This window comes from Eriocheir sinensis, chromosome 26 (genome assembly GCF_024679095.1).
Source record: "Eriocheir sinensis breed Jianghai 21 chromosome 26, ASM2467909v1, whole genome shotgun sequence".
Classification (NCBI taxonomy): domain Eukaryota; kingdom Metazoa; phylum Arthropoda; class Malacostraca; order Decapoda; family Varunidae; genus Eriocheir; species Eriocheir sinensis.
In genome coordinates, this window is record NC_066534.1 from 606438 (window position 1) to 678526 (window position 72089).

The 72089-nt window shown below is 45.3% G+C and overlaps 2 protein-coding genes across 2 annotated transcripts in view; both read left to right on the forward strand.

Moving 5' to 3' along the window:
• The first annotated feature begins 22577 nt into the window (after window positions 1-22577).
• Window positions 22578-58424, forward strand: LOC127003659 (uncharacterized). The gene is made up of 10 exons (XM_050870572.1): window positions 22578-22726; window positions 28623-28715; window positions 33239-33361; window positions 37276-37468; window positions 40045-40200; window positions 47643-47769; window positions 51759-51890; window positions 53156-53354; window positions 54106-54338; window positions 57821-58424. The coding sequence occupies exons 1-10, from the start codon at window positions 22677-22679 to the stop codon at window positions 57955-57957; spliced, it is 1443 nt and encodes a 480-aa protein (XP_050726529.1). The 5' UTR covers window positions 22578-22676; the 3' UTR covers window positions 57958-58424.
• An 11081-nt stretch (window positions 58425-69505) lies between these two features.
• The window catches only part of LOC127003661 (X-ray repair cross-complementing protein 5-like), a 9571-nt gene continuing 6987 nt past the window's right edge, over window positions 69506-72089 (forward strand). Inside the window, exon 1 of the mRNA XM_050870574.1 lies at window positions 69506-69635. Within this exon, the coding sequence (XP_050726531.1) occupies window positions 69612-69635 (24 nt within the window). The 5' untranslated portion in view covers window positions 69506-69611. The remainder of the gene's footprint in view (window positions 69636-72089) is intronic.

A 72089-nucleotide genomic window follows, 5' to 3' on the forward strand; every position in this document is an offset into this window, starting at 1 on the left:
CATCACCACCACAACCATATATCCTGAAACAAAAGGAACTACACCCACAACCACCACCATTACCACCTCCAGCCCCATCACTCACCCTCCACCAAGTCTTCTGTGGTGGTGAGACTCGGCGGAAAGATGGAAACGAAGTGGAGGTTTTGAAAGAGAAAGGAGCGGAAGTGAGACCAGGTTGTGATGACATAGTGGTGAAGTTCAGTGACACAGGAAAGGTCAAAACTAGTAATGAGGTCATGGGATTGAAAAAGAAGGACAAGGAAATGAAAGGAAGCGACAATTTTCCGGCACTTGGCGAGGGAAGCAAAATGAACACAAAAAACAATGCCGGGTGTAACGACGTGAAGTTGCCAGAGGAAGCGGAGATCGGGGACAGGATTGACGATAACCCGGGGAAAGGAACGGAGATTGAAAATGGTGACCAGGTAGCATTGAGGGAGAAGAAAACGGAGATCGGACACAGGACTGACGATGACCCGGAGACATTGACGGAGAAAGGAGCGGAGGTGGAGTTTAGGGAGGAGGAGGAGGAGGAGAAGAGGAAGAGTGAGGGTGATGAGAGCAAGGAAGAAGGAGGAATGGAAGTTACGGAAAAGGAGGAGGAGGAGAAAAGGAAGGAAGAAGAGCAGATGGGAGATAAAAACGAGGAAAATGAGGAAGAAAAGAAGAAGAAGGAAAGGAAAATGAGTGAAATGGACGATCATGTTGAAAATGAGAAGGCACAGGAGAGCGGAAAGGCAAAACAAAACCCGGATTGCAACGCTAGTTCTACCAATTCTACCGTGAACAAGCACTCGCTCCGGGGGATAAGAATTAATAGAAAGGAGAGAGACCCGGAAAGTGAGACGGAACGCTCTACAAGCAATCCATCGACCAAAACCCCAATGTCGCTGAGAATGATACGAAGAGAAACGAAGGAGGTTGGTGATTCAAAGAGTAGCGGAACGTCACTCCGGAGCCTGAAAATGCAGTTCTTCAAATCGGTGATTGAGGAGAGAATCCGCAAGAAACAGAGGCAGAAGACGGAGATGTTGGAGAGAAACAGGGAAATTAAGGAGAAGGAGAAGATGCTGATTCAGATGATGAGGCGCAGGGAGGAGATTTTGAATTTGGAGAAGAGGAGGAGAGAGGAGGAGGAGGAGGCGAAGGAGGAAAGACAATCTCGTCATAGCTTCGTTTTGGACCATACGAAAATAAGGAAGAATAGGGAGATGGAGGAAATGAAGAAGAAGAGAATGGAGAAAGAAGAGGAAGAGAAGAAGAGGAAGGAGAAAGAAGAGGAAGAGGAAGAGAAGAGGAGGAAGAAGGGAGAAGAGGAGGAGACAAAGAAAGAGGAGGAGAAGAGGAAGAAGAAGGGAGAAGAGGAGGAGACAAAGAAAGAGGAGGAGAAGAGGAAGAAGAAGGGAGAAGAGGAGACCAAGAAAGAGGAAGAGAAGAGGAAGAAGGGAGAAGAGGAGGAGAGAAAGAAAGAGGAAGAGAGGAGGAAGAAGAAGGGAGAAGAGGAGGAGACAAAGAAAGAGGAGGAGAAGAGGAAGAAGAAGGGAGAAGAGGAGGAGAGAAAGAAAGAGGAAGAGAGGAAGAGGAAGAAGAAGGGAGAAGAGGAGGGGGAGAGCAGAAAGAAAGAGGAAGAGAGGAAGAGGAAGAAGGGAGAAGAGGAGGAGAGCAGAAAGAAAGAGGAAGAGAGGAGGAAGAAGAAGGAAGAGGAGGAGGAGAGCAGAAAGAAAGAGGAAGAGAGGAAGAGGAAGAAGAAGGAAGAGGAGGAGAGCAGAAAGAAAGAGGAAGAGAGGAAGAGGAAGAAGAAGGAAGAGGAGGAGAGCAGAAAGAAAGAGGAAGAGAGGAAGAGGAGGAAGAAGGAAGAGGAGGAGGAGAGAAAGAAAGAGGAAGAGAGGAAGAGGAAGAAGAAGGAAGAAGAGGAGGAGAGCAGAAAGAAAGAGGAAGAGAGGAAGAGGAAGAAGAAGGAAGAGGAGGAGAGCAGAAAGAAAGAGGAAGAGAGGAAGAGGAAGAAGAAGGAAGAGGAGGAGGAGAGCAGAAAGAAAGAGGAAGAGAGGAAGAGGAGGAAGAAGAAGGAAGAAGAGGAGGAGAGCAGAAAGAAAGAGGAAGAGAAGAGGAAGAAGAAGGAAGAAGAGGAGGAGGAGAGCAGAAAGAAAGAGGAAGAGAGGAAGAGGAGGAAGAAGAAACAGGAAGAGGAAGAGAGCAGAAAGAAAGAGGAGGAGGAGGAGAAGAAGAGGAAGCTAAAGAAAGACAAGGAGGAGGAGAAGAAGAAGAAGAGGAAGCAAAAGGAAGAAGAGGAAGAAGAGGAAAGAAAAAGGAAGAAAGCAACAGAAGAGATGAGGAAGCAAGAGGAGGAGGAGGAGGAGGAGGAGGAGGAGAGAGGAACTTATAACAGAGAGAAAGCAGACGAGAAAATAACCAAAAAAACGCAACTGGAAAAAGAACAACAACAGGAAACAAGGAAAAAAACATTGCCGGCCCCGGAAGAGGAACTCACCACCATCACCACCACCACCACCACCACCACCACACCACCGCAGAAGAAGAAGAGCCTCATAGAAGTACCGACTGACCTTCAGGATGAGGAAATAGAGGACTACATTGATAACCTCCTCAAGGAATTGGGGTTGACGTTCCCAAACCGTAAACTTAGAGAAAATAGAGACAGAGAGAGACACCGAGCGGAGGGTGAGGCGGAGAACCAAGTGGGTGCGAGGAACGGGATTTTGAGACCGGAAGAGAGTAGAGCGAGTGAGGAGAGACACTGTAGAGAGAGTGAAAACGCCGGGAAATTGAGCGAGTGGAACGGAACACCAAGTAATAGTGACATTAGAGCGAGCGACATCGGAGAAAATGGTGAAGCGGAAATTGACTTTTTCGACTCGGATGAAGGCGAGACAAGAGCGGAGATGGTGGCGGATTTTAAGTGTTCAGGTGTCGAAGGGTGTGAGTGTACCAGCTGCCATCTGCCTTTTGTTATCGCTGAGTGTTACACCCTCACCCAGGACTCCTTCGGACGACTAACGGAGGACAAGGAGGAAGAGGAGGAGGAGGAGGAGGAGGAGGAGGAGGAGGAGGAGGAGGAGGAGGTGGTGTCCGAGAAGACCGATGGCTTGTCTTGCGACCGCCTTGTTGATGGGGTGGCGTCAAAAGGAGGAAGAAGAAGAGGAAGACAGGAAGATATTGAAGGAAGAGAAGGTGGAAGAGATGGAAGGTCTAACAGTGGGAGACTTGTCAGACGGAAGATTGCGGAAGAAACAGTAAATGAGCAACAGAAAAGACCAACAGGGAGTGGAAGAAAAGTGGAAGACATTGAGGAAAGACAACTTGAAGGTGGAAGAGATGGAAGATGTGGAAGTGGGAGATTTGTAAGACGGAAGATTGTGGAAGAAACAGCAAAAGAGCAACAGAAAAGGCCAACAGGAAGATTAAGAAGAGTGGAAGATATTGAGGAACGAAAACTTGAAGGAAGAGAAGAAGGGAAAAAAGATGTAAGGTCTAAAAATGGAAGATTTGTAAGACGGAAGATTGCGGAAGAAACAGCGAAGGAAGAACAGAAAAGGCCAACAGGAAGATTAAGAAGAGTGGAAGATATTGAGGAACGAAAACTTGAAGGAAGAGGAGAAGGGCAAAGAGATGTTAGGTCTAAAAATGGAAGATTTGTGAGACGGAAGATTGCGGAAGAAACAGCGAAGGAAGAACAGAAAAGTCCAACAGGGAAAGGAAGAAGGAAATCAAGGAGAGAAACAGTAGTAAAACAGCAAGATAGCAACAGCGGCGACAGCAAAAGTTGTACGACCAAATCACAACTGCACTGTTTCGTATGCGACTGTAGCACTGCTGAAGAATCCGAAGAAAACGACAGCAAAAACAGGAGGAAAATAAGGTCACACGACAACCTCAGGTCCCATTTGTACTTCGGTTCAGTCTCCTGCGAATTCTGTAACCAATCCATTGTCAACTGTCATGAACTTAAGTCTCTGTACAGCTATGCCTTCGAGCTACGGACCTGCCAGACTAGCCCGACCCACCGCCATCTCTTCTCCTACTGGTCGACGGACCCCTACCACTACCTGACCTCCAACCTGACCCGTGACCTGCTCATACGGCAGTTCTGTGAGAAAGCAACAACTCCGCTAAGCAAGAGGGAGGTTGGGGTCGCCGTGATCAAGTATTTACGATCGTTGAATAAGCTGAACTCTGACATGCCCTGGAAAAACGCGATTGATTTGTGTTGGCATTCTATCATTGAGACGGGTTTACTAGAGGAGGAAGAAGTGGAGAATGGACAGGTGGAGGAAGTGGAGATTATGGATAACGAAGAAAATGAAGGACAACAGGAAAAGAATAGCGGAAGAACGGAAGTGTCTTGGGAGCAAATGAACCAACTTGTGGCAGTGAAGGAAAGTGAAGGAAAGAAAGAAAAGATTGAGGAAAACAACAAGAAGAGAAAGAGAGTGGATGGCTGTGGAAGAAAGAGGCAAAGGTTGAGTGAGGAAGAGGAAGAGGAAGACAAGGAAAGGAATGAAAAGAGAGGAATTGAAGAGGAAGGGGAAGAATCACACCAGGACCGGGCCAAGAGAAAACACACCAAGTCTTTTTGTGTCGATAAGAAAGATGAAACGAGCAAGAGAAAAACGGATCCATTCAACCCCAGCGATCGCAACCAAAGCAAAGACAACAGCAGGGATCACCAAGCTAGTCAAACCCAACCTAACCACAGCAAACCCATTCAACCTAACCTAACCCAACCTAACCATAGCAAACCCATTCAACCTAACCTAACCCAACCTAGTCCAACCCAACCTAACCACAGCAAACCCATTCAACCTAACCTAACCCAACCTAGTCCAACCCAACCTAACCTAACCCAACCTAGTCTAACCCAACCTAGTCTAACCCAACCTAGCCGAACCCAACCTAACCTAACCCAACCTAACCTAACCCAACCTAACCATAGCAAGCCCAACCAACCTAACCTAACCAAACCTAGTCTAACCCAACCTAGCCTAACCCAACCTAACCTAACCCAATCTAACCTAACCCAACCTAGTCCAACCCCACCTAACCACAGCATACCCAATCAACCTAACCTAAGAAACATCAACCAAACCCAACCTAAGCAAACTCAGCCTTCCCCAAGCAAAGATCACATTACAATCAACACTCCCCCAGATGGCCATTTCCTCCTCATTCGATTCCCCGCTCAGCCCTGCCCCGAGGAATGCCCCGAGTGCTTTACCCCTATGTGCCCCTCTCGCTGTGTCTATTCCACCCTCAACGGCCTCGTCACCTACCGATGTCCGGACTGTGGGCTCATCGTCTACTTTGTGACGGAAAATTGTGAAGTGGTGTTTTTGTCGTCATGAGGAAGTGTTTTGGGGGATAAGAAATGTTGGAGAGGGAGAAGAAGAAGAGGACTGCAATCTCAATGTCTGTTTTGTGACGGAAAATCATGAAGTGGTGTTTTTGTCGTCATGAGGAAGTGTTTTTGGGGATAAGAAATGTTGGAGAGGGAGAAGAAGAAGAGGACTACGATCTCAATGTCTATTTTGTGACGGAAAATCATGAAGTGGTGTTTTTGTCGTCATGAGGAAGTGTTTTTGGGGATAAGAAATGTTGGAAAGGGAGAAGAAGAAGAGGACTACGATCTCAATGTCTATTTTGTGACGGAAAATCATGAAGTGGTGTTTTTGTCGTCATGAGGAAGTGTTTTGGGGGATAAGAAATGTTGGAGAGGGAGAAGAAGAAGAGGACTGCGATCTCAATGTCTATTTTGTGACGGAAAATCATGAAGTGGTGTTTTTGTCGTCATGAGGAAGTGTTTTTGGGGATAAGAAATGTTGGAAAGGGAGAAGAAGAAGAGGACTGCGATCTCAATGTCTATTTTGTGACGGAAAATCATGAAGTGGTGTTTTTGTTGTCATGAGGAAGTGTTTTGGGGGATAAGAAATGTTGGAGAGGGAGAAGAAGAAGAGGACTGCGATCTCAATGTCTATTTTGTGACGGAAAATCATGAAGTGGTGTTTTTGTTGTCATGAGAAAGTGTTTTGGGGGATAAGAAATGTTGGAGAGGGAGAAGAAGAAGAGGACTGCGATCTCAATGTCTATTTTGTGACGGAAAATCATGAAGTGGTGTTTTTGTCGTCATGAGGAAGTGTTTTTGTGGATAAGAAATGCTGGAAAGGGAGAAGAAGAAGAGGACTGTGATCTCAATGTCTATTTTGTGACAGAAAATCATGAAGTGGTGTTTTTGTCGTCATGAGGAAGTGTTTTTGTGGATAAGAAATGCTGGAAAGGGAGAAGAAGAAGAGGACTGCGATCTCAATGTCTATTTTGTGACGGAAAATCATGAAGTGGTGTTTTTGTCGTCATGAGGAAGTGTTTTTGTGGATAAGAAATGTTGGAAAGGGAGAAGAAGAAGAGGACTGCAATCTCATTTTCTATTTTGTGACAGAAAATCATGAAGTGGTGTTTTTGTCGTCATGAGAAAGTGTTTTGGGGGATAAGAAATGTTGGAGAGGGAGAAGAAGAAGAGGACTGCGATCTCAATGTCTATTTTGTGACGGAAAATCATGAAGTGGTGTTTTTGTCGTCATGAGGAAGTGTTTTTGTGGATAAGAAATGCTGGAAAGGGAGAAGAAAAAGAGGAGAGGAACAGTGATAGGAAGAAAAGGTGTTAAGGGAAGGGAGAAGGAAGCAAACAAGATGAGCTGCCTCTGACAATGGGGTATGTTAACTTGGTGGTAGCAGCGGGAATCATGTTTCTTAATGGTCCCTCTAAGCGAGAAAAATTAGAAAAAAATCACCCCTCACACAAACCATTCCATAATACATATCAAAGCATTTGTGATCAGATTATGTATCATCTATTTTGGGGGTTTATATCATGGCACAAATTTGGCCCGTCGCTGCTACACGGTGAAGCCACAAATTTGGCCCGTCGCTGCTACACGGTAAAGCCACAAATTTGGCCTGTCGCTGCTACACGGTAAAGCCACAAATTTGGCCCGTCGCTGCTACACAGTAAAGCCACAAATTTGGCCTGTCGCTGCTACACGGTAAAGCCACAAATTTGGCCCGTCGCTGCTACACGGTAAAGCCACAAATTTGGCCCGTCGCTGCTACACGGTAAAGCCACAAATTTGGCCCGTCGCTGCTACACGGTAAAGCCACAAATTTGGCCCGTCACTGCTACCGGGTTAACTGATGACCTTCTAAACTTAAATGTATGTTATATTTGCATAAACCAAACTGAAGTAATGGTTGTAACCCAGTAGAATTTGGGCGGACTGAGGACCTTGGCATGGTGGTTAGGGTGTGTGGTGGTGTGGGGTGCTACACAGTTCCTTTGATGTTCCTTCTCGCTCCCTCTCCCTTCCCCATCTTCCGCGGGTTGAAGGCGAGAAGTAAGGCGTTCGACCCTTCTTGCCTTCCGTAGCTTTGCCGATCCTCCACTTTCTTCCATCCCGGCCCATTGGTCAGAGTGTGCATGGGGCAGGGTGCGGTGCTTAGCTACCCCCTTCCGCTTCTTCCGTTGGGGGTGAGGACATGTTGAGCTTGTGGCGTTGTGGAGAGATGAAGTGAGGACATTTGCCAAAGCAGGATGGAGTGCACCGATGTTAGACAGAGGTGGAAAATATTGGGAAAGACCTTAACAGTTTGCGGCGTTGTGGAGAGATGAAGTGAGGACATTTGCCAAAGCAGGATGGAGTGCACCGATGTTAGACAGAGGTGGAAAATATTGGGAAAGACTTTAATAATCCTGCAACAAACTAGTAAATCGCTCCAGTTTTGAATGTGTGCAAATTTTCGTGTAAGCACCTCCCACAGTGATCAAAATGGATGAGTATTGTTATTATTATTTTTATTATTATTATTATTATTATTATTATTGTAAATACTATCATTATGTAACCTAAATTATGATGGAATTTGAATCTCCTTATTTTTAACCCGGTAGCAGCGGGGATCATGTTTCTTAATGGTCCCTCTAAGTGAGAAAAATGAGAAAAAATCACCCTCACACAAACCATTCCATAATATATATCAAAGCACTTGTGATCAGATTATGTATCATCTTTTGGGGGGGGTTATATCATGGCACAAATTTGGCCCGTCGCTGCTACACGGTAAAGCCACAAATTTGGCCCGTCACTGCTACACGGTAAAGCCACAAATTTGGCCCGTCGCTGCTACACGGTAAAGCCACAAATTTGGCCCGTCGCTGCTACACGGTTAAAGTCTTCATTCTGTACAAAGATGTCTGTATGCTGTCATGTGTATATATATAATTAACTTTCCTACTGTTATTTTTAGTGTCATGGTAAATGATGGAGTTTGCATTTTCATTTTTATAATAAGACCGTTTGTGAGTGTTCTATAGCTTCTAAAAAACAGTGGCTTTATAAATGCTCATAGGTTCTAAGGCCGCTTCCAGAGTCACTTTGTTTGTTTTGATCATTACCAATGGCGGCGATCGACGCTATAGTTTTCCACGTGAAACTGGCCTATGGGGTAGTGGTGGCTGCAGAGGAAGCAAGAGGTGTTGGGAGTGTGTGGCAAGATATGGTGCTAGGCTAACCCCACAGCCGCCACTGGTCTATGGGGTAGTGGCGGCTGCAGAGGAAGCGAGAGGTGTTGAGAGAGTGTGGCAAGGTGCGGGGCTAGGCTAACCCCACAGCCGCCACTACCCCATCGGCCAGTTTTACGTGGAAATACTATAGTGGCAATAACAGCCATTGGTAATGATCAAAACAAACAAAATGACTGTGAAAGCGCCCCTAAATAACAGTGACAATTGAAGTGTCTCTCAGGATTTATTATGAAGATTTTGAATGGGTGATATTTTCAATGAACAAGATATTTTTCACACTTGTTTCATAAAAATAAAAATAAATGTATTAACATGGTGATTGCTTGTCATCATCTATTTTTATTGAACAATCATGAGGAATCATCAGAAAATAATGGGTTTTTTATTGAATTTTCCTCTTGATTTCAATATGGTCCTTTGCTTGCTGTTTTCTGTTCTGGTAGGGGCTTCGTGGTGCAGTGGTTAGCATACTCGGCTCACAACCGAGAGAGCCCGGGTTCAATTCCCAGGCGGAGTTGAAAAATTTGGGCGGCTTTTCTGATACCCTACACCCCTGTCCACCCACCAGTGAATGGATACCAGGTATTAATTGGGGGTTGTGTCCCATCTTCTGGGGTCTGTTCCCTTCTCCTATAATTCCTTCCCCTTCTGTCTCTCTCCGGCATATGACCACAGATGTTGCGCCCACTAAACCAAACTTTCCAACTTTGCTGTTTTCTGTTCTGGTGGCATCCAAACACTGAGCTTCCAAGATGTCTTTCCTTGCTGCAAGCCAAGATTCATAGACTAGGCAGGGATCACCAACGACCAGGTAGTACCATGTTTGGACATTGGACACAAAACAATTTCATACTTGTTGTGTTCTGGATTTCCGAAATAGAACAAGAAGAGTTGGCTGTAGGTAAAGGTGGGTGCTGCATGCTCTATAGCTGTGCATGGCTGAGGCACATAATCACCTCTGTACCTTTGAGCCTGTGGTAGGTAAGAACACTCATCTCTAATATAACTGGATTGGCCTAAGTCTATATCTACAGCAAGTCAAGTCCTACGCAGGTTTGTGGGAGGAGACACGGCCGAGGCGTGGTTTATGTGTGACACTGCTTGGAGCCAAACTAGAGAATGTAGAAACAGGGATTTAGAGAAAACAAGGAAAGGCGGACTAATTTAAATCAATCACTTCAACATGCCCTCCCTACACCCCACACTGCCGTTTGTAGGCATTGGAATTACAGTCATGCAATAGCACGATTAAAAGATATATTTTCATCAGTGGCTTGCCTGAACGCGCTGTGAAAGAAGGCGAGAATGCACATCCAGAGTGCACACACGGCCCCAACTTTAGTCACCCCTGAACTGGCGGGTATATTATTATTATTATTATTATTATTATTATTATTTTTTTTTTTTTAGCTCCAAGTGACGTCATCCCGCTGCTCCGCCCCAAAACCGCCTCCTGCACGTACTGGTCGCAGTTTTGAAGTAGAGTGACTTGACTTGGTATATATATATAGACTTAGGTGATTGGCTTCCTCTATACTAGCCTGGTAGGAATCCTGAAGCTCACAGCTGTCATCTTGAGATTCCCTCAGGCCAAGTCATTTCTATAAAAATTCTGGCATCAACACTGGTTGGGTGCCATCATCATCATCATCATCACCGTTTAACGTCCATTTATTCCCTGTGGACGGGGGGGTTGGATGGGATATGAGCCTCCTCCACTGTTGCCGGTCCATAGCCATTTCTTCCATGATGTTCAGCCTCCTCATATCTTCCTAAGTCTATATATACCAAGTCAAGTCACTCTGCTTCAAACTGCGACCGGTACGCGCAGGAGGCGGTTTTGGGTCGGAGCAGCGGGATGACGTCACTTGAAGCTAAAAAAAAAAATACCCGCCAGTTCAGGGGTGACTAAAGTTGGGGCCGTGTGTGCACTCTGGATGTGCATTCTCGCCTTCTTTCACAGCGCATTCAGGCAAGCCACTGACGAAAAACGTCTTTTATTGTGCTATTAGAATTCAAATGCCTACAAACGGCGGTGTGGGGTGTGAGGGAGGGCATGTTGAAGTGACTGATTTAAATTAGTCCGCCTTTCCTCGTTTTCTCTAAATCCCTGTTTCTACATTCTCTAGTTTGGCTCCAAGCAGTGTCACGCATAATCCACGCCTCGGCCGTGTCTCCTCTTGCGTATGACTTGACTTGCTGTATATATAGACTTAGATATCTTCTTCCACCACCTTTCTCCACGTCTTCCTTGGCCTTCCTGGTGGTCCTCTGCCCTCTGCCTCAAAGTTCAGTGCTCGTGTCAGGATGTGTTCTTTTCCTCACATGTCCAAACCACCTTAATCTAGTCTCTAATATAACTGGATTGACTTTCTCTGTACTAGCCTGGTAGGAATCCTGAAGCTCAGTAGGACGTAATAAAACACTTCATGACGAATTTACTAATTTATTGATCTTTTTCAATGCCCTAACTGATAGCTCTTCATTCGTTTATGTAAAAAAACACTCGTTAGCTGTCTCCGTGTCACACAAACCAACACTTTCACATTATTTGACCGCTACGTCCCCTATGGGCCAGTTCCACAGTTCCCCATGATGGGTTAGTAGGCTCCCAAACCAATACCAGAGCCTTCGAAATTTCCTTGTATAGTGTCTGGTGTTTATATTTAAGTTCCCAAATTTGCTGAAACTATACAGGAAAAGTCTTGTGTATTTAGTGTGGCATGGAAGACCTCCCCATTTTGGATTGTATGTGATTCTATACTTTGGTTCGGGCTGTTACGAAGACACTGTGTTGGACTGTGAAACAGGCTCTATATCATGGTACTAGAAGAAACACCAGAGCTAATACTTACACTCAAAGTTGACGAAAATAGCTGTTACTTTTAATAAATTGAAACTATTAACTTTGATAGGGGTAAAAGTTAATAGCTCGTGAGGATACGGGTCACATTTATCACATATACTGACCTACAAGGGGTGCAGGTTATCTCATTTATCACATTTACTGACATACAAGGGGTACAGGTTATCTCATTTATCACATTTACTGACATACAAGGGGTACAGGTTATCTCATTTATCACATATACTGACATACAAGGGGTGCAGGTTATCTCTTTTATCACATATACTGACATACAAGGGGTACAGGTTATCTCATTTATCACATATACTGACATACAAGGGGTGCAGGTTATCTCTTTTATCACATATAGCTACTGACATACAAGGGGTACAAGTTATCTCTTTTATCACATATACTGACATACAAGGGGTACAGGTTATCTCATTTATCACATATACTGACATACAAGGGGTGCAGGTTATCTCATTTATCACATATACTGACATACAAGGGGTACAGGTTATATCTTTTATCACATATACTGACATACAAGGGGTACAGGTTATCTCATTTATCACATATACTGACATACAAGGGGTGCAGGTTATCTCATTTATCACATATACTGACATACAAGGGGTACAGGTTATATCTTTTATCACATATACTGACATACAAAGGGTACAGGTTATCTCTTTTATCACATATACTGACATACAAGGGGTGCAGGTTATCTCATTTATCACATATACTGACATACAAGGGGTACAGGTTATCTCTTTTATCACATATACTGACATACAAGGGGTACAGGTTATCTCTTTTATCACATATACTGACATACAAGGGGTACAGGTTATCTCTTTTATCACATATACTGACATACAAGGGGTACAGGTTATCTCTTTTATCACATTTACTGACATACAAGGGGTACAGGTTATCTCTTTTATCACATTTACTGACATACAAGGGGTGTAGGTTATCTCTTTTATCACATATACTGACATACAAGGGGTACAGGTTATCTCTTTTATCACATATACTGACATACAAGGGGTGCAGGTTATCTCTTTTATCACATATACTGACATACAAGGGGTGCAGGTTATCTCTTTTATCACATATACTGACATACAAGGGGTGCAGGTTATCTCATTTATCACATATACTGACATACAAGGGGTGCAGGTTATCTCATTTATCACATATACTGACATACAAGGGGTGCAGGTTATCTCATTTATCACATATACTGACATACAAGGGGTGCAGGTTATCTCTTTTATCACATTTACTGACATACAAGGTACAGGTTATCTCTTTTATCACATATACTGACATACAAGGGGTACAGGTTATCTCTTTTATCACATATACTGACATACAAGGGGTACAGGTTATCTCTTTTATCACATATACTGACATACAAGGGGTGCAGGTTATCTCATTTATCACATATACTGACATACAAGGGGTACAGGTTATCTCTTTTATCACATATACTGACATACAAGGGGTGCAGGACTGCAGGTTATCTCTTTTATCACATATACTGACATACAAGGGGTACAGGTTATCTCTTTTATCACATATACTGACATACAAGGGGTACAGGTTATCTCATTTATCACATATACTGACATACAAGGGGTACAGGTTATCTCTTTTATCACATATACTGACATACAAGGGGTACAGGTTATCTCTTTTATCACATATACTGACATACAAGGGGTACAGGTTATCTCTTTTATCACATATACTGACATACAAGGGGTGCAGGTTATCTCTTTTATCACATATACTGACATACAAGGGGTGCAGGTTATCTCTTTTATCACATATACTGACATACAAGGGGTACAGGTTATCTCTTTTATCACATATACTGACATACAAGGGGTACAGGTTATCTCTTTTATCACATATACTCACGGCTGGGCGTTATCGCGATAAGCTTATCGCGATACTTTATCGCTGATAACAAAATCGGGTTATCGGCCATCCGCTACTCATTTAAATATATACCGGAATCTTCGTTACTTTTGTAAGCAAACTAGCGATACTCGCTACTTTTTTCTGCCTCTCAGAAAAAGAAAAAAAACCCGTTGTCTCCTCCCTACACGTGGCCGGGCGCCCGGTGTTGTTTGAAAAAACTTCGGGGTATGAAATATCTTCGGTGAAGAGATTTCATACTTAGATCATCAACATTAAAACACTAGGTTATTTTTTCATGTTAGAGTCAAAAATCAATATATCAAAGAGAAAAATCATTTAACTTTGCCCAAAAAATGATTATTCACTGCCTCAAATTTGATATTCCATATTCGTTTGTGAGCATGCCATGGTACTGAAGGCACCCGGTGGGTAAAGATTCGTATTAGGACCGTGCCAGTATCTCATAATCTACTTTATGAACCATCAGTATCTCTTCATATATCTTTTCTACAAACCTTCAACAGTCATGGAAACGCTTTGAAAATCCAATTCAAGGACTTTTTTTTTACTCCTGAAAATATGGGATTATGTTTACGAAAGCGTCGCCTCCTCTGCTGGCCGCGGCGACGCTGCAGCCGCCGCTGCCGCAAAATAGCTCGCAGAGGGCTTAGGGTCGGGGAGCATATTTAAACTACTCCAACCGAACTTTACGACCTACTAACGGGGGGCCTGCGCCCCCCTCGACACCCCCTTCTAACCAGGGGGGGCACAGCCCCCCCCTGGACCCCCCCCTCATGTATATGTGACTTATTTCAGCGAGGAGGTATTTCTCGCAACACCCGCTGCAGCGTCGCCGCGGCCAGCAGAGGAGGCGACGCTTTCGTAAACATTATCCCATATTTTCAAGAGTAAAAAAAAAGTCCTTGAATTGGATTTTCAAAGCGTTTCCATGACTGTTGAAGGTTTGTAGAAAAGATATATGAAGAGATACTGATGCTTCATAAGGTAGGTAATGAGATACTGGCACGGACCTAAAACGAATCTTAACCCACCCAGTGGTGTGTTATTTTGTGTCCCATCGTCAAAAGCTGGCGCTTTTGTTTACAAACACTGGTCTCTCGTGAACTGCGGATGTTCAGACCAGTAAATAAGTGTAGCCCTGTACAGTCTCACAAAGCTTTTTAACAGAGTTGCTGGAAGGCTGAATCAGACAAACAGTACCACCATCCTCGCTGTTTCTAGAACGACACTCTGTACATATAAATACAACTCGTACAGAGTGTCGTTGGATCTAGAAACAGCGGGGATGGTGGTAGTGGTACTGTATGTCTGATTCAGCCTTCCAGCAATCCTTATTTACGGTTAAAAAGCTTTGTGAGACTGTACAGGTCTACGCTTGGTGGTCTGAGCATGCGCAGTTCACGAGAGACCAGTGTTTGTAACCAAAAGCGTTGACGGCGGGGACGCCAAATAACACAACACGGTTCAGGGTTTCTAGAATTACCGTCCATAGGTACGTGTCAACGTGACGTTTTCAGGTTTCGTAAGTTTTCTAAAATACGGATATAATGAAAATTTTAATTTATCTATGTTTTTTATTTGAAATATCAATCGTTTTCGCCTATCGGACTTATCGCTAGCTAGTATCGGAATTGTGGATTTATATCGGTATCGGTTATCGCCTACATTTGTGTCTCCAGTTAATGAATATCGGTTATCACCGATAAGGTTTTCCATTATCAGTTATCGGTTATCGGGAACAAGGTTTTCTGTTATCGTGCACAGCTATGGGCATGCCTATATATGTATTACCTTCTAAACTAAGTCACAGAAATAAATGTAAGCACTCCTATATATAGGCCTTTATTTCTTGTCACTCCCCGTTGTGAGATTTGTCCGGCCGCCTGTGAGCTAAACTAATAACCATTTACCGCCCCAGAGTCTGCCCCGCTCACCTCGCTACCCTGATCAAGGGATCAGAGTCTCGCTCTGGGTCATTTTAATCCCTCATTAAATCCTTAGTCCTTTATATACACATACTCTTAAGGTTCCCAGTGAGCTACCGGTGACATATAGTTCATCGGTTGATCTCTGGGTGGTGGCAGCAAAACTACCCCCAGGGTGAGTCCCGGCCCCTTGTTTTTTCCCAGATATCCATTATAATATAGTTGAACTTCCTTTTTTTAACATCATTTAGTGCCCCGAATTTCCGGGCACGACATGAGTACCCGGGGATGTTAAGAACAGTGACAGTCTGGCAATCTTCAAGAAAGCGCTGAAGACTCATGCACATTATTCACTAAATCCTACGACTTAACAAATATGAGGATTGAGGACAACTTTAGGTGCTAATATTACTCAGGTCAGGCCAGGTGTAAGTCGGGAAGCTTGGCCTTTGTGTCGGCGCTTCCCTGATGTTGTACTACGGGTGCTCATTACTGTTATAATTATTATGCCGGACGTGTTACTTGGGTTCCGTGTCGCCGTCAGGAGACTCCGTGGGAGGGAGATATGTAAACACTTTGCACAACTTCTGTAGTTTAATATTCTTCCTTAGTAGTACACTTCACTTTGACTCTTCACTTACCACTAGCTTACTATGACTGGGACTGGGACTCTCTCGCCCTCTTCTCCTATATATATCCAGAACAGTACAGTCTAGAATGTTACAGTATATTTTAGATCATACAAGAACATGTAGCAAAAATATATGCGAGTTGGCAACACTTCCCGCCTGGCGCATGGCCGCGCCCCGCGGGGCGCGGACGGCTCGCCTTGCTCCCCGCCCCCTTGCTCGTTTCTCCGGGAGCCTTCTAGAGGCCTATGGTCGCCGGGGGAAGCTTCCAGCACAACACTATCCCCCCCTCTTAATTGTGATCGTCCCGATCACACACTTAACTATATACAAACGTAAGAGAATTAATCAAAAACATAATAATCGTCGTATCGCTGTGGACGCCTGCGTTGTCTCTGTCTTCTGCTCGGTGCCTTCTGCACGTCTGTCTCCTGGTGCGCCCCGTCGTCGTCCGCTTCTTGGGGTGTCCCTGGAACATCTGCCGAAGCCGGGAGGTTATCTCCCTCGGCTGAGAGGTCCAGAAGGCTTATGTCGTCGTCGACCTCCTCTCGGTCCTGGACGTCCCTTGCGTTTCCGTCGGCTGCTGGGTATCTGTAGTTGTTCCAGGTGTAGTTTCCCGGACCGTGGTACCTCCATAGGCGGTTGACGTGGACAGCTTTCGGCTTGGTCTTTTCCGTTCTCCGGATTCGGTAAGTCACGTCGGAGAGGCGTTCTAGCACAGTGTAAGGGCCTTCCCAGGGGCTCTGTAACTTCGGAGACTGTCCTTTCTTCCTCTGCGGGTTGTAAAGCCAGACTCGGTCTCCTTCCTTGAAGTCAACGTGGCTTGCCCTCATATTGTAACCGCGCTTCATGGCCTCCCCGGAGAACTTCAATGCACCTCGGACTTGATGGTGCACCTCTTCCAGCCGTTCCTCTAGTTGACGGGCAAAACTGGAGGCGTCCCTTGGAAGGCTTTCCCCAGGAGGCCTTCCTGTCAGTAGATCCACCGACAATCGCAGCTCACGTCCAAACATCAGCTTTGCTGGTGAATACCCCGTAGTCTCGTGGGCGGCAGACCTGTAGGCCATGAGAAGCGCAGGCAGCTTCTGATCCCATGAAGACTGATCATTGTTGCACTGCTTGGCCAACTCCTGGCCCAACGTCCAATTAAACCTCTCCACCATTCCATCTGACTGTGGGTGCAGAGGGGTGGTCCGGGTCTTCTTGATACCCAGGAGCTTGCAGCACTCAGCAAGGACTGTTGACTCAAAATTCCTTCCCTGGTCGGAATGGAGCTCGTTAGGCACACCGAAGCGACAGAAGAACTCCTCCACCAAAACCTTGGCGATGGTAGTGGCTTCCTGGTCAGGGATGGCGTAGGCTTCTGGCCACTTGGTGAAGTAATCCATTGTGACGCAGATGTACCTATTTCCGTTCGTCGTCAGAGGCAAGGGTCCTGCTATATCCACTGCCACCCGTTCCATGGGGGCTCCAACCTGGTATAGATGCAATGGGGCACGGTGACGCTTCTTGGGGCCCTTCTTTGCACAGCACACCTCACACGCGTGACACCATTCTTCCACGTCCTTCCTCATGCCAACCCAATAGAACCTTTGGCGCAGGCGACTCAGTGTCTTCTTTACCCCAAGGTGTCCGCTGGTGATGCTGTCGTGCATTTCTTTCAAGACGCCTTCCCGGGACTTCACAGGTAGCACCGTGGACCAGTAGTGGTCAAGACCATCATGAGAGACCCAGCGTCGCTGCAACACCCCGTTGTCCATCCGAAGAGTGTCCCACTGAGTCCAGTAATTCTTGGTGGTAGGGCTTTCTCTCGAGATTATTTCCCACCCAGGTCGCGTTGACGATTGACTCAGCCACTCCATAATTGGTCTCAAATCTCGGTCCTCCCGCTGCAGTTTTCCCAAGTCTTCCCATGGCACCTCCGCTGTCTGTTCCACTGTAGTGCGGCGGCACATATTCTGGACGCTTTCCCTCTGGAGGCAATGTTGACACTCAGGTTGGCAGGGGCGCCGGCTCAAGCTGTCCGCGTTACCGTGTGTTAGCCCAGATCGATGCACAATAGTGTAGTGATGTTGCTCTAGTTTACCTATCCATGCAGCGAGCAAGCTGGCCCTCAGGGTTTTTCAGTGGCTTCAACCACCGCAATGCAGCGTGATCCGTGCGGATGGTGAAAGTTGCACCGTACAGGTAAGCATGGAAAAAGTCAAGGCTCTTGACTACTGCCAGGAGTTCTTTCCGGGTCACGCAATAGTTTTTCTCGGCTGGGGTGAGCTTCTTGCTGAAGTAGGCCACAACCCGTTCCATGTCGGCGCATGCCTGGGACAGCACTCCACCAATCCCCTCATCACTGGCATCACAATCCAGTATAAAAGGCTTAGAGGGGTCTGGGTAGGTGAGTACGGGCGAGCTGATGAGGGCCTCCTTGAGCTTCTCAAAGGCAACCTGAGTTTCCGCTGTCCACTCAAACTTGCGCCCCTTCTTCGTCAGGAGGTGCAGTGGTGCAGCAATCGTAGCGAAGCCTTTCACAAACCTGCGGTAGTATGAGCACAACCCGAGGAAGCTCCGCAGCTCCTTCACGTTGGTGGGTGTCGGCCAGTCCCTTACCGCAGCCACCTTCTCAGGATCAGTGCGTACTCCAGCCTCGCTCACTATATGTCCCAAGTATTGGACCTCCTTTTGGAACAGACAGCATTTCTTCGGGCTGAGCTTAAGGTGTGCAGCTCTAAACCGGGCGAAAACCTCTGATAGCCTTTCCATCTCCTGCTCGAAGGTCTGGCCAAAGACAATCACGTCGTCGAGGTAGATGAGTGCCGTCTTCCAGTGAAGTCCCTCCAGCACCCTCGCCATCAGCCGCTCGAACGTGGCCGGTGCGTTGCACAGGCCAAAGGGCATGACCTTAAACTGCCACAGGCCTTGACCGTAGGAGAAGGCTGTTTTCTCTTTGTCCTGTTCCGCCATTTTGACTTGGTGATACCCAGACTTCATATCCAGTGTTGAAAACCACTTGGAGCCCAACAAGGCGTCGAGCGTGTCGTCGATCCGTGGGAGTGGGTATGAATCCTTGATGGTGAGATCGTTGAGGGCTCGGTAGTCCACACAGCACCTGAGGGAACCGTCCTTTTTCCTGACGAGCACTACAGCAGACGCCCACGGGCTGCTGGACCGCTCGATTAACCCCTGTTGCCGGAGATCATCCATCACCTCATCCATCTCCTTGCGACGGACTGGTGCCATCCTTCGAGGAGCTTGCTTCACTGGGCGGTGGCTACCTGTGTCGATGTGGTGCTCTACCAGGTCCGTACACCCCAAGTCCAGGTCTCCTGTGGAAAACACATCTGCATTCCTCACGAGAAGCTCCCTGAGCTGTTCCACTTGGGGTTCCTCTAGACACTTGGAGCTCCTGTCAAACAGGTCGCGCAGGTAGTCAGGCAGCTCCTCCTGGGGCTTCGTCAGGGTTCTCCTGCAGACACAGGTTCTTGGTTTCTGGTCGATCTCTTGGCACAACCCCATGGTCCCTTGTTTTATTTTCTTTGGGCTGAAGGAGACATTGGCCACGACGACAGGTACTTCCGCTGCAGCAGGGTCTACCAAAGTACTGCCTACAATCACCCCGTTTTCTACCGGGCATCGACTTCCACTCTCTACCACACACAGGCTAGCCGGGGGGGCACCCGTAATTTGACAGGGTAACAGCATCTCCGACCTCGGAGAAATAATGGTGGTGCGCTTGACCGTCAATGGCAGGTCTTCCTTGTTCACAGTCGTCAGTGGCACCCTCCTTCCTCCTACAGTCAGCTGCTTAGCGCGGAAGTCCAGCTCGCACCTGTGGGAGACAAGATAATCCATACCTAGGATGCAGGGGTCATCCATGTCGGCCACGTACACAGAGAGGAACTCTTCCTTTCCTCCGAGCTCAAACTTCACGTCCACTGGGCCTCTGAGCTCTGCGTAGTGTGCTGTGACTCCGCACAGTCGATGCGGCGTCTTAGGAAGCCGACGATGACTCACCACGTCAGGCCGCACCAATGTGCGTTCCGAGCCTGTGTCGACGACCACAGGCCACAACACTCCGTCAACCTTGCCCTCCACTTGGCAGCTCGTCATGGTGGTTCTCCTGCACATTGATATCTTCGGGGTATATACAGGACAGACTGGTCGTTGCCCCCGTGAACCAGTCCTCCTTAGTTTCCCGAGTGGTGGTCCCTCGCCGGGGGCACATTTTTCCGACACTCATTCTTCCAGTGCCCCTTTTCTCCACAGGTCCAGCACTTGGGTCCTTCCTTGGGCGCCTTCCTAGCGCCACCTTCATATTCCTTCTTCCTCTTATAGCATTCGTTCTCCTTGTGCCCAACCTTCTCGCAGTACCAGCACGTTCCTCGGAACCTGTCTGTGTCGCAGACAGCGCCCTTTCGTGCCCTAAAGCCAAAAGTCGAGTCGTCCCTGAAGCTTGACAAGCTAGACCTAACAATTGGGACACAAACTCCATGGCACGTGCCAGAGCTTCCTGCATTGATGTTGGCATAGCTTGCTTCACTTGTATCTTCAGCTGAGGGCTGTCCAAGGCATCGATGAATTGATCACGCAGCAAAACCGTCAGTAGGTCAGGGCTGGCACCTGGGTATGCCTTGTGTGCCATGCTCTCAAGGTCCTGAGCGAGTTCCTGAAGAGACTCGCCGCGCCTCTTGTTGTGGGTTCTGAACCTAACCCTGAGGAGCTCGTTCTGGTGCTTGGTCCCATATCGTTGCTCCAGCGCCTCTGCCAGCCCGCTGTAGCTGCCCTTTGTCGCATTGTCGAGCTGAGCAAGGACCTCCAGCGCCGCCCGTTTCAGGCTAGTGGCCAGTTGAACCGCGCACTCTTGGTCATCCCATCTGTTCCGAGCTGTCAACAGCTCAAACTGAGCGCGGTAAGCCTCCCAGGAGACCTTGCCATCAAACTCCTGAGGCTTCTTTCTAACAGGCAAACCCAGCAGACCCATGGGGCTGGCGGAACTTCTTGCGGGGATAAACTCAGGCGAAACAGGGCTCAAACTACCCCGGACTTGCGTAGGAGGAGCATCTTGGGTACAACTAGCCCCTGCAGGCACTGGCTGTCCGTTTCCAGCCAAGCAGTCTTCAAGGGCCTTCACTCTGTCACTTACTTCTAGTATTTCTTTGTGTGTCGTCTCCCGTACCACCTCCATCTCTTGTTGAAGATTTGTGTGTTCTTTCTCCACTTCTATCAGGCGTTGTCCCAAGTTCGTGGTCACATCAGTCATTTCTCTTCGCACTGATTCACTTCCATCTTGTACTGCTTTTAGCTGTAGCTGTAATCCCGTGAAGCGATCTTCTAGCTGTTCTTTGAGTTCTTGGAGTGTTCCTTCTTGTTGTTGCTGTGCTCTTTCTTGATGTTGCTGTGCTCTTTCTTGTTGTTCTTTGAGTTCTTGGTGTGCTTTTTCTTGTTGTTCTTTGAGTTCTTGGAGTGCTCTTTCTTGTTTCTCCCCCTGTAGTCTCAAGGCTTCCAAAAGTTCAGTCAACATGTCGTCCCTCTGGGCAGCTTGGGAACGAGTCTCCATGGCGAAAAACAAATGCCTACACTCCTGACACCAGTGTTATGCCGGACGTGTTACTTGGGTTCCGTGTCGCCGTCAGGAGACTCCGTGGGAGGGAGATATGTAAACACTTTGCACAACTTCTGTAGTTTAATATTCTTCCTTAGTAGTACACTTCACTCTGACTCTTCACTTACCACTAGCTTACTATGACTGGGACTAGCACTCTCTCGCCCTCTTCTCCTATATATATCCAGAACAGTACAGTCTAGAATGTTACAGTATATTTTAGATCATACAAGAACATGTAGCAAAAATATATGCGAGTTGGCAACACTTCCCGCCTGGCGCCTGGCCGCGCCCCGCGGGGCGCGGACGGCTCGCCTTGCTCCCCGCCCCCTTGCTCGTTTCTCCGGGAGCCTTCTAGAGGCCTATGGTCGCCGGGGGAAGCTTCCAGCACAACATAATGTTAGCGGCTCTGTGGAGCGCTGCAACGGTCAACGGTCAACGACATCAAGATCAAGACCAAGGAGGACGGATTCATTGATTGATTGATAGTTTATTGTTGCAGGTAAACAACAAGGGAGAAGGGAGGAACATGCCATCCCAACCCCAGGCAGGACAGAGTGTGATTATACAACTATTAATACATGTGTAGGCAGCACCATGAAACTAAAAAGATACAATGGTAGGAAGGAAAGCACAACAAGGGTCGACCAGGCCAGTACTTCATTCACTGTCATCGGAGCAGCCTAAACAAAAGGATCATTCATAGAGGACAGATTTACTTAAAGACTTATACCAACGACCGTCTTGTAGTGGCTTGATGAATCCGGCCCCAAGACGCTACATCCCGCATGTTTTATTTTTATTTGAAAATGAACACACCGAACAAACAAAAACAACAGTACACAAGTTTTGGAAAATAAAAGAAAAAAGAATGAAAGAAAAAGGAAAACAATAGACCCAGACAGTCCCTTCTCCCTTGTTGTTTACCTGCAACAATAAACTATCAATCAATCAGTAGACACATCAGGGAGTGCCGTTACAAAGGCAAAACTCCCGACCGACTACTACTACTACTACTACTACTATTGTTTTCTTTTCACACCTGCTGGCTGGAGAGAAATCCCGAGCCACCTGTGACATCAAGATCAAGACCAAGACGCTTCAACAACAACAACAAGGCGGCGTGATGGGCAGCAGCGGCGCGGCGGTACTGGTGGTGGTGCCCTGGTTTTCAACGTAAGTGTGTGTCATTAGTTTGATGGTTGTGGGACAGGGAGGATGTGGCGGTAGTGGACTGCGTAAGTATTTTGGTAATTATCATATGGAAATCAATGACTTGGCATTAGAATTAGCAGGTGCTGCACCCTCTGTATAATTTGTAAAGCAGACCTGCATGCCACATGAACTCTAATGGAATGCAGTTGGACCCCATGAAGAAGAAGACCCTCCCAGCATGGAATAGTCACCCGGAAGCTACCACAACAGGATACAGCTAAATATAGGTTTAGCATCCTTCCATGTGAATATACTGATGGGCTTGAGATCCATGGTGTCATCCAAGCCTTGGCCTTTGTCAGGCAGACACTCCCCTGAGGCAACCCAACGCATTACGTCAAGGTAGCATGTACCATGTGTCAAGTGGCTGTGAGCACAGTGTCTCAGAGGAAGATTCAAACAAACATGGTGTCCACAGCTCTTAATGATCGAAATATGTCGATGCACTATGGCAGGGAATGAAAGCCATTGGTCTCCAGTGCCTGTACACCTACAGGAAACAGTTTAAATGGCTGCCAAAGTAGCCCAGCTGTCGGTGAGGAGTCTATGTGGGAAGATCCAATGGCCACAGCCTCTGTTGTCTACCAAGGTTCTGAAGATATGTATTGCTCATCAGTGAGCACCAACCCAGTGGGATCCATTGGCAATAAAACCAGCATGTGTGTGCGGTTGGCAGTGCTGTGTGGTGTGCACGATGGCTGCCTCCTGCCAGCCAGTGGAAACCTCAGATTTGCACAGCTTGAGGAGGCTCGTATTACCGAGGAGGAGGTACAGCACAGGCATAACCTGCTGTACAGATGTCTTATCACGACACCGAGCCACTGTTGATTTGGGCAGCCTGACGAGGAGGCAGTTACCAATTTCACGTTGTTAAATTGCCCTGTCTAGTACGTTTACGGTATGGATAGATGTTTCACACTGCAGTCTGAACCTCGTGTTCATGAAATCATATAGTGCTAGGAGAAAGGCATGAGAATGTGGGCTGCTGAGACCTGGAGCAGGTTGTGTTATTACGGAACCTTAGGACCCTTGAGATGCAAAACCCTGATGTACCTCAACATACCTCTCCACCCGAAATTTGGGAAGTGATCCTTTACTTGGTCTGTCAAAAGGGGTTCACTTTGTGCCTCAAGCTGTCTCTTTGTAAAGAAAATCAACCAGTGAAGGTCAAGGTTAGCCCTATGCACTAACCTCGACCATAATCATTCCTTACCCTGTGACCCCTGCATGTTTAACCATTTGCAATGTGAGTCTTAAAAAGGTGACCTTATGCTGCTAAAATATCCCCAGGGTACCTTACTGCAGGGCACTTTGGATCATTCCTAGTGACTTATGACGTTAGAGCGTTCCTCCAAGGATAAATAAGCTTCCTAATGACAGAAGCAGGTCCCCTATGACTGTGAGCCTTAGTCGTTTCTTTCCCAGACCATATGTCAAGCAGCAGTTCCACTGTGATCGTTATTGCCACAACAACTGTCCCATGGTCGTATGAAACCACAGCTGACGCTCCAAGCAACATGATGCACCTTTTTAGTATCTACTATAACACTCTTCTTTAGAACCTCCTTCAGTGTTATTTAATGACCTTATGTTGTTATTTTATGCAACCATATGAAAACCTTCCTATGATCGCCTCTGACTGATTTTCCAAGTTTGACACTGCAACATATGAATTCTAAATTTTATCTTTGCCCATTTTATATCACAATAGGTGTCAAACATATGGGTTATTTGCCCAAAAAAGTAATGCTTTGTCACGAGTCCGCTCCAATTAGATGTACTATGTTGAACCAGTTGAACAGAGTCCACACAACTGAATGGTAGCAGAATTAGAAGCAAGCACTGAGGAAATCGCTGTCTATACGGAATGGATAATACAATCTTTATGTTAACAGAATCTGAAGATTCAGTCTAGCTGGAAGTGTCCCCAGGCAGCAGGTGACATATTGAGGACCTTTGACATAACCTTGCTGTTGATGGCAGAAAGACGATGAAGCATGATCCTTAAAGGTGTGGGAGGCTCCCAAGGAAGAAAAGAAACCCATGGAGATCTGAGAATGACATGAGAGCTGTGGAGTCTGTCCAGGTACAGCACGGAGGAGAGAGATTTATTAATCAACAGTAACAGCCAGGTAGACTTACGAAAGTGTTGCCTGTGACCAAAATTTCTATATAGTACTTTCAATCTGAAATAAATCCCATCATGTCTGCCCAGAATGGGAATCAAATAGCACCTGTAGCAAATTGAGTAAGAATTGATTAATGGTCCTCCAAGGGAGACTAAATTAAAATCACTCACAAACCATGTAATCATATATATATCAATGAGTTATTTTAAGACGCTTTAGACTACCTACTTTTCTTGGGAGGGCGCATGGCACAAATTTGGCCCGTCACTAGGCCCCACAATCCTGATCAAACTGCTTTACAATTCATAATTACATAATTGTCTGTCTTAACGTGAGATGTCCAGACTTACCTGTACTGATGGTGCCATTGTTAATTGGCCAGGCATATTTAAGGATGTGACACAGACATATCAGAAGATTGGTAATGTGAATTGCAACCTAGCACTGTTCTGTGCACTAGAATGCTTGGCTGCAAGGACTTGGTAAGAATACAAAGTTAATGCTGTAGAAATTGAACAATTTCAGCAAAGGTCAAATTTCGGGGGAGATTGTTTGCTATGTACTGCCATGTGAGGAAGTCCCTCCTAAAAAGACTATATATCTCTACTTATGTGCCACAGAGGTGAGATGGTCAGTCCAACGGGCGGATGCTCAACACACCATTTCAGCCTACAGGAGGAGTTTTTTCCAAACATTCCATAGGTAGTGCTCGAGCTGTGATTTCTTCTAATTGATGGATAACTGTGACTTTTATTCTACCTACAGACATATTCAGCGAAAGTAAATAGTTCAAAGTAATGGAACGTGCAAATTGAGCTATTTTGAAATTCTTGCATTTCAGTTACAGAATGCCTTTCCAAGTCAAATTTGTACCTCGCTCAGGGAGATCACTGTTTGAGGCAATCTTGCATTCATTCAACATACAGAGGTTGGTAGTTTCACTGTAGTCAGCTATTGCGTAACACGCACCTGTCCAGTTGTTTAGAATTTTATACTGTTTCTGAGCTAACTGAGGAGCAGCTGCCAAACCAGTGGATTATAAAGCCCTTCACTGTATGTTACACATATTGAGATGAATGCTCCCAGAAGCCTCATGCATGTTCTGATTCCATGGAGGGAGCTATCATTGCCCTGTTATCATCTGATGGTACCATAGCCATAGACTGGATCTTTTTTCAGACTGCAAAATACAGTAGAAACCTTCTACTATACAATGTTCAAGGAGTTCATCGATTTCGTGATAGCTATGAAGAAGGTGTTACCTCTGGACCACATTCCTTCCCTTCTGAAATTTCTTCTCCGGCATATGACTTAAGATGTTGCTGACTAAACCAGGAACTGGATTCCAACTGTCAGCTCCCAGTTTAATTCTTCCCTTCTGTTGGTCTTCTCCGAGACCACAGATGCTTGCGCCGACTCTCCAAACTTTCCAATCTGTTTCCCTTATTGCTCCCATAATTCCTTCCCCTTCTAGTTTCTCTCCGCAGTGACCATGCAGATGTTGTGCTGACTAGAACTACAGCGGAGTCAGAACTTGTTCCTGGTCTCCATTATAATTCCTTCCTCTGTTTCTCTCCAGCATATGACCACAGATGTTGGTGCCGATGCAACCAAATTTCTTCCAACTGTTGTGTTGTGAATTCCTTCCTTCTGTTTCTTCCCACAAGAGACTACAGATACAGCTGACTAAACCAAACTTTCCAACTGTTCCTTCTGTAAAAGCTTCCCCTTCGTATTTACCTTCCGGTATAAGTGACCACAGATGTTGTTGACTAAACCAAATTAGTCAACTGTTCTCCATATCCTTATAATTCCTTCCTCTTCCTGTTTCATTCTCCGGTATGACCACAGATGTTGCGCTGCCCCAAAACCAAATTCTTCCCTGCAGTAAGCTGTTCCTTCTGTATAATTCCTCTCTTCTGTTTCTTCTCCGTATATTCACCAGCTGAGCTATACAGCCAGCTTCCATGGTATTGGCTTGAACCAAAAGAACTGTTCCTTCCTCCTATAATTTGTATGATGTCTTCTCCGCATAGTCATCATGATTGCTTCAACTAAACCAAAGGTGAGCTTTCCAAAACTGTTGACTTTCTCCTATAATTTTCCCTTCTGTCTCTCTCCTCCGGTATTACATGACCACAGATGTTCAAGCTGACTGCAACGTCAAACTTTCCAACTTGTTCCTCTATAATTCTTCACTTTCATGTCTCTCTCCGGTATAAGGACCACAGATTACTTGCGCTGACTAAACCAAACTTTGTGTTTCCCTTATGCTCCTACACGTATGTAGTGATTTTGTACCCTTTTCTGTCTCTTCTCCATATGACCCAAAGGATGTGACTGTATCTAAACCCAACCTTCCAACTGTTCCTTCCTCAATTGTTAGTCCTAATCTCCTGACCGATCCACACCAGATGGGCGCCCAGCGGTAAATCAAACTGTTCCAACTGTTCCTTCTACGCCATGGAGATTCCCTTTCCCTCTTGAGCTCTCTCCTGCATATCACCACAGATTGTTGCGCCCACTAAACACCAAATGGGAGTACAGTGTTCCCTTTCTCCTTATAATTCTTGATTCTAGTTTCCGCATTTTAAATATGACGCACAGATGTTGACCTAAACCGCCGGGAACTGATTCCTTCTCCTATAATTCCTTCCCCTTCTGTCTCTCTCCGGCATATGACCACAGATGTTGCGCCCACTGAACAAAACTTTCCAAACTTTTCCCTTCAATAATTCCTTCCCCTTCTGTCTCTCTCCGGCATATGACCACAGATGTTGCGCCCACTAAACAAAACATTCCTTCCTTTCCTTCCTTCCCCTTCTGTCTCTCTCCGGCATATGACCACAGATGATGCGCCCACTAAACCAAACTTTCCAACTTTTCCTTTCCCTTCTGTCTCTCTCCGGCATATGACCACAGATGTTGCGCCCACTAAACCAAACTTTCCTTCCTTCCCCTTCTGTCTCTCTCCGGCATATGACCACAGATGTTGCGCCCACTAAACCAAACTTTCCTTCCTTCCCCTTCTGTCTCTCTCCGGCATATGACCACAGATGTTGCGCCCACTAAACCAAACTTTCCTTCCATCCCCTTCTGTTTCTCTCCGGCATATGACCACAGATGTTGCGCCCACTAAACCAAACTTTCCTTCCTTCCCCTTCTGTCTCTCTCCGGCATATGACCACAGATGTTGCGCCCACTAAACCAAACTTTCCTTCCTTCCCCTTCTGTCTCTCTCCGGCATATGACCACAGATGTTGCGCCCACTAAACAAAACTTTTCAACTTTCCAGGGCGTTCCGAAGCAATAAGGGAGTCACTGGGGCTATAGTAGTCTTTCCTATACACTCACTCTTCAGGGGGAGTGCCATGTTGCTATTCATGTTATTACTTGGTATACTGAAAGTGGCCAATCACACTCCTATTCTCTCCCAGATTTCTTTTTAATGAGCTGATTTTGCACGAACTGTTTGTACTAGATGTGTTTATTCCTCTACTTTCAATTGTTTCTTTTTTATTCTCTTTAAGATTTATTTTTAATGAGCTGATTTTGCATGAACTGTTTGTAGTAGATGTGTTTATTTCTCTACTTTCAATTGTTTCTTTTTTATTCTCTTTCAGATTTATTTTTAATGAGCTGATTTTGCACCAACTGTTTGTACTATTTATTCCTCTACTCTCAATTGTTTATTTTACCCTCTTTAAGTTTATCATTTTTTGCTTCAGGGCTGAGTGGATAGAGACATACGAGGCAGCGTTTTCCAGTGATGTTAGCCGCTGGAAGGATGCCAAGGACACTATGCTGGTGTGGCAGGCCAGGTGAGTAGGTTTTTATTTATTTATTTATTTATTTTTATTTATTTTTTATTTTTATTTTTACGTGTATGCCTATAGCGCTGGTAGGCTTGCTTGAGGGGCCTGGATGGTAGTTGGCCCCAGCCCGTCATGGCACAGGCAGGTGTTTATAGTGGCGCCATCTTCTCTTGGCTCATGCTGCCCCCCGGAACTCCTTGATTCACTTGGACGGTTTCCTCTAGAGTCCGGGTTGATGGGTGGTCTTCAGGACAGCATGTGGGTAGTTTTAAGCCACTCGGCGGTGACTGAAAAATCCCAGGTGGTAGCGTGGGGACTCGAACCCGCGTCGTCCATCATGCAGTGAATGTGGGCCCAGCACACTACCACTCAGCCACCTCCTGCCCTAAATAGTGACAGTAATAGTAGTGTACAGTAGGATATATGGCGATAACATGAGATGGCTACCAAAGACATACCACAAATCGGATCTATTTTTTATTTATTCCTTTATTTATTTATATATATTTTTTTTTACAACAAAGGAGACAGCTCAAGGGCACAAAAAAAGGAAACAATAATAAAAAAAGTTCGCTACTCGCTGCTCCTAAAAAGAATCCAAAGAGGTGGCCGAAAGAGAGGTCAATTTCGGGAGGAGAGGTGTCCTGATACCCTCCTCTTGAAAGATTTATTTATTGTTATTTATTATTTTTTTTCCGTGTTATCCTTTTGTGACGGTAGGCTTTTTCTTCAGGGGCCTGGTGGTCGCCCCAAGCCTGTCACGGCGGCGCAGGCAAGTGTTTAAAGTGACGCCATTTATTCTTGGCTCATGCTGCCACCATGGAGCTCATTCTTGATGCACTTGGATGGGTCCGCTACACTCTAGAGCAGCGCTTCCCAAACTGCCGGGGGGGCATGAGCTGGATACAAGGGGGCGGGATTCCCTCTGCCAAAAATTGCGGTTTTGCAAAATAAATAAATAAATACATACACACACACACACACACACACACACACACACACACACACACACTCACACACTGACGAAAAGAAGAACATAAGAAAGCTGGAAAGAGTACAGAGAGCGGCAACTAAGATGGTACCGGAACTTAGGGATTGGACTTACGAGGAGAGACTCAATAGCATGGGGCTCACAACCCTGGAAAGAAGAGAAAGAGGAGACCTGATAGCGGTGTACAGGGTGGTGAGCGGGGTGGAGAATCTGGACAGAGAGGACCTGTGTGTGTGTGTGTGTGTGTGTGGAGCGAGAGAGAAACGAGAGGACATGGAAAGAAGTTGAGGGCGACCACGTGTAGGCGAGATGTGAAAAAGTTTAGCTTCCCAAACAGAAGCATTGAGGTGTGGAATGGACTGGAGGAGGAGGTGGTTTGTGCAAGAAACATTCATGATGTTAAGGAAAAGCTGGATAAGAGAGGATATGGAGACGGGACAGCACAAGCGTACCCCTTTTCCCGTATGTCACAACTAGGTAAATACACACACACACACACACACACACACACACACACACACACACACACACACACACACACACACACACACACCTGGGACTATTAGAGTTTAGCTGAGGCCCTGTAGACTACAAATAGGTAAATACACACACACACACACACACACACACACACACACACACCTGGGACTATTAGAGTTTAGCTGAGGCCCTGTAGACTACAAATAGGTAAATACACACACACACACACACACACACACACACACACACACACACACACATGAAGGAGTAACATGTTTGAATCATCCTCACATGAGTTTCAATATACATACAGCCACCTCTCAATTAACACAAGTTTAAATAACGCATTTTTTATTTAACAAGAGTTGATATTTAAGGAGATACGTTTAACTAATGCGATATGTTCGTTTTAACACGAGTTTCACGAGTTTCATCGATGACGTCACCGATGAAACATTATTAATACATTAGTAGGTCACGGAAACATTATTGATACATTAGTAGGTCACGGAAACATTATTGATACATTAGTAGGTCACGGAAACATTATTAATACATTAGTAGGTCACGGAAACATTATTGATATATTAGTAGGTCACGGAAACATTGTTAATACATTAGTAGGTCACGGAAACATTACTGATACATTAGTAGGTCACGGAAACATTATTAATACATTAGTAGGTCACGGAAACATTATTGATACATTAGTAGGTCATGGAAACATTATTGATACATTAGTAGGTCACGGAAACATTATTAATACATTAGTAGGTCACGGAAACATTATTGATACATTAGTAGGTCACGGAAACATTACTGATACATTAGTAGGTCACGGAAACATTATTAATACATTAGTAGGTCACGGAAACATTATTGATACATTAGTAGGTCATGGAAACATTATTGATACATTAGTAGGTCACGGAAACATTATTAATACATTAGTAGGTCACGGAAACATTATTGATACATTAGTAGGTCACGGAAACAGTACTGATACATTAGTAGGTCACGGAAACATTATTAATACATTAGTAGGTCACGGAAACATTATTGATACATTAGTAGGTCACGGAAACATTATTGATACATTAGTAGGTCACGGAAACATTATTAATACATTAGTAGGTCACGGAAACATTATTGATACATTAGTAGGTCACGGAAACATTATTAATACATTAGTAGGTCACGGAAACATTATTAATACATTAGTAGGTCATGGAAACATTACTGATACATTAGTAGGTCACGGAAACATTATTAATACATTAGTAGGTCACGGAAACATTACTGATACATTAGTAGGTCACGGAAACATTATTAATACATTAGTAGGTCACGGAAACATTATTAATACATTAGTAGGTCACGGAAACATTACTGATACATTAGTAGGTCACGGAAACATTATTAATACATTAGTAGGTCACGGAAACATTATTAATACATTAGTAGGTCACGGAAACATTATTAATACATTAGTAGGTCACGGAAACATTATTGATACATTAGTAGGTCACGGAAACATTATTAATACATTAGTAGGTCACGGAGACATTAATACATTAGTAGGTCACGGAAACATTACTCATACATTAGTAGGTCACGGAAACATTATTAATACATTAGTAGGTCACGGAAACATTATTAATACATTAGTAGGTCACGGAAACATTACTGATACATTAGTAGGTCACGGAAACATTATTAATACATTAGTAGGTCACGGAAACATTATTAATACATTAGTAGGTCATGGAAACATTATTAATACATTAGTAGGTCACGGAAACATTATTAATACATTAGTAGGTCACGGAAACATTACTGATACATTAGTAGGTCACGGAAACATTATTAATACATTAGTAGGTCACGGAAACATTATTAATACATTAGTAGGTCACGGAAACATTATTAATACATTAGTAGGTCACGGAAACATTATTAATACATTAGTAGGTCACGGAAACATTATTAATACATTAGTAGGTCACGGAAACATTATTAATACATTAGTAGGTCATGGAAACATTACTGATACATTAGTAGGTCACGGAAACATTATTAATACATTAGTAGGTCACGGAAACGTTATTAATACATTAGTAGGTCACGGAAACATTATTAATACATTAGTAGGTCACGGAAACATTATTAATACATTAGTAGGTCACGGAAACGTTATTAATACATTAGTAGGTCACGGAAACATTATTAATACATTAGTAGGTCACGGAAACATTATTGATACATTAGTAGGTCATGGAAACATTATTAATACATTAGTAGGTCATGGAAACATTATTAATACATTAGTAGGTCACGGAAACATTATTAATACATTAGTAGGTCACGGAAACATTATTGATACATTAGTAGGTCACGGAAACATTATTGATACATTAGTAGGTCACGGAAACATTATTAATACATTAGTAGGTCATGGAAACATTATTAATACATTAGTAGGTCACGGAAACATTACTGATACATTAGTAGGTCATGGGAACATTATTAATACATTAGTAGGTCACGGAAACATTACTGATACATTAGTAGGTCACGGAAACATTATTAATACATTAGTAGCTCACGGAAACAACAAAAACACACGTTCTCATTTTATTTAAACTTTTTCTTCACCTGCGTCGTCCCTCCTCACCCCACGCTGCCTTCACCTCCGCCTCACTGCCTCCTTCCTCTTCCTCTGACTACCCATGCTATTGGTGACAAAGACAACTCCTTTAAGTCAAAGTTTTCTTAAGAAAGAATTGCTACGATACATTTGTAAGTCACTGACACAACAGAAACACGTCCTCACACTCACCATCACCACTTTGTTGTTGATGCGTCACTGGTTGTCGTCTGCCGAATCCTCACCCCGCTCTCCCTCCTCTCTCCGCACCTCGTCCTTCCACCTTCTACGAGGAGGTGGAAGGACGGGATAGATACATACAATTTAAAAATCCACGATATGGCAAGGGATAACTGTATTAATGTTCCACCTTCTATCCAGGGTATTAACGTTCCATCTTCTATCCACCAGGGTTGAGAAGTTGCCGGCAGGAATTGACGTGACGCTGCCCCTTCTTCAGGCAAAAATAATTGAGATGGATCCCTCTGTTGAGGCTGCGGTTAAATCCATCTTCTTAGCTTCAGCGCTGCAAAGGTGAGGCAAACTTTGTATTTGAAATGGTGTTTTAACCCAGTAGCTGTGGTGATCATGTTTCTTAAAGATCCCTCCAAGTGAATTAATGAGAAAAAATCATCACTCATGCCAGCCATTAGTATATTATATGTATTAATGCATTTGTGATCAGCTTGTATCCTCTATTTTGGGGGTTTATGTCATGGCAAGAATTTGGCCCGTCGCTGGTATACTGTAAAGCCTCATATTTGGCCCGTCGCTGGTATACTGTAAAGCCTCATATTTGGCCCGTCACTGGTATACTGTAAAGCCTCATATTTGGCCCGTCACTGGTATACTGTAAAGCCTCATATTTGGCCCGTCACTGGTATACTGTAAAGCCTCATATTTGGCCCGTCACTGGTATACTGTAAAGCCTCATATTTGGCCCGTCGCTGGTATACTGTAAAGCCTCAAATTTGGCCCGTCGCTGGTATACTGTAAAGCCTCAAATTTGGCCCATCGCTGGTATACTGTAAAGCCTCATATTTGGCCCGTCACTGGTATACTGTAAAGCCTCATATTTGGCCCATCGCTGGTATACTGTAAAGCCTCATATTTGGCCCATCGCTGGTATACTGTAAAGCCTCATATTTGGCCCGTCACTGGTATACTGTAAAGCCTCATATTTGGCCCGTCACTGGTATACTGTAAAGCCTCATATTTGGCCCGTCACTGGTATACTGTAAAGCCTCATATTTGGCCCATCGCTGGTATACTGTAAAGCCTCATATTTGGCCCGTCACTGGTATACTGTAAAGCCTCATATTTGGCCCGTCACTGGTATACTGTAAAGCCTCATATTTGGCCCGTCACTGGTATACTGTAAAGCCTCATATTTGGCCCGTCACTGGTATACTGTAAAGCCTCATATTTGGCCCGTCACTGGTATACTGTAAAGCCTCATATTTGGCCCGTCACTGGTATACTGTAAAGCCTCATATTTGGCCCGTCACTGGTATACTGTAAAGCCTCATATTTGGCCCGTCACTGGTATACTGTAAAGCCTCATATTTGGCCCGTCACTGGTATACTGTAAAGCCTCATATTTGGCCCATCGCTGGTATACTGTAAAGCCTCATATTTGGCCCGTCTCTGGTATACTGTAAAGCCTCATATTTGGCCCGTCGCTGGTATACTGTAAATCCTCATATTTGGCCGTCACTGGTATACTGTAAGCCTCATATTTGGCCCGTCACTGGTATACTGTAAAGCCTCATATTTGGCCCGTCACTGGTATACTGTAAAGCCTCATATTTGGCCCGTCACTGGTATACTGTAAAGCCTCATATTTGGCCCGTCGCTGGTATACTGTAAAGCCTCATATTTGGCCTGTCGCTGGTATACTGTAAAGCCTCATATTTGGCCCGTCGCTGGTATACTGTAAAGCCTCATATTTGGCCCGTCGCTGCTACATGGCTAATTTTGTTTCTTCTCTATAGGATGGAACTTAATCATCAGTGGTTGTTATCTTGTGGAGTGTGCAAAAATGACGTGTTATTTTGTATTATTCTGAACTAGATGGAAAAAAATGTATCTTTCCATCTCTGTGAAGTCTTATTTATTTATTTATTTTATTTATTTATTTATTTTATTTTTTATTTTTTTTTTATGTGTACGCCTATAGCGCCGGTAGGCTTGCTTGAGGGGCCTGGATGGTGTTCGGCCCCAGCCCGTCATGGCAAATGTTTATAGTGGCGCCATCTTCTCTTGGCTCATGCTGCCCCCCGGAACTCCTTCTTGATTCACTTGGACGGTTTCCTCTAGAGTCCGGGTTGATGGGTGGTCTTCAGGACAGCATGTGGGTAGTTTTAAGCCACTCGGCGGTGACTGAAAAATCCCAGGTGGTAGCGTGGGGATTCGAACCCGCGTCGTCCATAACGCGGTGAATGTGGGCCCAGCACGCTACCACTCAGCCACCGCCTACCCCATATTATGCTTAGTTTGTGTAAGTGGGTGGATAAGGGCAGTGACAAATGGCAGCTGGCAGGTTGTGGGCCATGGCGGAGAGGCGAGAAGTCTGTTGTCATTTGTTTGTAATTTATGTATATGATAATAGTAGTAATAATGATGATAATAACAATAATAACTTTTATCTTCAGTTTTCTTTGTGACCAATCTATCTGTTGTGGTAAGCAGTCTCTGTACTTCACCACACAGACTATCACAAGGGCTTTATCGTACTTTTTCCATTTTTCATTAAGGACAAACTCAAAATGTTCATGCATTTTTTTCACAAGCCATATTCCACACCCACATATTGAGTAACTTGTATATGAAGTGAGGAGTTGATGTGCTGCATGTGGTAAGCTTCTGTTTCATGAGGTTACATGCATTCTCAATGATGCTAAGATCTGGGGTCACCAGGCCAGTCTAAGACCTCTGTGTCATGATTAGCAAGAAATTCAGCATATTTATTATTGCCTTGTTGCCTGGTGCAGTCCCCTGGCATGAAATATTTGCAACCATGATTTTTTTATAAATAAGTCAGCATTCATTGCAGTGTTTTTAGGAAGGAAGTACAGACCTCCCCTGCCTTGTTGCCCGCTAAGTTCAGTGCAGCTTCTTGAAAAAGCTGCTCAAAACAAAAATGCCTCCCACGCTCTCTCAGGCAATTCTTAGGGCTGCCTTCACAGTCGTTTTGTTTGTTTTGATCGTTACCAATGGCGGCGATCACTGCTATAGTATTTCCATGTAAAACTGGGCTATGGGGTAGTGGCGGCTGCGGGGTTAGCCTAGCCCCGCACCTTGCTACACACTCTCAACACCTCTCACTTCCTCTGCAGCCGCCACACCCCATCAGCCAGTTTCACGTGGAAGACTATTGCGTCGATCGCCGCCATTGGTAACGATCAAAACAAACAAAGTGACTGTGAAAGCGGCCCTGTACCCTTGGCTCTCCAGCACTTTGTTGTTCAGCATGTGTCATACTCAAGGGTACTTCTGCTCACGTGTTTTCTTTGTGTCCCTGAACCTTATATTGCAGCATCACTTAACATGCCTTCAATACTTTCTCTTTGACCATAATGATCCATCTCAGTCTCCCTGTCCAGAGCTAAGTACACCAACATTGCCTTTCCTTTCCATTCTGCCGTAATCAATGATGTCCACTTCCCCCTAGCCCAGCCCATGCTCCTGCAGTTTACTCTGTTCTTAGCTTGCCTTCTTTTACTGTGAAAATAAGGCATCATGCAGCCTTAACCCTTGCCATACTGTGACGCAGACATCGGCGTCACAGTATGGAAAGAGTCAAGAGGAAATGGAAGAGAATTAATCCTCTTCTATACCTCTCAATCCCCCACTAAATTCCTCTTAATCCTCTTACATTTCCTCTTAAAAGGTTTAGAAGAGGACTAACGGTGACCCCTCGGACGCCCATCACCGGAGTGAAGTGACAGCCCCAACACTCCTTAATTACCGGTATATTACTGCCAGGTGGCTGAGTGGTAGTGTGCTGGGCCCACATTCACCATGTGATGGACGACACGAGTTTGAATCCCCACGCTACCACCTGGGATTTTTCAGTCACCGCCGAGTGGCTTAAAACTACCCACATACTGTCCTGAAGACCACTCATCAACCCGGAGTCTGGAGGAAACTGTCCAAGTGAATCAAGAAGGAGTTCCGGGGGGCAGCATGAGCCAAGAGAAGATGGCGCCACTATAAACACTTGCCTGCGCCATGACGGGCTGGTGCCGAACACCATCCAGGCCCCTCAAGCAAGCCTACATAAAAAAAAAATAATAATAAAAAAGTCATGTGCCAATGAAGCAGAAACGACCTCCTCCACCCCAACCACTACCTCCCCCACTCACTCATTCCACTCCCTCCATTCCAGTTCCCATTCCACCTCCTTTCTCATTCCTGCTCCAGGGGTTAACATGATCCTTTTTCAGGTTTGTGACGGCAATCGTGAAGCTTCCTCAGACGAAGTACTACAGAGCCAAGTCCATACACCACCTGGCCCTGGAGATTGGCCTTCCCATGCACCTGGTTGACCTGCGTAATGAGATCGTGCACGGCCATGGGGGCTGGGGAGGCGGGGAGTCGGTACACAAGGGCTTGGAGGTGTCTTACAAGTGGATTAAGGTACAGGAATATGCTAGTCATCATAAGATTACAAGGTTTTCTACATGAGTGTATACAATCCCTTTTTCTGTGTTTCCTCCCTCCTAATTGATAGTCTTCTACCTCTTAAATTCTGCCGCCATGTTGCCTCTCTTTCTATCTTCTGTCGATATTTTCACGCTGACTGCTCTTCTGAACTTGCTAACTGCATGCCTCCCCCCCCTCCTGCGGCCCCGCTGCACGCGACTTTCTGATCAAGCTCATCCCTATACTGTCCAAACCCCTTATGCAAGAGTTAACCAGCATCTTCACTCTTTCATCCCTATACTGTCCAAACCCCTTATGCAAGAGTTAACCAGCATCTTCACTCTTTCATCCCTATACTGTCCAAACCCCTTATGCAAGAGTTAACCAGCATCTTCACTCTTTCATCCCTATACTGTCCAAACCCCTTATGCAAGAGTTAACCAGCATCTTCACTCTTTCATCCTTATACTGTCCAAACCCCTTTTGCAAGAGTTAACCAGCTTCTTCACTCTTTCATCCCTATACTGTCCAAACCCCTTACGCAAGAGTTAACCAGCATCTTCACTCTTTCATCCCTATACTGTCCAAACCCCTTATGCAAGAGTTAACCAGCATCTTCACCTTTTCATCCCTATACTGTCCAAACCCCTTATGCAAGAGTTAACCAGCATCTTCACTCTTTCATCCCTATACTGTCCAAACCCCTTATGCAAGAGTTAACCAGCATCTTCACTCTTTCATCCCTATACTGTCCAAACCCCTTATGCAAGACTTAACCAGCATATTCACTCTTTCATCCCTATACTGTCCAAACCCCTTATGCAAGAGTTAACCAGCATCTTCACTCTTTCATCCCTGTACTGTCCAAACCCCTTATGCAAGAGTTAACCAGCATCTTCACTCTTTCATCCCTGTACTGTCCAAACCCCTTATGCAAGAGTTAACCAGCATCTTCACTCTTTCATCCCTATACTGTCCAAACCCCTTATGCAAGAGTTAACCAGCATCTTCACTCTTTCATCCCTATACTGTCCAAACCCCTTATGCAAGATTTAACCAGCATCTTCACTCTTTCATCCCTATACTGTCCAAACCCCTTATGCAAGATTTAACCAGCATCTTCACTCTTTCATCCCTCACGCTGGTAAACTCTGGAACAATCTTCCTTCATCTGTATTTCCTCCTGCCTACGACTTGAACTCTTTCAAGAGGAGGGTATCAGGACACCTTCTCCCAAAACTGATTCCTCTTTTTGGCCACTCTACTCTATTTAGGAGCAGTCAGTAGCGGGCTTTTTTTTTTTCCATTATGTTTTCTTTTATTTTCACGCCCTTGCACTGTCTCCTGTGCTGTAAATAAATAAATAAATAAATAAATATTATGAAATGGTTTGTGTGAGGGGTGATTATTTCTCATTTTTCTTGCTTAGAGGGACCATTAACCCAGTAGCAGCGACGGGCCAAATTTATGCCATGATATAAACCCCAAAAAAACAGATGATACATAATCTGATCACAAATGCTTTGATATATATTATGAAATGGTTTGTGTGAGGGGTGATTTTTTTCTCATTTTTCTCGCTTAGAGGGACCATTAACCCGGTAGCAGCGACGAGCCAAATTTATGCCATGATATAAACCTAAAAAAAATAGATGATACATAATCTGATCACAAATGCTTTGATATATATTATGAAATGGTTTGTGTGAGGGGTGATTTTTTCTCATTTTTCTCGCTTTAACCCGGTAGGAGCGACGGGCCAAATTTGTGCCATGATATAAACCCCCAAAAAATAGATGATCTGATCACAAAGCTTGATATATATTATGGGAAATGGTTTGTGGGAGGTTTTTAGAGGGACCATTAACCCAGTAGCAGCGACGGGCCAAATTTGTGCCATGATATAAACCCCCAAAAAATAGATGATCTGAACACAAACGCCTTGAAATATATTATGAAATGGTTTGTGGGAGGTTTGCTTAGAGGGACCATTAAACCAGTAGCAGCGGGCCAAATTTGTGCCATGATATAAACCCAAAAAATAGATGATCTGATCACAACGCTTGATATATATTATGAAATGGTTTGTGGGAGGTTTGCTTAGAGGACCATTAACCCAGTAGCATGCGGCAGACAAATTTGTGCCATGATATAAACCCCCAAAAATAGATGATCTGATCACAAACTTTGATATATATTATGAAATGGTTTGTGGGAGGTTTGCTTAGAGGGACCATTAACCCGGTAGGAGCGACGGGCCAAATTTGTGCCATGATATAAACCCCAAAAAAATAGATGATCTGATCACAAACGCCTTGATATATATTATGAAATGGTTTGTGTGAGGGGTGATTTTTTCTCATTTTTCTCGCTTGGAGGGACCATTAAGAAACATGATCCCCGCTGCTACTGGGTTAACAGCACCTCACATGCACTTTGCTGTAGAATGTGAAGTGTCCTGCTTATAATGCATATATCAGGTTCATATTTTTCTTTACGCCCTTGAACTGTCTCCTTAGCTGTAAAAAAAAAAAATAATAAATAAAAATCCACCGTAATCTGTTTTTCAGTGGTTTTATTGGGATGCCGAGTTCCAGAAGATGCAGAATCGCAACTCGGTGTTCACGATAAACCCTGAACGGTGGCAGAACTTCCTTTGCCTCTTGAGGAAGTTCGCAGTGCTCGCCATGTCATCGGCAAAGAAAAAGATTCCAGCCTTCATTAAAGTAAGCACACGATCTGCCTCAACTGTCTGATATAAATGAGTGTTGTAGGGCCACGTGTATTTGTGTGTATTATGTATGTGTAGGGAAGAAGTAGCTTAATTTTTAGGGCTTTCAATCTGCAATATCCAGTACAGCCGCCCCTCAAATAGTACAGTTTCCAATAGTTCGGTTTTGGTTTGTGTGGATTTTCTAAGAAGATTTTTAAGGATTTTTAAATTTCGCAATGACCAGGAAATTTAAAAATCCTTAAAGATCTTCCGTGACAATCTGTATAAAACTGAAACCAAACTTTTTTTTTTTTTTTTACAACAAAGGAGGCAGCTCACGGGCACACAAAAAAAGAAAACAATAATAAAAAAGCCATACTCGCTGCTCCTTAAAAGAAACAAAGAGGTGGCAGCAAGGCCAAATGAGGGGTTTGAGGGATGATTGTAGTCTCAGCAACAAGGGTGGTGGCCGAGTGGTCAGCAGGCGGGTGTGGTGAGCCCTGCCTGCAAAAAAAGAAAAGATAACACCTTTGGGAACAGCAGGAAAATAGGCTTTGAAAAAAAACAAAAATCTTACGTTTTCCGTGAGGGATTTTTGTCAGGACATGACATTTTTTCAGTTCATCTTGTCTCATGGAATAACATTGTTAAATAAGATTGTACAGGTAACTCGATTTACGTGTTTTTTAAATAACGCGTGGTCCAAAATCCATGTAAATGTTTAATTTAGGCGTTTTTTCACTTCTACGCGATATTTTATGGAGTGTCCACCACATGTCTCGCGCAACTGTACTCACACGGCCACACAGCTGAGCTCAGTTCTTCCCGCGAGCCACTTGAACAACAATACAGTACCCACGCTGCCACGCTACTCAACAATAGGGGTGGGAAGGTACCGGCACCAGTACCAGTACTAACGGTACCAGCTATATGGTACGGTACCGATACCGGACTGCTCGGTACCGGTACCAGTACTAGCCAGTCGCTCATGGTGGTCCTCATTTCTTCCTCACACGAGTGAGGCTGAGACTGAGTGCCTGAGTGGATATCTCGGTGATATGGATATTCTCTCTCTCTCTCTCTCTCTCTCTCTCTCTCTCTCTCTCTCTCTCTCTCTCTCTCTCTCTCTCTCTCTCTCTCTCTCTCTCTCTCTCTCTCTCTCTCTCTCTCTCTCTCTCTCTCTCTCTCTCTCTCTCTCTCTCTCTCTCTCTCTCTCTCCACTAAATACAGTGAATATTTATTTTTTGATAGAAACCAACCTCTTGTTTGATTTACATTGTTTTTGATTTGTGCGACCTCTTCAAGGACACAATACTCGCGTAAATCCAGAGTTACCTTTATATATATATATATATATATATATATATATATATATATATATATATATATATATATATATATATATATATATATATATATATATATATATATATATATATATATATATATATATATATATAAATATATAAAACATTTATAGGTCATAGTTCAAAGATTTTTTTGCCACACCAAGCATGCATCCATCTCTTCATCCACAGTGTATTATTATTATTATTATTATTATTATTATTATTATTATTATTATTATTATTATTATTATTATTATTATTATTATTATTATTATTATTATTTATTTATTTATTTTTTTTTTTTTTTTAAGTGTGTCTATAAGTTGATGCGTCTCCATTGGTACATGTGCCTTATTTGTTCCGACCTGTGGGGAAGCTAACTTTATTTTTTCCAGTTTACTTCCTTGCTATCTCAAAACACACACCTTGGAAAAAGGAAGACAATGGGAAGAGAGAACACGTCTTTTTGAAGCTGCAGTTGAAGGCGGCTGCATCATGATTGACTGACAGTTCTGATAACGTGCTTGTGATTCTCTGTGAGTCCGATGACGTCACCAACAGCGCTCACCCAACCAGTGGCCGCACTGCCTTAAGGCTGTTTTCCTCCAACCCGTTGGGGCCACAGTCAACCGCGGTTGCCCGTTCGCCTAACCGGGAGCGAGTTGTCCGTTTTCAGTAAGCTGGTGTCACACTGGGTCTTTTTCCTCCCATTGCATTGGTGATATGGGCAACTGGCAACTCCAACTTTCTGGCTGTGCGTCACACACTGTATCCACGTCTGCAATGTAAATAAAGCAGTCATCCTGTATCAACATGGCGGCGTCTGCTAAAGTAAGGGCTGTCGCGGCCTGTGCTGCCATTACCCAAGTTATGGACATGTTGCTGAAGTTAAATGGAAGGAAGAAATGGTTGTGTTAGTGGCGTGCCTGTGGTTCCTCCATGCCAGAAGTTCTCATTGTCGCCATTGCACGTGCACAGCCAACTCGCCCATCTAGACTCCGACCACATAAACACGTGGATAGAGGGCTTCATAGGTTCATGAGGTGGTTGGAGCTGGCAAGCGAAGTGAGCACAGCCATGCTGTCTGGGTATGCATGAGAACGTCTGTTTTTCAACAAGTCTTTGTTTGTTTACATTCGCTTCTGAGTAGTTCGCGGGAGGACAGCCAGGAACAAAACACCGGGAGTCCATCTACAATTTTCATAGACTGGAGAAAAATAGTTTTTTTGAACTGTGGTTCCCCAGCACGGGGTGTTCTCTTACCTTGTCAATTAAAGAGTAAACAAAGCAGCTCTGCCAGGCCACTTTATGAGTCTCTTGGTGAGCATCTTCCACTGCTCCTCACTCCTCAGCCACTGCCGTCGTCTGTGTTCATACAGCCGTGTGGTTGCTTGTACCCACAACCGTTTTTCATCCGTATGGACAACTGACAACTTACTCCCAGTTGGGCATACGGCCAACTGCGGTTGCCTGTTGCCCCAGTGGTTGGAGGAAAATGGCCAGTGTGACACCACCATTTAAGGTGGCGTGCCTGACACCGTTGGTAGGTAGACATGATCCGTACACGTCAAAGCAGCACAAAACTCGGGGCGATGATGCATGAAAGTTGGGATGGTAAGAATTTAGGACTAAGCATGAAACTTGAGGATCACAAAACTTGAATAGCACGAAACACACACACACACACACACCTGCCTCCCTTTATTCATGGAGGTTAGGGGACATGGGCGCCTGTGAATAGCAGATATCCACAAATGTTTGTTGCACTCCATTTATAAGCCTCTAGACCCTCAAAAATTCACTGAGAGCAACTTTACACAAACGGTACTTGATGAAGCATTTCAGATATCAGGCAGCATAGAATATCACTACAGTACCCTCTCGAGTTTCACGCTGTCCAAGTTTCGCGGTTAGCCCTAAATTCTTCCCATCCCGAGTTTCGCACATTATCACCCCGAGTTTCACGCTGCTTTGACACGTACGGGTCACGTCTACTTACCATCGGCGTCACACACACTACCTTTAAAGATAGTATCACACTGGACGTTTTACTCCAAACCCATGTCAGTGGCAAGTATTTTTATTTATTTATTTTTTATTTATTTATTTATTTATTTATTTTATTTATTTTTTTTTTTTTACGTCACGGCTTATTGCGCCAGTAGGCTTCTTCCCGGTGGATCCTGATGGTCGGCCCAAGGCTTCTTCCTGGTGGGGCCTGATGGTCGGCCCAGCCCATTCTGGCGCAGGCGAGTGTTTATAGTGGCGCCATCTTGCATTGGCTCATGCTGCCCTCCCGGAGCTCATCTTTAATCCTACAATCTAGAGTCCAGGTTGATGGGTGGTCTTCTGGACAGCATGTGGGTAGTTTTAAGCCACTCGGCGGCGGCTGAAAAATCCCAGCTTGGTGGCACCGGGCGGGGATTGAACTCACGTCCTCCTGAACGCGGCGCTGTCATGCTATCCACTCAGCCACCGCCTCCCCAAGTTATACAGGCATGTGTTTATAGTGACACACCCTATTACTTGGCTCATGCTGCCCCCTGGAGCTCATCTTTGATCCTCTGTGGGAGATAATCTAGAGTCTGGATTGCTAGGTGGCATTCATGACAGCATATGGAGGATAGTCTTAGGCCACTCATCCATGACTGAGCATTGTAGTGGTGGTTGGGATTCAAATCCTGGCTCTCATGGATGCTGTGCCTGCATTCTGATCAGTCAGCCACTGCCTCCTACTTTTGTGCAATAAGGGGAAAATCTGTGTATAATTCACTTCTTGGTCTGCTGCGGGTCAAACAGCCAGCCGTTCCCCTACGGAAGAGCACAGAGCTCGTAGTACCGATCTTTGGGTAGGACTGAGACCACTCACACACAACACACCGCGACAACGAGGTCACAACTCCTTGCCTGACGTCGCGTACCTACTCACTTCTGGGTGAACAGGAGCTACACGTGAAAGAAGATAAACCCAACTTATCTTCACCCGGCCGGGGAATCGAACCCCGGTCCTTCTGGTTGTGACCCAGACGCTCTATCCACTGAGCTACCGGGCCGTGTGAAAATGTGTGAATGCCCAAGTAGTGAACACCAGTGAAAAGGGAGGGAAAGGTGTACGTTACAATGTAGCGCTGCTCCAATAGTATATGGTGAACACATGCTGCAAGTAGGTGGGTAGGCGGTGGCTGAGTGGTAGCGTGCTGGGCCCACATTCACCGCGTGATGGACAACGCGAGTTCAATCCCCGCCCGTTGCCACCAAGCTGGGATTTTTCAGCCGCCGCCGAGTGGCTTAAAACTACCCACATGCTGTCCTGAAGACCACCCATCAACCCAGACTCTAGAGAAAACCGTCCAAGTGAATCAAGAAGGAGTTCCGGGGGGCAGCATGAGCCAAGAGAAGATGGCGCCACTATAAACACTTGCCTGCGCCATGATGGGCTGGGGCCGAACACCATTCAGGCCCCTCAAGCAAGCTTACCGGTGCTACAGGCGAAGACGTAATAAAAAAAAAAATTAAATAAATAAATAGTCATACGTGATTTGCCAGGAATGCTGCACCGTCATGTCAGGCAAGCACCTTTTTAAGAAGTAGAATTTTGAGTGGTCTGGTCTTCTTGTCCTGTAACAAATGGAGTTCATTAAATCCGAAATATATTAATCTGAAGTCCTTGAAATTGAGGGTTGAGTGTATCTTTATCTATTCAATGCATGACCTTTGTGCAGCATGCATTTGATGGGGTGTGAGTTTGTTGGCGGTAGTGAGTGTTCTCAGCGCTAATTGGTTCACGGCTAGAGAAAGGCAATATCCACCAGGGTTCTTTTACTGACAAAAATCACACAGGTCACTGACACGGACAAGACAGATAAAAGAGGTGGTTGAGTGTATATGTGTTTGTGAAGGTGTAGTGTGGTGTGAATGACATTGGAGTGTTGGTGTAAATGTGGAACAATATGTAGAAGTGAACTGTAGCAGGACGAGGACAGACAGTGGAAGATAAACAAGTAACAAGAGACTTTAACATTGATGACGCAACACGGACAACAGGGAGACGAGACAGCAACAATGAAAAGACTTAGACGGCACAGGAGACACAAAAGACACTGAAAAGACTTAGACGGCACAGGAGACACAAGAGACACTGAAAAGACTTAAACGGCACAGGAGACACAAGATACACTGGAAAGACTTAAACGGCACAGGAGACACAGACAACAGGGACAGAAAGCTTGACTGGCACAGGAGACAGGACGAAGAAAAACACGAGTCTGCACATTTTCTGAGGAGTTACCGGGAGAGCGTGTGTCCATTTGTAGGGGTCACTGCTAACGTTCACCTTTTACCTTCACTAAAATGCAGTTACTAACATCAGGGAGGAATGTAATTTTGCTTCACTGTCACAAACATTTATTAATCTGCATTCACAGTCATTCACAGGCAATTTTTCTATCCTTGGCAAATTCAGCTTTCCCCTTTGATCCTTTCTACTCCGTCTTTTCTACCATAACACACAGGTCGGCATTAAGACACTCGATTCTCACCTCAGCTATTTCTAAAGGTCAAAGAGGGGGTCAGTCGGGTTCTAATGAGTGTTTCTTCAGGTCCATGGTACAGAAGAAGGGTCAAGCTACCACCAGGGTCATAAAACTACCCCTGGAAATACCCACAACTCCTACGAAAGCCTTGTCAAATGTGTGTTTTTTAGGTTCATGGTACAGAGGAAGGGTCAAGCTACCACCAGGGTCATAAAACTACCCCTGGAAATGCCCACAACTCCTACTAAAGCCTTGTCAAATGTGTGTTTCTTAGGTTCATGGTACAGAAGAAGGGTCAAACTAGCACCAGGGTCATAAAACTACCCCTGAAATGCCTCACAACTCCTACTAAAGCCTTGTCAAATGTGTGTTTCTTAGGTTCATGTTACATAAGAATTGTCAAACTAGCACCAGGGTCATCAACTACCCCTGAAATGCCCACAACTCCTACGAAAGCCTTGTCAAATGTGTGTTTCTGAGGTTCATGGTACAGAGGAAGGGTCAAACTACCACCAGGGTCATAAAACTACCCCTGGAAATGCCCACAACTCCTACTAAAGCCTTGTCAAATGTGTGTTTCTGAGGTTCATGGTACAGAAGAAGGGTCAAACTACCACCAGGGTCATAAAACTACCCCTGGAAATGCCCACAACTCCTACGAAAGCCTTGTCAAATGTGTGTTTCTTAGGTTCATGGTACAGAAGAAGGGTCAAACTAGCACCAGGGTCATAAAACTACCCCTGGAAATGCCCACAACTCCTACGAAAGCCCAGTCAAATATGTGTTCTTGGGTGGCGATGTCTTGTAATACGACCCACAGTGTTGTGGCAAATCTTATCTGCTGATTTTATGTGCAACGGTCATTAAGGGGCTGTGATTTCTTGATAGGGCTTTAATATCGCAGGGGGCTTCGTGGTGCAGTGGTTAGCACACTCGGCTCACAATCGAGAGAGCCCGGGTTCGATTCCCGGGCGGAATGGGAAAATTTTGGCAGCTTTTCCGATACCCTACGCCCCTGTCCACCCAGCAGTGAATGAGTACCAGGTATTAATCGGGGGTTGTGTCCCATCTCCTGGGGTCTGTTCCCTTCTCCTATAATTCCTTCCCCTTCTGTCTCTCTCTGGCATATGACCACAGATGTTGCGCCCACTAAACAAAACTTTCCAACTTTTCCCTTCTCCTATAATTCCTTCCCCTTCTGTCTCTCTCCGGCATATGATCACAGATGTTGCACCCACTAAACAAAACTTTCAAACTTTTCCCTTCTCCTATAATTCCTTCCCCTTCTGTCTCTCTCCGGCATATGACCACAGATGTTGCACCCACTAAACAAAACTTTCAAACTTTTCCCTTCTCCTATAATTCCTTCCCCTTCTGTCTCTCTCCGGCATATGACCACAGATGTTGCGCCCACTAAACAAAACTTTCCAACTGTTCCCTTCTATAATTCCGTCCCTGTCTCTCTCCGGCATATGACCACAGATGTTGCGCCCACTAAACAAAACTTTCCAACTTTTAATATCGCATTTCTTCCTTTCACTTCACTTCTCCAGCATGTTGTATCTACATTTCAGGTTAAGGAGAGTCTGATTGAGAACCTGGAAGCCATGTACTCCCTGGAGCCTGAGGAGTGTGCCAAGGCAGTGGTTGAACATGTCTTGTTGCCTGATTCTTCTGACTTGACGAGCCAACTTGTGAATGGTAAGTTCTATACATTCGTAACGTGTTCTAACATGTTCTTCATTGAATGCAGCGTTACCAAATTATCATACTCAGCCATGTAGCACATTATGAGCGGTATTCGAAGACACTTTCAATTCTCATATCATCTATTTCCAAAGGTCATAGAGGCGATCAATCGGGTTCTAATGTGTGTTTCTTTAGGTTCACGGCACAGAGGAAGGGTCACACTACCACCAGGGTCATAAAACTACTCCTGGAAATGCCCAAAACTCCTACGAAAGCCTTGTCAAATGTGTGTTTCTTTAGGTTCACGGCACAGAGGAAGGGTCAAACTACCACCAGGGCCATAAAACTACTACTGGAAACGCCCAAAACTCCTACGAAAGCCTTGTTAAATGTGTGTTTCTTTAGGTTCACGGCACAGAGGAAGGGTCAGACTACCACCAGGGCCATAAAACTACTCCTGGAAATGCCCAAAACTCCCCTTCAAATGTGTGTTTCTTTAGGTTCACAGCACAGAGGAAGGGTCAAACTACCACCAGGGCCATAAAACTACTCCTGGAAATGGCCAAAACTCCTACGAAAGCCTTGTCAAATGTGTGTTTCTTTAGGTTCACGGCACAGAGGAAGGGTCAGACTACCACCAGGGCCATAAAACTACTCCTGGAAATGCCCAAAACTCCTACGAAAGCCTTGTCAAATGTGTGTTTCTTTAGGTTCAAGGTACAGAGGAAGGGTCAGACTACCACCAGGGCCATAAAACTACTCCTGGAAATGCCCAAAACTCCTACGAAAGCCTTGTCAAATGTGTGTTTCTTTAGGTTCACGGCACAGAGGAAGGGTCAAACCACCACCAGGGCCATAAAACTACTCCTGGAAATGCCCAAAACTCCTACGAAAGCCTTGTCAAATGTGTGTTTCTTTTAGGTTCACGGCACAGAGGAAGGGTCAAACCACCACCAGGGCCATAAAACTACTCCTGGAAATGCCCAAAACTCCTACGAAAGCCTTGTCAAATGTGTGTTTCTTTAGGTTCACGGCACAGAGGAAGGGTCAAACTACCACCAGGGCCATAAAACTACTCCTGGAAATGCCCAAAACTCCTACGAAAGCCTTGTCAAACGTGTGTTTCTTTAGGTTCACGGCACAGAGGAAGGGTCAAACTACCACCAGGGCCATAAAACTACTCCTGGAATGCCCAAACTCCCAAAAAGCCTTGTCAAATACGTGTTTCTTTAGGTTCACGGCACAGAGGAAGGGTCAGACTACCACCGGGGCCATAAAACTACTCCTGGAAATGCCCAAAACTCCTACGAAAGCCTTGTTAAATATGTGAACTTGGGCGGCGAAATGTTTAGTAATACGGCCCTATATTTCCCGTTTTTTTACTCACAGGTATCGCAAACAAACGCCACTAAGTAACGCTTTTAACGATACCTTTAACTTGAGTCTCGTTATCTGTGTTGGTAGGAGATTGGCGACCTTTCCATGATTCCACATGTTTCCACTTAACCACTATTAGCTACCCACCAGTATGATATTTTGGAAAACTGAGCCGAAAGTCGTGTTGATGAGACATTGCTGCATATCATGGTCACAAATATATTGCACTTCAGTATACCTACAATAAGATAATGAGAAAAATTATGGTTGTGTATAAACATTTTTGTTCACCTGTTTGGATTCAACTCCATGTCATTCATATACTTTTTATTGCATTAGATTTTTGTTCACAGTTTCAAATTCAGCACAATTTTCCGATTCAGACGGTATATGACATGTACCAACGTAACAATAATTAGAACTGATAAATGCGATGTTTTGAGTACGATGATATGGTAATGATGATTCAATGCTGCTCCACCCATCGACAAAAACCTGCCCTCTATTGATGGGATGAGAGAGGCAGGGGCCAGGCTAAGAGGAGGCAAGGCAGCTGCTATATAGCCTGTCTGCAAAATGTATGTTATGTTCTCTTCCTGGGAGAAAGTTCTGCTCCACCTCAATTTTCTCCTTTCCTGTGAAATATACAAAAATATCAAATAGCATGTATACATTGGTGTGTGGGAAATGTAGGGTCGCATTATAAGACATCGTCGCCCAAGAACACATATTTGACAAGGCTTTCGTCGGAGTTGTGGGCATTTCCAGTAGTAGTTTTTTTACCCTGGTGGTAGTTTGACCCTTTTTCTGTGCCATGAACCTGAAGAAACACTCATTAGAACCCGACTGACCCCCTCTTTGACCTTTAGAAATAGCTGATGTGTGAAGCAAAAGTGTCTTAGACCAACCATACAATCATCATCACCATCATTTCATAGACGCCTGCCCCTAGGAGCTCCCACCAGGGGATGGCCACGGCAGAAGAGCTTCCAACTTTCTCTATCCAGACACTCCCTCCTTGCCTGCTCAAAGTTTCTCAAAGATCTTTCCCCCCTCTCCCTAACGTATTCTTGGAGGTCGTCCTCTAGCATTCCCTCCCTCTATCTCACTCACATACACCCTTCTGGTCATCTTACTCTCCTCCATTCGCTCCATGTGGCCAAAACACTTTAAGGTCTGTCAGGGAATGAATTGGTTTGGTTTACAGGTGAAATTTGCCAGTGTGGTTGTCAGGGAATGAATTGGTTTGGTTTACAGGTGAGGTTTGCCAGTGTGGTTGTCAGGGAATGAATTGGTTTGGTTTACAGGTGAGGTTTGCCAGTGTGGTTGTCAGGGAATGAATTGGTTTGGTTTACAGGTGAGGTTTGCCAGTGTGGTTGTCAGGGAATGAATTGGTTTGGTTTACAGGTGAGGTTTGCCAGTGTGGTTGTCAGGGAATGAATTGGTTTGGTTTACAGGTGAGGTTTGCCAGTGTGGTTGTCAGGGAATGAATTGGTTTACAGGTGAGGTTTGCCAGTGTGGTTGTCAGGGAATGAATTGGTTTACAGGTGAGGTTTGCCAGTGTGGTTGTCAGGGAATGAATTGGTTTACAGGTGAGGTTTGCCAGTGTGGTTGTCAGGGAATGAATTGGTTTACAGGTGGGGTTTGCCAGTGTGGTTGTCAGGGAATGAATTGGTTTACAGGTGAGGTTTGCCAGTGTGGTTGTCAGGGAATGAATTGGTTTACAGGTGGGGTTTGCCAGTGTGGTTGTCAGGGAATGAATAGGTTTACAGGTGAGGTTTGCCAGTGTGGTTGGCAGGGAATGAATTGGTTTGGTTTACAGGTGAGGTTTGCCAGTGTGGTTGTCAGGGAATGAATTGGTTTACAGGTGAGGTTTGCCAGTGTGGTTGTCAGGGAATGAATTGGTTTGTCTTTACAGGTGAGGTTTGGCAGTGTGGTTGTCAAGGAATGAATTGGTTTACAGGTGAGGTTTGCCAGTGTGGTTGTCAGGGAATGAATTGGTTTACAGGTGAGGTTTGCCAGTGTGGTTGTCAGGGAATGAATTGGTTTGTCTTTACAGGTGAGGTTTGCCAGTGTGGTTGTCAGGGAATGAATTGGTTTACAGGTGAGGTTTGCCAGTGTGGTTGTCAGAATGAAGTGGTTCACAGGTGAGGTTTGCCAGTGTGGTTGTCAGGGAATGAATTGGTTTGGTTTACAGGTGAGGTTTGCCAGTGTGGTTGTCAGGGAATGAATTGGTTTACAGGTGAGGTTTGGCAGTGTGGTTGTCAGGGAATGAATTGGTTTGGTTTACAGGTGAGGTTTGCCAGTGTGGTTGCCAGGGAGTGAATTGGTTTACAGGTGAGATTTGCCAGTGTGGTTGTCAAGGAATGAATTGGTTTGGTTTACAGGTGAGGTTTGCCAGTGTGGTTGTCAGGGAATGAATTGGTTTACAGGTGAGGTTTGCCAGTGTGGTTGTCAGGGAATGAATTGGTTTACAGGTGAGGTTTGCCAGTGTGGTTGTCAGGGAATGAATTGGTTTACAGGTGAGGTTTGCCAGTGTGGTTGTCAGGGAATGAATTGGTTTGTCTTTACAGGTGAGGTTTGCCAGTGTGGTTGTCAGGGAATGAATTGGTTTGTCTTTACAGGTGAAGTTTGCCAGTGTGGTTGCTGCATCAGTGCCCGTGGCCTGGCAAGAATGGCGCCCCTGCTTGCCTGTTTCTTTACGTTTGAGAAAGGAGTTGAGCTTCTGCTGTCAAGTCTCATCAAAAAATGGCAGGGTGAGTTACGACAAAATGTATTGTGATTCAGTTAAACTTTTGGTAGTCGCAGTTGATGTATTGCCAGGGAATATTGTGTGCTTCATTTGCTTTGATAATTAGAAGGGGATATAATTATGCAGCAGAAGAGTCTACTGATGCGTTTCGCGTCATCGAAGGGTAAAAGGTCCTGGCGCACGATGACACGAAACGTTTTTGGTTTTTGGTGAAAGTGCGTCCAATTTGGGAGTGTCATTTGTTGGGATAAGTTTCTTAATGGTAACACATGGCAACCTTTCTAAGGAGCGTAGATGAGGAGCTTTGAGCGGTTTTTATTTGTTAGCCTACTCTGACGGGAGAGGAAAAAAAATACAGTTTTCTTGGTGTAACTCAGGAACTAATAGGCGTATGAGGATTTTGAGGATACCATAAGAATCATCACTAAATTCCGCTTCAAAACATTTATTCGGCTAAAAAAGTTGGCCCACAAAATTTTCAGCTAGCGAGTGGGGAAGAGTTGGTACTTAGGATTTATTGTCTACAATACTCTATACAGAGACTTGAAACATATTTGTATTGTTTATATATATACTTTCCTCTGTTATTATTTGCACATGTTCTAGTACAAATCTTTATGAAGCCATTGATACTAAATTGGGGTATTTATACATCTGTGAGGGTAAAATACGTCTGGGAATGTAGAGTATCAAGGTATCGCTGCCTGTCATGCCAGTAGGCATCTTCTGGGTGGGGCCTGATGGTCGGCCCAAGGCTTCTTCCAGGTGGGGCCTGATGGTCGGCCCAGCCCGTTCTGGCGCAGGCGAGTGTTTATAGTGGCGCCATCTTGCATTGTGTATAGTTTATATTTCTTTTTTGTGCACTGGTAAGCTTTCCTGAGGGGTCATGGTTGTCAAGCTCAGCCTATTAATAGTACTGGTGATTTTTTTGTAAGTGACTAATGGGATATATGTCCTTTGGATTATTCCTTTTCATCTTTTGTCTTAAATCTATTGAGTCAACTTTTGATATGTTGCAAAATATCTAAAACTGTTTGAAAGCAACGTCAAAGGAAGGAGGAAATGCAGAGGAAGAAAAGGTGTCCCAGAATTTACCAATAAAAGGAATTAAAAAATGAAGATGTTGGTTAACTTCTACATTTGAGATTTGGACAGCATAGGGTGGATTCAAGCTGCAATAATGTGGATATTTCATTGAGCCCAGAGTTTATAATTTTCACAAAAAACAAATCAATCTTTCATTAATATATTCATCATTTGATGTTTCAGAACATACAAAACTCTCATCAGAATGGATTTGCATAATATCTGGAACATTGCTGGATATAAGGTGCTTCTGTAGCCAAGAGCAGCACTGTGCAGACCACTCAGTGATGCTGGAGGACCCGGCGGCAAGTGTCAACTGGAGGAGGGTCGTGACGGAGCTTCTTGAGACACAGGCACAGTGGGCCTCGGACATTGCCAGCTGGTGGGTGCCACAAAAGGTTTACTAATGACACTTACTGGTAACAAACTTAACCCCTTCACTACGGCCAGGCCAAAACTGCGCCCCGCCCCGTATCCGGGCTGGCCGCGCGTGCCAAATTTCAAACGGCGCTTCTGATTATAACAAGTTTTCAGCCATAATCTCAACATAATCATCGTGTATTATATATGAAAACATGCAGAATTAAATGGTGCACATAGAGAAACATAAAGTATTTGATCATTTTGAGATGTAAGCATAAATATACAGAGAAATTTGCGAGATATTAGCATCTCTCTCTCTCTCTCTCTCTCTCTCTCTCTCTCACACACACACACACACACACACACACACACACACACAGAGGGGGAAGGGGAGAGAGAGAGAGAGGGGGAGGAAAGAAAAGGAAATCTCTCTCTCTCTCTCTCCTCTCTCTCTCTCTCTCTCTCTCTCTCTCAGGAGCACACATCTCTCTCTCTCTCTCTCTCTCACCCACACACACACGAGGAGAGGGGGGAGAAAGAGGAGACCCTCTCTCTCTCTCTCTCTCTCTCTCTCTCTCTCACACACACACACACACACACACACACACACACACACACACACACACACACGGGAGAGGGAGAGAGAGGGAGGGAGAAAGAGGGAGAGCACACAGTCTCTCTCTCTCTCTCTCTCTCTCTCTCTCTCTCTCTCTCTCACACACACACACACACACACACTTCAGTAATGAGAGCTTTTAATTTTTTTTCAGGATTATGTGCAGTCCAAAAGCAGGATTGACAGATAGGCAGAAAAAGAGAATCACGAGTCTCATTTGCCTTTTCCATGAGAGGTCCAAAGCTTGCCGTGCAGAGGAGAGCAAGACTTGCGACCAGATAGATTACTTCACGGTGGATGACATTCTGACGGCAGCCAAAGACTTTCCGTTGAGATTCAGAAAAAAGCTTGAGAAATTAAGGGTCTCATCTGTTGGTCCAATCTCAGGTAAGACCTTTATAGCCTTTCTCAAATACTGTCTTATGAAAAAACTGTGTGAATCCTTAAAATACAGGGGCTTCGTGGTGCAGTGGTTAGCACACTCGGCTCACACCTGAGAGAGCCCGGGTTTGATTCCCAGGCGGAGTGGAAAAATTTTGACGGCTTTTCCGATACCCTACGCCCCTGTCCACCCAGCAGTGTACCAGGTATTAATCGGGGGTTGTGTCCCGTCTCCTGGGGTCTGTTCCTTTCTCCTATAATTCCTTCCCCTTCTGTCTCTCTCCGGCATATGACCACAGATGTTGCGCCCACTAAACCAAACTTTCCAACTGTTCCCTTCTCCTATAATTCCTTCCCCTTCTGTCTCTCTCCGGCATATGACCACAGATGTTGCACCCACTAAACCAAACTTTCCAACTGTTCCCTTCTCCTATAATTCCTTCCCCTTCTGTCTCTCTCCGGCATATGACCACAGATGTTGCGCCGACTAAACAAAACTTTCCAACTGTTCCCTTCTCCTATAATTCCTTCCCCTTCTGTCTCTCTCCAGCATATGATCACAGATGTTGCGCCCACTAAACCAAACTTTCCAACTTTTCCCTTCTCCTATAATTCCTTCCCCTTCTGTCTCTCTCCGGCATATGATCACAGATGTTGCACCCACTAAACCAAACTTTCCAACTTTTCCCTTCTCCTATAATTCCTTCCCCTTCTGTCTCTCTCCGGCATATGACCACAGATATTGCGCCCACTAAACCAAACTTTCCAAACTTCTCCATCCTTAAAACATTGATTTTCTTTTACACTTCTACAAGGAAGCATGGTTTGGTTTTTGGTTTTTAGCTGTGATGAATAGTTTTCGAGATACAGAGGTTAAAAGAGACCCCCCCATTGGGCTGCCTAACTGCGCCTGAGGGGATAGTTGCGTCCTGTCCCGCGCACTAGGAAAGGGTTAATGATCCCTCCAAGCGAGAAAAATGAGAAAAAAATCACCCCTCACACAAACCATTTCATAATACATATCAAAGCATTTGTGATCAGTTTATGCATCATCCATTTTGGGGGGTTTATATCATGGCACAAATTTGGCCCATCGCTGCTACACGGTAAAGCCACAAATTTGGCCCATCGCTGCTACACCGTAAAGCCACAAATTTGGCCCATTGCTGCTACACGGTAAAGCCACAAATTTGGCCCGTTGCTGCTACACGGTAAAGCCACAAATTTGGCCACAAATTTCACGTAAAGCCACAAATTTGGCCCTCATCGCTGCTACATGGTAAAGCCACAAATTTGGCCCATCACTGCTACACGGTAAAGCCACAAATTTGGCCCCTCGCTGCTACACGGTAAAGCCACAAATTTGGCCCCTCGCTGCTACACGGTAAAGCCACAAATTTGGCCTGTCACTGCTACCGGGTTAATGGTGGCAGGAGATATTTGTGGATTTTCAACAACTGCAGAATGTTGAGGTACGACTGTATTCTTAAATTGAGCTCGTAAATTGCTCGTAAATCAAAACACTCGTAAACTAAGGCACTTGTAAACCAAGGCACTCGTAAACCAAGGCACTCGTAAACCAAGGCACTCGTAAACCAAAGCACTCGTAAACCAAGGCACTCGTAAACCAAGGCACTCGTAAACCAAGGCACTCGTAAACCAAGGCACTCGTAAACCAAAGCACTCGTAAACCAAAGCACTCGTAAACCAAGGCACTCGTAAACCAAGGCACTCGTAAACCAAGGCACTCGTAAACCAAGGCACTCGTAAACCAAGGCACTCGTAAACCAAGGCACTCGTAAACCAAAGCACTCGTAAACCAAAGCACTCGTAAACCAAGGCACTCGTAAACCAAGGCACTCGTAAACCAAGGCACTCGTAAACCAAGGCACTCATAAACCAAGGCACTCGTAAACCAAGGCACTCGTAAACTAAGGCACTCGTAAGCCATGACTGTACTTACATACGAACTGCTCCTAGGGCAAAGAAAGAGCAAAGTTGCCCTTGGTTTACGAGCGGTGACTTGGTATACGAACATTCTGTTTGTACAAGTCTTTTTTCCGCCACTTTATGGGTGGGGACACAAGCTACAGTCGACTCACGTATGGCGCGGTTAATTGGTTCTGAGCAGCGGCCGCGCCATAGGAAACCGCGTCACAGGAATATCTAAACCTATGGAGAAAATACAATTTGGTTCTGGCCCTTGACATTTTGACCCACCCACACTTTTTTTCATTTTATTTATTTATTTATTTATTTATTTATTTTATTTTTTTTTTTTTTTTTTTTTTTTTGCGTTCGTTCTAGCCCGAGTGCACCAGTAGGCATTATCTGCCTCGTGATGTTGTTCAGTCCAACCCCACACTCACCACCTTACCCACTCAGCCACCGCCAACACCCACTTTTTCACTCAGTGCGTATGGGGAAAATACAATTTGGTCCTGGCTAGCCACCACTTTATTCCACCTGCGCTCACTTACGGGGAAAATTCATTGTTTCCCGCCTATCACTCTCTCAGTCCTCCTCATGGCGTCCAGTTTCTGCTCGTACGTCAGTGGGTGAATCTTGCCCGTGGATTATAGCACGCTTGCAAGCCATTGTGCAGCACGTGTGTGTGTGGTAACCGAGCCGCTTTCACAGTCATTTTGTTTGTATTGATCGTTACCAATGGGGGCAATCGCTACTATAGTACATATTGTAGTAACATTGACTTCTCGTTCCAAGCTCTTGTCATTCAACCAATCAGGTCCTAAAGCTATGGGTGGGGCTTCGGGACCAACTAAGTGTACAACGACTGGAGTGAAAATTTCCTGTGGCTTGTTGGGTAGTTTTGTATCCTCTTCCGTCTCCTTCCTTCCTTTTTCCGAGTTTCCTGTTTTGAATTTTCTTTCCTCAAACAATCAATAGGAAAAAGTAAAGGGACATGAAAAAAGAAGGAAACGAAATCTATCAACTCAACAAAAAAAAAAACGGTTAAACGAAAAGAAAGAGAATTGGAAAAAAGGGAAGTAACAAAAAAACACAAAAAAAAACGGAAGTACATTAAGTTATCAAAAAAAAGAGAGAAAGAAAATGGGAAGTAAACGAAGTCAGCAAGTTTTTTATTTCTATTATTATTTTTATGGTCTTCTTCCTCTTCTTTTTCTTCCTCTTCCTCCTCCTCCTCCTGCTCCTCTTCATTTTCCTAATCATTCTTCTTCTCCAAGTATGAATGCTATATTTTGGTTTGCTAGTAGTAGTAGTAGAAGTAGAAGTAGTAGAAGTAGAAGTAGTAGTAGTAGTAGTAGTAGTAGAAATTGACCTCTTTTTCAGCCACCTCTTTTGATTATTTTTTGTAGGAGCAGCGAGTAGCGGGCTTTTTTTTATTATTATTATTTCCTTTTTTGTGTCCTTGAGCTGTCTCCTTTGTTGTAAAAAAAAAGAAAAAAAAAATATAGTTGTAACACTGTCATTGCCCAACATATATTCCTAGATTCCAATATTTTCAGATTCCATGAGTGTCGATTCTACGGTGGGTGTTATGGCTCACCAAAGTGACAACTCGCTCTTCTACAAGGAAATGATTCTCCGTTACCCTGACTCAAGTGACGTCACTCCTCCTCCTTCCAAGAGATGCAAACTGTAAACCAAGTCTGTGCTGGCAGGGTAGGCGGTGGCTGAGTGGTAGCGTGCTGGGCCCACATTCACCACGTGATGGACGACATGGGTTCGAATCCCCACGCTACCACCTGGGATTTTTCAGTCACCGCCGAGTGGCTTAAAACTACCCACATGCTGTCCTGAAGACCACCCATCAACCCGGACTCTAGAGGAAACCGTTCAAGTGAATCAAGAAGGAGTTCCGGGGGGCAGCATGAGCCAAGAGAAGATGGCGCCACTATAAACACTTGCCTGCGCCATGACGGGCTGGGGCCGAACACCATCCAGGCCCCTCAAGCAAGCCTACTGGCGCTATGGGCGTACATGTAAAAAAAAAAAAAAAATTGTTTTGTTCATTACTCATAATTATATTTTTCATCATTTAGTTTTTTTCATTAGATTCTCTTATGAGTTAAAAACTACAAGTAAACTTCTAAGAATTGTACTAAAGTGCCCCTTTTACTTTGATGTCCTTCCTCCCTAGTCGTTAAACCTCTCGCGCACCGTAGGTTTACAATAAGTTTCCATTCATCATACATTCACAGAACCTAAACAATAGTGCGCGCGAACACATGCACCACCAGTGAACTTGGGGCGCGTCAGGTCAAGACAAAGGGTCATCGTTAGGTCAGGGTGGGTACCTAGTGAACTTGGGGCGTGTCAGGTCAAGACAAAGGGTCATCGTTAGGTCGGGGTGGGTACCTAGTGAACTCGGGGCGCGTCAGGTCAAGGCAAAGGGTCATCGTTAGGTCGGGGTGGGTACCTAGTGAACTCGGGGCGCATCAGGTCAAGACAAAGGGTCATCGTTAGGTCGGGGTGGGTACCTAGTGAACTCGGAGCGCGTCAGGTCAAGACAAAGGGTCATCGTTAGGTCGGGGTGGGTATTTTCCACCCACATGTTCCCACGTGGGTTTTTTCCATTTGTTCACAAACCAGACTCATGGACGTGATATATATATTTTGGGTTGTTTTGGTGCACATACGTGAACATCTCTTTACAAATATAGGTAAGTAATTTACATACTTGGCTTGTTTCATGGCACATATATTTGTATACAGACAAAGGGAAGCTATTATGATGATAAAGAGACGACCTGGGGTTCAAAATATATTATTACACGTGTGCTATTGAACATACACTCGACCCTCGATTTAACGGGCCACAAAATCTTAACGGACATAGATTTGTCCGATGTGACACCGGCTTTAGAAACGTCAAAACTGTATTTTCAAGCAACGGACTTTTTCAAGCAACGGACCACCCTTCCCCCCTTTTAATCCGTTAAATCGAGGGCCAGGTGTATAGTTAGGCAACTTGGATGAACTGTGTCTTGGAGATGTAAATTATACAGACAAATGGCATATATGTGAACAAAGGGCTTTGTAACAGCTGTGGTGGTGAGGTTCCTGAGTCGAGGGTCGTGGGCGGTAAGGAAAATGGTTTATTTGTATAGGCATGCTGCTGTCAGAGCTACTGTGTTTTGATGGTGCGAGTAAGGGATGAACAATAGGCCTCCTTCTATACGTGGCAACTATGTATTGGAATGTGAACCATTTTTGACCCGTAAGACGTCGGTTTTCGTTGCGAATCCAAAGAGTGAACATGTTGTATGTCCCTCACGCCGTGGTGCTGGTGACCAAATGCACACCACTTCCTCAAACAGTGGACGGTGATGCTAGCTTGTTGTCCAGTGAACGGAAGGAAGGCAGGAAAAAATAAAGAATGTTTAAAGCAATTCCATGACCACGAAGGGAATAAAGAAAGCGTCCAAGTAAATGAGTTACCTCGTTGCTGAAGGAAAACTGAGGAGAGCAAATAAGAGGAGGAGGAGGAGGAGGGATACTGACGACTATGACGATAGTGATAAAGACTACTCGCCAACCAACACTGTCAAGCCACTTTCCAACCACCAACCACTTCAGTTTCCACATCACGATCTCCAAAACCACCTCCAACATCCACACCAATAAAAAAAAAATTGTACTCAGAATAATGGCTGCCAGGCTTGCCAGTTATGGCAATAAATGAAATATATTGGGTGGTCAGTATTCCCAAAGGCTAGTCTACACGGCACCACCACAGAAATCACCCTCGACACACTACAGTGACAGGAAAAAATAATACATTAATAATACTGTTATGCCGGACGTGTTACTTGGGTTCCGTGTCGCCGTCACAAGACTCCGTGGGAGGGAGATATGTAAACACTTTGCACAGCTTCTGTAGTTTAATATTTTTCCTTAGTAGTACACTTCACTCTGACTCTTCACTGGCCACTAGCTTACTATGACTGGGACTGACTCCTCTCGCCCTCTTCTCCTATATATCCAGAACACTACAGTCTAGAACGTTACAGTATATATTAGATCATACAAGAACATGTAGCAAAAATATGTGCGAGTTGGCAACACTTCCCGCCTGCCACCTGGCCGCGGGGCGCGAGCGGGGCCTTGCTTCCCGCCCCCCTGCTCGCTCCTCCCAGAGTCTTCCAGAGGCCCATAGACCCCGGGGGAAGTTTCCAGCACAACACTATCCCCCCCTCTTAATTGTGATCGTCCCGATCACACACTTAACTATATACAAACATAAGAGAATTAATCAAAAACATAATAATCGTCGTATCGCTGTGGACGCCTGCGTTGTCTCTGTCTTCTGCTCGCTGCCTCCTGCACGTCTGTCTCCTGGTGCGCCTCATTGTCGTCCGCTTCTTGGGGTGTCCCCGGAACATCTGCCGAAGCCGGGAGGTCATCTCCCTCAGCTGAAAGGTCCAGAAGACCTATGTCGTCGTCGACCTCCTCTTGGTCCTGGACGTCCCTTGCGTTTTCGTCGGCTGCTGGGTGTCTGTAGTTGTTCCAGGTGTAGTTCCCCGGACCGTGGTACCTCCATAGCCGGTTGACGTGGACAACTTTCGGCTTGGTCTTTTCCATTCTCCGGATTCGGTAAGTCACGTCAGAGAGGCGTTCTAGCACAGTGTAAGGGCCTTCCCAGGGGCTCTGTAACTTCAGAGACTGTCCTTTCTTCCTCTGCGGGTTGTAAAGCCAGACTTGGTCTCCTTCCTTGAAGTCAACGTGGCTTGCCCTTATATTGTAACCGCGCTTCATGGCCTCCCCGGAGAACTTCGAGGCACCACGGACTTGATGGTGCACCTCTTCCAGCCGTTCCTCTAGTTGACGGGCAAAACTGGAGGCGTCCCTTGGAAGGCTTTCCCCAGGAGGCCTTCCTGTCAGTAGGTCCACCGGCAATCGCAGCTCACGTCCAAACATCAGCTTTAACCGGGGAATACCCGTAGTCTCATGGGCGGTAGACCTGTAGGCGCAGGCAGCTTCTGATCCCATGAAGACTGATCATTGTTGCACTGCTTGGTCAACTCCTGGCCCAACGTCCAATTAAACCTCTCCACCATTCCATCTGACTGTGGGTGCAGAGGGGTGGTCCGGGTCTTCTTGATACCCAGAAGCTTGTAGCACTCAGCAAGGACTGTTGACTCAAAATTCCTTCCCTGGTCGGAATGGAGCTCGTTAGGCACACCGAAGTGACAGAAGAACTCCTCCACCAAAACCTTGGCGATGGTAGTGGCTTCCTGGTCAGGGATGGCGTAGGCTTCCGGCCACTTGGTGAAGTAATCCATTGTGACGCAGATGTACCTATTTCCGTTCGTCGTCAGAGGCAAGGGTCCTGCTATATCCACTGCCACCCGTTCCATGGGGGCTCCAACCTGGTATAGTTGCAGTGGGGCACGGTGACGCTTCTTGGGGCCCTTCTTTGCACAGCACACCTCACACGCGTGACACCATTCTTCCACGTCCTTCCTCATGCCAACCCAGTAGAACCTTTGGCGCAGGCGACTCAGTGTCTTCTTTACCCCAAGGTGTCCGCTGGTGATGCTGTCGTGCATTTCTTTCAAGACGCCTTCCCGGACTTCACAGGTAGCACCGTGGACCAGTAGTGGTCAAGACCATCATGAGAGACCCAGCGTCGCTGCAACACCCCGTTGTCCATCCGAAGAGTGTCCCACTGAGTCCAGTAATTCTTGGTAGGGCTTTCTCGAGATTACTTCCCACCCAGGTCGCGTTGACGACTGACTCAGCCACTCCATAATTGGTCTCAGATCTCGGTCCTCCCGCTGCAGTTTTCCCAAGTCTTCCCATGGCACCTCTGCTGTCTGTTCCACTGTGCGGCGGCACATATTCTGGACGCTTTCCTCTGGAGGCAATGTTAACACTCAGGTAGGCAGGGGCGCCGGCTCAAGCTGTCCGCGTTACCGTGTGTTAGCCCAGATCGGTGCACAATAGTGTAGTGATGCTGCTCTAGTTTACCTATCCAGCGAGCAAGCTGGCCCTCAGGGTTTTTCAGTGACTTCAACCACAGCACTGCAGCGTGATCCGTGCGGATGGTGAAAGCTGCACTGCACAGGTAAGCATGGAAAAGTCAAGGCTCTTGACTACTGCCAGGAGTTCTTTCCGGTCACGCAATAGTTTTTCTCGGCTGGAGTGAGCTTCTTGCTGAAGTAGGCCACAACCCGTTCCATGTCGGCACATGCCTGGGACAGCACTCCACCAATCCCCTCATCACTGGCATCACAATCCAGTATAAAAGGCTTAGAGAGGTCTGGGTAGGTGAGTACGGCCGAGCTGACGAGGGCCTCCTTGAGCTTCTCAAAGGCAACCTGAGTTTCCGCTGTCCACTCAAACTTGCGCCCCTTCTTCGTCAGGAGGTGCAGTGGTGCAGCAATCGTAGTGAAGCCTTTCACAAACCTGCGGTAGTATAAGCACACCCGAGGAAGCTCCGCAGCTCCTTCACATTGGTGGGTGTCGGCCAGTCCCTTACCGCAGCCACCTTCTCAGGATCAGTGCGTACTCAAGTATTGGACCTCCTTTTGGAACAGGCAGCTAGCATTTCTTCGGGCTGAGCTCAAGGTGTGCAGCTCTAAACCGGGCGAAGACCTCTGATAGCCTTTCCATCTCCTGCTCGAAGGTTTGGCCAAAGACAATTACGTCGTCGAGGTAGATGAGTGTCGTCTTCCAGTGAAATCCCTCCAGCACCCTCTCCATCAGACCAAAGGGCATGACCTTAAACTGCCACAGGCCTTGACCGTAGGAGAAGGCTGTTTTCTCTTTGTCCTGCTCCACCATTTTGACTTGGTGATACCCAGACTTCATATATAGTGTTGAAAACCACTTGGAGCCCACCAAAGCGTCGAGCGTGTCGTCGATCCGTGGGAGTGGGTATGAATCCTTGATGGTGAGATCGTTGAGGGCTCGGTAGTCCACGCAGCACCTGAGGGAACCGTCCTTTTTCCTGACGAGCACTACAGCGGACGCCCACGGGCTGCTGGACCGCTCGATTAACCCTTGTTGCCGGAGATCATCCATTACCTCATCCATCTCCTTGCGACGGGCTGGTGCCATCCTTCGAGGAGCTTGCTTCACTGGGCGGTGGCTACCTGTGTCGATGTGGTGCTCTACCAGGTCTGTACACCCCAAGTCCAGGTCTCCTGTGGAAAACACATCTGCATTCCTCACGAGAAGCTCCCTGAGCTGTTCCACTTGGGGCTCCTCTAGACACTTGGAGCTCAAGTCAAACAGGTCGCGCAGGTAGTCGGGCAGCTCCTCCTGGGGCTTCGTCAGGGGTCTCCTGCAGACACAGGTTCTCGGTTCCTGGTCGATCTCTTGGCACAACCCCACCATGGTCCCTTGTTTTATTTTCTTTGGGCTGAAGGAGACATTGGCCACGATGACAGGCACTTCCACTGCAGTAGGGTCTGCCAAAGTACTGCCTACAATCACCCCGTTTTCTACCGGGCAGTGACTTCCACTCTCTATAACACACAGACTAGCCGGGGGGACACCCGTAATTTGACAGGGTAACAGCATCTCTGACCTCGGAGGAATAATGGTGGTACGCTTGACTGTCACTGGCAGGCCCTCCTTGTGCACAGTCGTCAGTGGCACCCTCCTTCCTCCTCGGAAGTCCAGATCGCACCTGTGGGAGACAAGATAATCCATACCTAGGATGCAGGGGTCGTCCATTTCAGCCACGTACACAGAGAGGGACTTTTCCTTTCCTCCGAGCTCAAACTTCACGTCCACTGGGCCTCTGAGCTCTGCATAGTGTCCAGTGACTCCGCACTGTTGATGCGACGTCTTAGGAAGCCGACGATGACTCGCCTCGTCAGGCCGCACCAATGTGCGTTCCGAGCCTGTGTCGACGACCACAGGCCACAAAACTCCGTCAACCTTGCCCTCCACTTGGCAGCTCGTCATGGTGGTTCTCTTGCACATTGATATCTTCGGGGCATGTACAAGACAGACTGGTCGTTGCCCCCGTGAACCAGTCCTTCTTAGTTTCCCGAGTGGTGGTCCCTCGATCGTTGGGGGCACAGTTTTCCGACACTCATTCTTCCAGTGCCCCTTTTCTCCACAGGTTCAGCACTTGGGTCCTTCCCTGGGCTTCTTAGCACCTTCATATTCCTTCTTCCTCTTATAGCATTCGTTCTCCTTGTGCCCAACCTTCTCGCAGTACCAGCACGTTCCTTGGAACCTGTCTGTGTCGCTGACAGCGCCCTTTCGTGCCCGAAAGTCAGAAGTCGAGTCGTCCCTGAAGCTTGACAAGCTAGACCTAACAAAGGACTCAAACTCCATGGCACGTGCCAGAGCTTCCTGCATTGATGTTGGCTTAGCTTGGTTCACTTGTATTTTCAGCTGAGGGCTGTCCAGGGCATCGATGAATTGATCAGGGGTGGCACCTGGGTATGCCTTGTGCGCCATGCTCTCAAGGTCCTGAGCGAGTTCCTGAAGATACTCACCGCGCCTCCTGTTGCGGGTTCTGAACCTAACCCTGAAGAGCTCGTTCTGGTGCTTGGTCACATATCGTTGCTCCAGCGCCTGTGCTAGCCCGCTGTAGCTGCCTTTTGTCGCATTGTCGAGCTGAGTAAGGACTTCTAGCGCCGCCCCTTTCAGTCTAGTGGTCAGCTGAACCGCGCACTCTTGGTCATCCCATCCGTTCCGAGCTGCCAACAGCTCAAACTGAGCGCGGTAAGCCTCCCAGGAGACCTTGCCATCAATCTCCTGAGGCTTCTTTCTAACAGGCGACCCCAGCAGACTCATGGGACTGGCGGAACTTCTTGCGGGAATAAACTCAGGCGAAACAGGGCTCAAACTACCCCGGACTTGCGTAGGAGAAGCATCTTGGGTACAAGTAGCCGCTGCAGGCATTGGCCGTCCGTTTCCAGCCAAACAGTCTTCAAGGGCGGGCGGGGCCTTGGTCCCCGCCCCCCTGCTCGCTCCTCCCAGAGTCTTCCAGAGGCCCATAGACCCCGGGAGAAGCTTCCAGCACAACAATACGTATGTCGTATGTATCTGACGCTGCACGGGTCAAAGGAAATGGACCTACCAACATTGGAACAAAGAATTAAGAGATCGAAAGGGGAGACCTAATAGTAATTTACAAATTGTGAAATAAAATGGAAGAAGTAGACAACGAGGAATTACTACTAAGAGAAGTAAGGAACACCAGCAACACACGAGGACACAGTAAAACATTGAGAAAAGAAAGATGCTTGAGAGTCAAAAAAATATAGCTTCTCGCAAAGAAACACAGAGGTTTGGAACAGACATGTAGTAGTATCGGCGAAGAGTGTGCATAACTTTAAGAAAAAACTGGACAAGTACAGATATGGAGACGGGGCCACACGACCGTAAGCCCAGACCCCGTAAAATTACAAGGTAAATATGACTACTACCCATATTAGACCCTGTGACATATTGCCGTTTTTCGCAAATATCTTTCAAACGAAGACTCGGGTCAGCTATATATGGTGCTTTGGCACGGATTGTTTCACACTCCGGTAATTTTTGACGCTATTGTGCACTGCCAGATGTGGTTAATTATGGCGTTAACTCTTGACTGTGATGGCAAAACCTGCGTGAGCCACTTGCACATTCCAACAGGTGAGGCGTGACGCGTTTGTTACGTGTATCCACCACCTACCTCCACCCCTGGCTTCCCCTACTCCCATCCCTCCCTTTCCCTCCCTCCTACCCTCCTCGATCCTTCTTCCCCACACTCTTTCTCCCCCATACCTCCTCTCTCTCTCTCTCTCTCTCTCTCTCTCTCTCTCTCTCTCTCTCTCTCTCTCTCTCTCTTCCATGCACTTGCGCTGTACAGTACACGAGATATGAACCCATGCACGGACAAGTATGACATGAATTAATGGCAGATAAGTAGAAATTATATGACGATTAAGGTTGGATAGTTTATGCAAGCAATCGTAATTGATGTTATTGCTTGTTTCACCGTATTTGGTAGGTGAAGAAGCTGGTAACATGGTAAGTATCGGGCATGCTGGCGATAGACGGCTAGCTGTGGACCTTAGGGTTTGTGTGGTCTGATTTTCTATGTAAATCTATATTATTCAGCCTTTTTATGAAAGGATGTACAACAATACAGATGCAATTACGACAATTTCGACTGGTTTAGTACGATATTTTGGGCAAATTCACCTGGCAACGCTGCTCAGAAAGGCGCACACACACATTTATAAAACAGCCATACAGAGAAGACGTAGACGAACACCTAGCTGACATATTGGTACTGAAAAATAGCAGTAAAGGAAGTGAGAAAATAGAAGAAATGATAAATTACTTAACCCTAGATCACTAAACCTACCTTTTTGTGACGACTTCACTAAACGGTATCCAATTGGAATCATTTTAGGAAAAAAATATATATATATATACAAACTTATTTTATTTAAACCAAATAATGCTAAACTGAAAGTATAAGGCTCGTAGATGCCTGCAAACACAAAAATGAATGAAATATAAACAAAAATGAATTTCCAGAATAATTATAAAAAAAAGTATCTTAAGAAAAAAAAGTACTTAATTTTTTGGTTCCTGAGATCATGAAATTAACTGATACTAAAAACTAAAGCTAGAAATATATACTACATGCATCACTCGATATTGCCAGGTGCCTTCCAATCCCGAGCTGCATACATATCTTGCTGCCTGGAACGAATGAAAAAGGGCGATTTTTCTAAATGCATTTTTTTGTAAAATATATAAAAATGGTATCTGTTATTATTTTTTTGGTTTTATAATGTGTTTGTATGTGTAAAAAAGACTCGGGCATGTTCTCCTGTGTAGGGTGACCTCCTTGGGGCATGTTCTCCTGTGTAGGGTGACCTCCTTGCACGGCGTCAACGGTAGTGTTGGCATCACTGACCTCGCCTGCGGTACTGTCAAGGTCATGCTGGAAATCGTCGGAGTTGACTAGTAGCTCCAACACCTCATCACTAATGTATCTGCTTCGTTTCATGGTTACAGCTAAACCAATCAGAAAGAAAAGAAAAGAAAAAAAATTTGTAACACTTACTTTGTGTCGTCTGGGTCATATTTATGATATTCGTGATCTATTATAGCTAAAACACCTCTAAAACCTTCTCCTAACTCATCATGTAAACAGTACACATGTCAGACATTATCATTTCTCTTCTCATTTTAAAACTAACATTACACATAAACGTGTTCCAAATGGATACACTGTTACTTACCATGGAAAACTGCAAAGGCGTGGGAGGGAAGCACGTGCACTCTCTATGGCATCCGGCTAGTGACCAATGGTGTAAACAATAAAAGTTGCCAATTAGTCATTTATGTGGACACCACACAAAGAATTCCCAGAAACCGCATGGAGCCTGAATCCATATGGACTCGGTTTAGTGTTCTAGGGTTAAAAAAACAAACTGGAAGAAAGACAAAGAATTCAGAAGGCTAAAACAGAGTAAAAAAACAACAACTAGATGTCAAGTGAATATTGAAAAAGGAAACAGGAGTTAAACTACGAAAGCATTGATTGACTGATTGATTGATTGATAGTGATTGATTGATAGTTTATTGTTGCAGGTAAACAACAAGGGAGAAGGGAGGAACATGCCATCCCAACCCCCAGGCAGGACAGAGTGTGATTATACAACTATTAATACATGTGTAGGCAGCACCATGAAACTAAAAAGATACAATGGTAGGAAGGAAAGCACAACAAGGGAGGGGGCGGTACCTCCCCCTGGATAATAAGACAATAACCCAACCCCCAGGCAGGACAGAGTGTGATTATACAACTATTAATACATGTGTAGGCAGCACCATGAAACTAAAAAGATACAATGGTAGGAAGGAAAGCACAACAAGGGAGGGGGCGGTACCTCCCCCTGGATAATAGTTTATTGTTGCAAGTAAAACAACAAAGGAGAAGGGAGGAGCATGCCATCCCAACCCCCAGGCGGTACAGAGTGTGATTATACAACTTAGGATACATGTGGAAGATACAATGGTAGGGGACAAATAGCATGCTGAAAAAAATAGAAAAAAATAAAAAAATAAATAAAGGCCTTGATTTAGTCAAGGGAGCAGACATAAGGGACTGTACATATGGGACTACAATCTAGAGGCAAATGCAGGATACTCACTAAGCACAGCTGAAATAAGGACTAGTATTTCCTCTATCTCTGTATTCATTCCCATCTAGTGCTTGGGCAATGTTCTCCGTTCCCACATTTTATTGTCTTATTGTCCAGGGGGAGGTACCGCCCCCTCCCTTGTTGTGCTTTCCTTCCTACCATTGTATCTTTTTAGTTTCATGGTGCTGCCTACACATGTATTAATAGTTGTATAATCACACTCTGTCCTGCCTGGGGGTTGGGTTATTGTCTTATTATCCAGGGGGAGGTACCGCCCCCTCCCTTGTTGTGCTTTCCTTCCTACCATTGTATCTTTTTAGTTTCATGGTGCTGCCTACACATGTATTAATAGTTGTATAATCACACTCTGTACTGCCTGGGGGTTAGGTTATTGTCTTATTGTCCAGGGGAAGGTACCGCCCCCTCCCTTGTTGTGCTTTCCTTCCTACCATTGTATCTTTTTAGTTTCATGGTGCTGCCTACACATGTATTAATAGTTGTATAATCACACTCTGTCCTGCCTGGGGGTTGGGATGGCATGTTAATTCCTCCCTTCTCCCTTGTTGTTTACCTGCAACAATAAACTATCAATCAATCAATCACATGTATTAATAGTTGTATAATCACACTCTGTCCTGCCTGGGGGTTGGGATGGCATGTTAATTCCTCCCTTCTCCCTTGTTGTTTACCTGCAACAATAAACTATCAATCAATCACATGTATTAATAGTTGTATAATCACACTGTCCTGCCTGGGGGTTGGGATGGCATGTTCCTCCCTTCTCCCTTGTTGTTTACCTGCAACAATAAACTAGCAATCAATCAATCAATCATTATTGTTGATGAGTGAAAAAAAATTCCGGGAGCCGCTGCAAAGGCTTATCCCGGGAGCAGCAGCAGCAGCAGGAGGGCACAAATGTCTGAATAAGTGTCGCTAAGTGGCTTTATTTCAGATTAGAAAATAACATAACACTGAAAAGGAAGTTGCGTGAATAAGAAGGGAGGAAGGAGAGGAGGACCTAAAAAGCGATACAAAGCGTTCAGGTCAAAAGAAGAAGAAGAAGAAGTCTGATCTGCCCGCCACGCTGAAAACAAACCGAGTGTTGACTTTTCCTAAAACGCTGAGGGGAAGAAACCGTGTGCACAAGTGTCCTCGGTGGTTCTTTCTCCTCGTCGTCATGCCGCCCAGAGCCAAGACGGGGGTGAGCATAGCACTGTGTCATGTCCTCCTGCCATCAGCGGACACTATACCCTCCATATATACGTCAGGAGTGTTGGTTAAGATTCGTTTTAGTAGCGTCGTGCCAGTATGTTCATTACCTACCTTATGAAACATCAGTATCTCTTCATATATCCTTTCTACAAACCTTCAACAGTCATTGAAACACTTTCAAAATTCAATTCAAGGACTTTTTTGTTTACTCCTGAAACTACAGGATAATGTTTACGAAAGCGTCGCCTCCTCTGGTGCTGGAGGCCGCGACGGTGCCGCCGCGGCCGCTAAATAGCCTGCAGAGGGTTTTGTAAGGTCAGCTAAGGTTAGGTTAGGTTATATTCATGCTCCATGATAAAATTCGCAGTATTTGCATAAAAATAAGGTAAATGTTCAGAGTCGCCCATCTCAAAATTTGATACACTGGCTATTTATTTGGTATTATTCTAGTGTTTGCCCATACATAAGAACATAAGAACATAGGGAAACTGCAAGAGGCCGGGTGGCCTACACAGGGCAGCTCCAGAATCCCCCCCACTACTCACGGTGGGTGAGGTGTAGTTACAGGGGTTGCAGGTAGAGGCTTGATCCTCATTATACCGGCGGTACTAGGCACGCACCAGTACCCTGTCACCTTACTCACCCCTCGCAACCAAAATTGGCTAGGGGGCCATTGAGACCGGGGAATGTGGTGGTAAACATGAAATGCGTCGCAAATGCATAGTTTTTGAGCTATGGGGGGGTTGAAAAATACCCTAGATGTAGGGAAATTCCTTACAATTTCTTAAATGTAGGGAAATTTCATACATTCCGGGTTTTTTTAACAACGTAGTACGGAAACCACACAATTTCACTCACTCTCCATACCAAAGGGGGGTACGAGCCCCCCGCTACAGTATTATGGTCATAATGAAGCATCTATAAACGGTTAGTAATTTACGTCATAGGAATCTTGCAATCGTCATACCCATGGCTAGGGTGGGAAGTGCCGCAGTGAGATGGGCAACTCTCTGAACATATACCAAAAATAACAGATTTGCTCTGGCGACGGCCGCGGCGGCGGTGCAGCCGGTGTTGCGAGAAATACCTCCTCACAGAAATGAGTCACATATACATGTGGGGGGTCCTACGCCCCCCTGGTTAGAAGCGGGGATCGAGGGGGTCGCAGCCCCCCTGTTAGCAGGTCATAAAGTTTGGTTGGAGTAGTTTAAATATGCTCCCCGACCCTAAACCCTCTGCGAGCTATTTTGCAGCGGCGGCACCGTTGCCGCTGCCAGAGGAGGCGACGCTTTCGTAAACATTATCCCCTATTTTCAAGAGTAAAAAAAAGTCCTTGAATTGGATTTTGAAATCATTTCCATGACTGTTGAAGGTTTGTAGAAAAGATATATGAAGAGATAGTGATGTTTCATAAAGTAGATAATGAGATACACACTGCTGTATTGCTTTTCCGTCACAAATAGAAGGGGGGTCGAGGGGTCTTGTTAGGTAGGTTATGTTAAGTTAGGTTAGGTTAGTTTCAATGGTTAATATGTAGGAGGAGTAGGCGTGGTCTGTGAAGCACAAGGGACACATATTCTATATTGTTTATACCTCAGTGTATGCAAATTAATCCATTGAGCATCGGAAATGGTCTGGAACATATGTTCAAAGGGTGGGGGGGCTCCAGTGAAAAGGCATATACATACATTTGTTTTGGTGGCGGCGGCGGCCAATGGGAGGTGAGCAGTGTTGCCAACGATCCAGTTAGCGATGATACGCTTGGTTAGCAGTGGTACCATAGGTTAGCGATTAGTCCATGCTTGTGAGAGCAGGTCCACCACGCATGGTTATTTGTTTTTTTTTAGAACACCCAGCCCAACTGCTGCCGTGCTGAGGGCCGTTATAGTATTAGGTAAAGGTGCGTGTTCTAAAATAAAAGTAATAACCACGCGTGGTGGCTCTCCATGCGTGGGCTAATCGCTTATAAAACGCTAACCAAGCCTTGGATTGTTGGCAATACTGCTCACTTCCCAATGGCCGCTTCCACCGCCGCCGCCACCCAAACAAATGTATGTACATGCCTTTTCACTACCATCGCTAACCACCCTAAAACAGGTGGCGGTATTTGTCCGCCACGTTTTGCTAATGTAGTTTAAAAATAATTTGTGACTATTGAGAGAGAGAGAGAAACCTCGCTCGTTCGCTTGCATAGAAAACGGGTGTGAACGGCAGAGCAGGGCAGAGTGTGCTACGGGGAACCGTGGTGCTCCTGATATATATGTACCCCCCTTAAAAGTAGGTTTTTTACTGGTTTGCGCAGAAAAAAACTATCTACACTAAAAAGTAGTCATATTTTGCCCATGAAAACATAATTTGTGTCGTGATAACAATATGCCTACTCCTGCTACATTTTTACCTCTTTTCCTGTGACCACCTTCCTGGTGGATCCTGGTGGCCCTCC

Coding starts and splice junctions, on each gene's coding strand:
- LOC127003659 (XM_050870572.1), top strand. CDS start 22,677: ATGGGCAGCAGCGGCGCGGCGGTACTGGTGGTGGTGCCCTGGTTTTCA. Junction 33,362..37,275: donor TTAGCTTCAGCGCTGCAAAG/GTGAGGCAAACT, acceptor ATCCTTTTTCAG/GTTTGTGACGGCAATCGTGA. Junction 40,201..47,642: donor AGATTCCAGCCTTCATTAAA/GTAAGCACACGA, acceptor TCTACATTTCAG/GTTAAGGAGAGTCTGATTGA.